We start from the raw sequence: 71185 nt of genomic DNA on the forward strand, positions 1-71185 counted from the left end.
AGGAGGACCTGTGGGCGGTGAACAGAGCCACACCTCACTCTCATCTCCCTGGCAGCAGGCAGGCAAGGAGAGGCTGTTCAGTATCTAAGGGATTAAGGCAAGGTCTTGAAACCTATCCAGCCCATTCAGAGTGATGGGAAGGAGGGTGCTTCATTGGCTGTGCCGTCCGCCACAGGTATTTTAGGAGGATTATTCACCGAAGCGCTTTGTCCTGATGTCATGGAACAGGAACACCCAGGCAACCGAGAGAGTCAGATTGTTTTACTCTTGGAGTCTGAGAGCGCCAGTCCTAGTCCTCCGTGCCATCTCCTCTTTGTCCTGACATAATGGGAGCATTAGAGCTCCCCTTTTCTGACGGACAGAGCCGTGTTTACTAACCATTGTCAGTGCATTTCCTGCAAGGTGCACCCACCCTTCTCTGATCCACAATGCATGAACTTTCTGACTCCCAGGGATACAATGGAGTGGATTTCTTCGCAGAGCTCGCATGCATTTTTCTTCCTCTGGAAGGGAGGTTTGAGAAAGAAGCACGTGGTTTTCCTTGTCATATGTCACGCCGGGCATGTCACGGACAAGTTCAGGAACAGAGGAGCCAGGCTTTTAAGGCTCGAAGAAACTTGACTTAGGGGAAGTGCTGGAGCTCAGTGGTAAAGCCCTCTTTGTTCTCCACAGAGGAAAAGCAGCCTTTGGGGCTCCCACGGCCTCACTAGATCGGGCTGCTCTGTTGTCTCATCTCCCCACACCTTCCTCTCATTCAGTCACCTCCAACTGCTGGCCAGAGTTCTCAGAGGGAATCATGACCCTACAGCCAATGGCAAAGGATGATGGGAGTTTTAGTACGACAAAATCTGGATAGTTCAGTAGGTAGAGCATGAGATTCCTAGGACCCCTGTACCTACGGGACCGCCTCTCCTGATATGTCCCACGGAGGACCTTACGGTCTTCAAACAAAAACATCTTGGAGGTCCTGGGCCACAGGGAGGTTAGGCTGGCCTCAACCAGAGCCAGGGCTTTTTCGGCTGTGGCCCCGATCTGGTCGAACGCTCTGTCACAAGAGACTAGGGCCCTGCGGGACTTGACATCTTTCCGCAGGGCCTGCAAGACAGAGCTGTTCCACCAGGACTTTGGCCAAAGCACAGCCTTTGGTAATTCTTCACAGAACTCTAGCCCAATGGTTGCCATTACGGTAATTTGATTTTGAATTGATTTTAGAATGAATTGATTTTAGAATGCTGTGTTACTTCTATTTTTGTTAGCCACTCTGAGCCCGGCTTCAGCTGGGGAGGACGGGATTTAAATAAAAAATTATTATTATTATTATTATTATTATTATTATTATTATTATTATTATTATTCCCATGGTCATGGGTTTGAGCCCTACTTTGGGCAAAAGATTCCTGCACTGAAGGGCTGGACTAGATGATCCTCATGGTCCTTTCCAACAATTCTGTGATCTATGATTCTAGGAATGCACCGCAGGTATAGAATAGAGGCGAGGAGTCTCTGGCCCACACGGCTAATTAGGTCTGCCAGACTTTCCCATTTGGCCCATGGAGCCATTTTGGCTGAGCCACACCCACCTGTTCTACACCTGTTGTCAGGTGTGGGGCAGGGAAGGGCAGGGCTTGGCTGAAAGGCTTCTGGCACTGCCAGTCAGCTGGCATTCCTCTTAAAGCACCCACTCACCCTACACTTTGAATGGGGCTTCTGAGATCAGACAAGATCCAAGATCCAACAACCCCCTTCCCAGTCTTAACATCAACAACAGTTGCCCCAGTAAAAGGTCCAGGTTTTGTTTGAATGGAAAACCTCTCTCACACTTTCTCTCTGATTGCAGGTGGTTTTTGCACGTTTGAAAGAGCTGGCATTGAAGCACGGCTTTCCTTTAAGGGGAAAAGCCGCCTTCAGCTAAGTAAATAAACACTCTGGGTTGGAACACGAGCAGAATGTCGCTTTTTGAGGTCCACGTCCTTTCCTAGAAAATGCTTGAAGAATCCTGCAAAAACAAATATGAATCATCGGCCGAATTCCTCATAACTGAGAAGCCATTGCTTTCCCCATAGAAATCAGCAACATTGACTTCCCCACCATGCTTGTTTAGACAGACCCGGGAGAAAGTAAGCGAAAGAGGGGAAGGGGGAGTCACAGACCGGCATGTACGGGCAGTGCAAGGAAGAGATGCTTTGCCAGCGAGAAAGCTGTGATGCCTCAAGAATGTGGGTCAATGGGGGATTTCCTCCCAGTGCAAACTCCAGCTTCAGAGAAGGGGTTTTCCTTCAGGGCTACAGGGAGAGAGGGAAAGCTCAAATTCCTTGGGCCTATTGGGATTCAAGTACATACCGTAAATGTAGGTTTGCACAATGAAAGCAGATCAAAGCATCCCGGGGCCTTAGCACCAAAGATCCACTTTTAAAAAGAAACTTTTTAAAAAGTGTGGTTCGGGAGAATGATTAATGGGAAAACATACAAATGCCTCACAAGAAAATCAGGATGAATGCTCAATAAAAAGGTAATCTGGAGGAGGCTTTTACAAAGGTCTCCACTATTTTATCTGTAAGCTGCCTTCAGTCCCCATCTGGGGACAAGGCGGGATATCGGGTCCTCCCTTAAAGAGGGCACATATTGTGGTGAGACCTGGAAAACCGACACCCTGTGTTGTGGGTGGGTACGATTGGTCAGCCACAACACCTGATTGGTAGGTCCCTCGTAGCTGGGTGCAATCTGGCCAATGGAACGCAGTCCAAATGGTTTAAGGAACCTATTTATGCCCATGTACGTGACCCAGAGCTTCCTCTTTCGGCGCCTGCATTCGGAACACCCGCCCACCTCTCCCTACTTTTAGGGCTTTGCGCTTGACCTTGCTATGCCGTCGTGTGTCATCTGTCATTGGGACAGGGGCACGGCAGGAATTTTCCCCACTTGGCTGATTGGCTGTTGCCATTTGGGTTTCGCCTGCCGCGTAGCAAATTGTCACAACTTGTAAGGTTGCGGATAGGCTCTGGTTCAGGTGATAGGGATGGGAGAACGCTCTCGCCATCCCTATGTGAAGGGTATTCTGTTAGAGGAATCCAGGGACTCGATGGTTTGGTCAAACCCTGTGAGGGGGTTGTGCCCATGCCTGAGTCCAGGGGGACATTTGGGTGGTGGAGATAACCTGTTCCCGGCTTTCCGCTTATCCAGGTGTTCACCCTTGACTGACCTATGCTGGTGCCCTGGATCAGCGCTCCCTCCATGGCAGGGAGCTAGTCGAACCAGAGCCTATGCAACCAGTCACTTTCTGTAATCAATAAAGTTGTGGCCTAAATTCTGCCAAAAACCAAACCAAAATTTTGAGTCAAGTGTGAATTTATTTAGGGGGGAGGTTTCTGTAACGCAAATAAATATTGTTACAGTTCATCCCCATCTTTGCTGAGCAGTAAGAAGATTCCAGGTCTTGGCACTTAACTAGGGTTTGTGTTCCTTTGGAAGGAGGCAGAGTGGAGATTAGTGTCTTCAAGAAATATGGTTTATCTTACACATATTTGCAACCTGGGCTTTGATGAAGAGAGTGCAGAACATTGCACCCTCTGTTGTTCCTCCTATAGCGTCAGCAAGCTTGTGTCCTGAGCTGCAGCCAGCCATCTCTCCTGGTTTCTTGGTGCAGCCTCTCCTAGCCAGCACGCATGAAGTTCTGGCCCCTCCTTTCTCCTTCCCCAAAACCCTTGCTCAAAGCCCCTCAATTCAAAGGGACACCTTTTTCCTGCGGTGACATCACTTCCCTCCATTACCCTGACAACCTCCCCCTCCATGCACAGGTCTTCTGCCTGGTTGGTGGCTCCCATTATCAAGCAAACCATTGTTCTTGTATTTACGAGAAAGGCAATAAAATTTATTGGGGAAAACCAACCAACCAACCATTATAAGCTTTTTGTGTCTTCATTGACTCCTGCCCCCAGAAGGTATCACCAAGCTGGCCTTACAAGGAAGTGAGTTATTTTGAGCCCTTGCTAAATTCATGAACTTATGAGTTTGTTCAAAATCTGACCCTTTGCTGAATGTAGAGATGGGGGGGTCTGCCCCCCACAACTCAAAATCATCATCATCAACTCCCAGGATTTATTTATTTTGGGGGAGGGAGTACTTTAAATATATGGTGTCCATGCAGCCAACAAAACAGAAACATGATAAGCACTTGCTGATAGATCTTCCTACTAGTTGGGAAAATGGGGAGCCATGCATGAAATTGACTCCTTGACTGCTGCAGCAAAGCAAAATGGGTAGACAGCATAAAATTTGGCCAAAGAAACAGGCAAAGACAAAAGGCAGAGTAAGCACTCCATGCTCTGTTGTACAAGCAACTCTGCTGAAAAAGCCAGGAACTCTCAGAGCTTCACCACTCAGTGTATCTAATGACATCCTTTTGCTCCTGAAGTGCTGAGACTAGGCAGACGAAAGGCACTTAGCTGCCTAAGGGCTGCGAAGGTCTCAGCCCAGCCGTGTAGAGATTGACTGAAGAGAAGCAGAAGGTACAATGCCACCGTTTCTTACAACTTAAAAGCACTTAATGCCCCAGAGTGCCGAGTGTGGCAGACCATGGCAGTGTTGTTACAGGTAAGGGCTTTGAAGGACAGGTGAGGATGCAAAGAATAACAAGAAGAGGCAGGAAACCAGCAAACTCAAGCAGCCTCTCATTTCAGGAGACAGGTTCTTCAAAATGTTTGCATCCTTTGACTGTCGTGGCTGCAGGCCTTGGGAGAATGTTCATGTCGGCTTTTTATTAAGGTTTTCCATGCTACAATAAGATATGCAAAACTAATGCAAATTAACAAAAACTACAAAAAACAAAACAAAAACTAAACCAAATAAGTAGAATACAGAGCCTTCTCTTAAAGGTAGTTCTTAACCCATTACCACACACAGAAGGTAGCAGCCCCTCCCAGCTCTCGTCTGGTATTTTCCCTTTCTCCTCACAGCTTTTCACTCTGAGAGAAGAACATTGTTAGCGACATGATCTCAGCCTGTCAGGGATGACAGAACCAGCATGATGGCACCACACGGCCAATCACATTTAGCAATGTTCACACCATGAAGCCAGTTCAGAGTGAGGGCAACAAGTATTGCCTTCACTCTGAATGGACGTTGAGGAGAAAAGTGCCCAGCAAATCTGTTTGCTACTGCCCGTAGCCACCACCCCATCCTGAAAAGCTGATGGGAGGGGAACATTCTTTTAACAGAGAGTGAAAACGTCAAGGAGCAGCCTTCTGCACATTTTAGCTTAGCCAGATTACATACAAATAAATGGAGAGATTCATATATTGCACACGGTCTGCCTACAATCTAAAATAAAAAAGGTCGAATTAAAGTGTGGAATATCGCTCCCAAATATGCTGTCAACATAAACGCCTTTGATACCAATGACTTCATAACGCAAATGGAAGACCAGAAAAGTCACTTAGTCTTCAAGCATGTGTAATACAAAATGCAAAGGAAATCCAATATGTTGTTTGAATGCTTTGAAATCTTACAGTGGACCAGACGAGCCATTATTCTGTGGGTGGCTCCCTTCTTCTACATTTCCTTCCATTGTTCATTGATGTCAAAGAGATGACATGTGACTCACACACAGCAAACAACTCTCAGATGTCGATCCATTTTTACACATAACCTACCAAGAATCTTTCAATAACGCTGGCGATATTCTGATCCATGAGGGGATAATCCTCCAATGAATTTACAGTTTACCAAGAGCTTTTTTTACTTTCTTCCAAAATGCCTTGACAACTAAAAAATATTTTCTTGATTCCTTTGACACCGGGCACATTGGGAGGAGGAAGTAACCAGCGTGAGTATTACGCGGCAGACTATTCAAGGTTGGGCAGCCGTGAAAAAGCAAGGTGCATTGCAGTGAATTTGATGATTCACAAACAAGTTTGAGGTGTTTGAAAGACCCAGTTGTGAGGTAGCCAGCAACCTAGTGTGAAGCCAGATCCATCCAATCTCAATGGGGCCAAGAGAAAGTGGGAAGTTGGAGCCCAGGGAATCATGTTGTTGTTGTTTAGTTGTTTAGTCGTGTCCGACTCTTTGTGACCCCGTGGACCAGAGCACGCCAGGCACTCCTGTCTCCCACTGCCTCCCGCAGTTTGGTCAAACTCATGTTGGTAGCTTCAAGAACACTGTCCCACCATCTCGTCCTCTGTTGTCCCCTTCTCCTTGTGCCCTCCATCTTTCCCAACATCAGGGTCTTTTCCAGGGAGTCTTCTCTTCTCATGAGGTGGCCAAAGTATTGGAGCCTCAGCTTCAGGATCTGTCCTTCCAGTGAGCACTCAGGGCTGATTTCCTTCAGAATGGATAGGGTTGATCTTCTTGCAGTCCATGGGACTCTCAAGAGTCTCCTCCAGCACCATAATTCAGGGAATCATAGACCCGTAGAATTGTTGTGTTGGAAAGGACTCAGGATCATCTCGTCCAACCCCCTGCAATGCAGGAATATGCAGTTGTCCCATACTGGGATCGAACCAGCAACCTTGGCATTATTAGCACCATGCTCTAACCCAGTCTTCCTCAACCTCGGCCTTCCAGATGTTTTGAGACTACAATTCCCAGCATCCGTGATTACTGGTTCTGCTAGCTAGGGGTCATGGGAGTTGTAGGCTAAAAACATCTGGAGGGCCAAGGCTGAGGAAGCCTGCTCTAACCAACTGAGCTCTCCAGGCTGTCTCCAAACAATGAACCAGGGTGGGAACTATTTAAGAATTTTTTTTTGGGGGGGGGTGTCCTCCAACAATGAATCCTCAGCGAGCCCTCATGAACCTACAATAGACAAGGCACACAAATTAACCATCATCTCATGCCACCTACCAGCACACTGGTGCTGTTCAGGCAATTTTAGACTCTGCATGACAGGAGAATGCCCTTGCTGTCCCAGTTTCAGATTTGATCCTGGAATATCCCACTTTTCCTTAGGACGTCCCTCTTTTCATTTGAGAAGTGTTGGAGGGTATGGAGTTATGCAGCCCCCAAGCCAAGGAGATAAGTACAGTGGTACCTCAGGTTACAGACGCTTCAGGTTACAGACTCCACTAACCCACAAATAGTACCTCGGGTTAAGAACTTTACCTCAGGATGAGAACAGAAATCGCACGGCGGCAGCAGGAGGCCCCATTAGCTAAAGTGGTACCTCAGGTTAAGAACAGTTTCAGGTTAAGAACGGACCTCCAGAACGAATTAAGTTCTTAACCCAAGGTAACCACTGTATCTATAAAACCTTCAGAAGACATCTGAAGGCAGCCCTGCATAGGGAAGGTTTTTTTTAATGTTTAATGTTTTGTTATGTGTTTATATATGTTGGATGCCATCCAGAGTGGCTGGGGCAACCCAGTCAGATGGGTGGGGTATTATTATTGTTGTTGTTGTTGCTGTTGTTGAATAGAATGTCCCTGTTTTCAATGGAGAAATGTTGGAGGGTATGGGGCCATTCAGTCATGACCCCCTCCATACTTTAAAATGATACAGCCCTAGCACCTCAGGAACCGGGCACCTCATTGCCACCCCATCCAATTGCATATATAGGCCACTCCCTCAATGACTTAAATGAACATATTGATTATGAACAGTTGATGTCATGCTTTCTCTCATCATTGCTACCTACAACTTGACAGTCTGACAGACAAGCTGATTATGCAAACACTTTCAAGGTGTGTTGTTCTTATGCACTCATCACTGATAAAATGTTTTGCTTTGTGAGAATACGTTGTTGTTGTTGTTGTATTTATACCCTGTCCACCTCTGGCTAGCTTCCAGCAAAATATAAAAAATAATAAAATGTCAAACAGCAAAAAATTCCCGATACATGACTGCCTTCAGATGTCTTCTAAAATTCATGCAGTTGTTTATCTCTTTGACATCTGATGGGAAGGTGTTCCACAGGGTGGGTGCCACTACCGAGAAGGCCCTCTGCCTGGTTTCCTGTAACCTCACTTCTTGCAGGGAGGGAACCGCCAGAAGGGACTTGGAGCTGGACCTCAGTGTCCGGGCTGAGCGATGGGGGTGGAGACGCTCCTTCAGGTATACAGGACCGAGGCCGTTTAGGGCTTTCAAGGTCGGCACCAACACTTTGAATTGTGCTCGGAAACATACTGGGAGCCAGTGAATAATCTATATTAGGGGTAGGCAACCTAAGGCGCAGGGGCCGGATGCGGCCCAATCGCCTTCTCAATCCGGCACATGGATGGTTCAGGAATCAACATATTTTTACATGAGTAGAATGTGTCCTTTTATTTAAAATGTATCTCTGGGTTATTTGTGGGGCATAGGAATTTGTTCATTATTTCCCTCCATTATTTCAGCCCACGGCTAGAAAAGGTTGCTGACCCCTGATCTATATATTTTGAAAAGCACACACAATTGTTTATACCTTTATGTACCATTAGGTGGCACTCTTCAGATGCAGTTGCAATATTCCATTTCCGGCATTCGCCCTGAAGCAAGGACGTTTGCCATTAATAATGCACACAGTTCCATTTTGTAAACCACCCTTTGTTTTCTTTGATCAGAAAGCAATTTTATTTTGTAAGATATAAAATATCACTGCTCTTTGAGGAAAAGGGGAGAGAATGTCTTGAATGTTCGCTTCAATTTATTGTAAAAGGAAAGCCTTTCTGTAAAACTTCTGGAGATACTGGAGAATGCCATTTAACCATGGGGCATTTTAACATGTCTCAGATCGCCAAGTTCAGCTGTCTGTATCCCCCAATGTTTCCAAACTTGCCATGGGCTGTGAATAAAATAAATAAATGAGTCATCTCCAACAAATCCACTTCAGCACTCCATTCTCCAAAAGGCAAGGCATCCAGAAAAGAATTCTAAATTCCCAGTGGGTGAGATGGTGAATGGAAAGAAGGAAGCTTTTGCTCTCTTGCAAAATCAATAAGCCTCAAAGGATGAAGGCAATACCTCTGCTAAGAAAGCAGAGTGCTCGGTTGCGACAGAGACAGTTGTAAACACGCTTGAGAAGTTCTGTCTCTCTGCAGTGACTGAAATCTCGTGAGGTCTCAAGCCCATGACTTAACCTGACTTTGCACTGGGAGACAGAGATCACTCAGGGACACGAACTTTCTGAGTCAAAAAATATAGCGCAAGAAAAGAGAAATATTGCAAGGATGTAAGAAAGGACAGCAGTCAAACAGTTATTGGCCCTTTTAGGCCAGCATTGTGGCCAGATGGACTGGTCATTTGCCCTCCTTTCTAGGGAAGCTGGCGGGATAGGGTACCGCTCCAGAAACAGCCTCCTGGTGATAGCAGCACTGAAAGTTGCCAGGGGTGTCATAGGTCACAGGGTTACCTAAGCCACCTTTCCTGCTGGTGTGTCCGCACCATTCTATCCTTGCTGCCATCCTGCCATAAAGGTAAAGGGACCCCTGACCATTAGGTCCAGTCGTGGCCAACTCTGGGGTTGCGGCGCTCATCTCGCTTTATTGGCCGAGGGAGCCAGCGTACATAAAGGTCATGTGGCCAGCATGACTAAGCCGCTTCTGACGAACCAGAGCAGTGCACGGAAACCCCGTTTACCTTCCCGCCAGAGCGGTACCTATTTATCTACTTGCACTTTGATGTGCTTTCGAACTGCTAGGTTGGCAGGAGCAGGGACCGAGCAAAGGGAGCTCACCCCATCGCAGGGATTTGAACTGCCGACCTTCTGATCAGCGTGTCCTAGGCTTTTTTTGGCCATGCCCACCTAAGCATCTCTAAAATCCTGATGCACCCCCCCCACCATGACATACAATTCTTATTATTATTCAAAAAGTGAACTCCTATTCATGTGGAGGCCTGGGCAGGCCGGGTCGTCCTCTTATATACCTGGTGGGATTGACAAGGCACCTGACCCTCACCTGAATCTTATAGCTCTCCTGTAGCTGCCTCTGATTAGCCAAACCAATTAAGCAACTAGAAGGATTACTGTTAATATCACCAGTTTTCCTATAACTTGATATTGCTGGATAGTTTTCATGAACTGCAAAAGCATGTTTAGTTTGCTTTCTGTTTCATAGAATCATAGAGTTGGAAGAGACCACAAGGGCCATCGAGTCCAACCCCCTGCCAAGCAGGAAACACCCTGGAACTTTTCTGTCCTGACTGCGACAAAGGTGACCTGTGTGCTTGCTTGCCTCGCTCTTCCCAGACCTGCTCTCTTTTGGCCTGTATTTTGGAGCTTTATAATTTAGGAAGACTTTGGGAGAACTGGTTGACAAGTCTTATCAGTTGCTGATGTATTTGCGGATTTTATTTGCTGCTATTCTGTGCTTCTGGTGCACCAGGATTTACACCAGCATAATAGAGTTGGCCAGGATGCCAGAAGGGATACAATTTATGAGCTTTCTCCATTATCTGCACAGCAGGGGATGTTCAGTCAACGGTGCAAAGGCTCAGCTGAAGCATTCCCTGCTGGTTACCTGCTTTCAGCAACAGGGATCACTGTTTGGTAGTACCAAATTGTTTAGCTGTCAGATTCTAGAGCTCCCTATTGGTGGCTCTTAGGTAATGTGTAGTGTAGTGCTTATGCGACTGTGAATAAAAGGTGGCTGGGCTCATTGTCTCAGGGTTTTGGGGGGGGGGAAGAGGTGACAAAACTGATTTCCAATAAGTGCCCCCCTTCATTTCCATTACAAGTCCTTGAGTCTGTACTCTGAATGGTGACACCAGGGACCTAGAAGCTGCAGGGCTTGTCAGTCCAACCCCTGCACAGTCTCATCTGGGCTGACCTTAAGGCAATTGGAGCAATTGGGCCAAATTGGGCCCTGGGGGCCACTCCTAAGGGGCCCCCTGCCCCAGGGCAATCTAGATGGATTTTATTTATATCTACAAGATTTTGCAGACTTTGGCTGTGAACTGGGGCCCTACCAAAAAAAAAAGTTCAGGTTGCACCCCACTGCTTCAAATTGGGCCCCACTGGCTAGCCCTGAGTCTAATAGTTGCTGGGCCTGAGTTGCCCTGCCCTTGCATGAAGTCTTGGGTTTACAATTTTGGGAGAGGGGAGACTGTGGCACTGGGGAGCGGGCAGGCTGGTGAGACCCCCTAGATTTAGAGGCCCATGTTGTCCTGCCCTCGCATGAAGTCTTGGGTTTGCAATTTTTGGGAGAGGGGAGACTGCCCACTGGGGAGCGGAGGACTGGCGAGGCCCCCTAGATTTAGAGGCCCTAGGCTTCAGTCTACTCAGCCTATACATGAATCCGGCACTGGGGTGAGTTCCCGTATGGGGTTCCTGCATCTCTACACATTTGGCTGAACAGAGGCAGGAGTCACATGGCAAGGGGTAGCCAAGAGAATGGTTTGCACAGCCACTTCCTTGTATAGCCGCACCCCCTGACTTGCCCAAGGTTCAAAATCCCGGCCACCACAGAAAGAAACACCAGAATTTTTGAAATCGGAAGTTCCACCAGCAGCAAAACGAACATATTTTTTTGCTGCCTGCCTGGGACTGCAAAAACAGGAAAGCGAACAAGCACCAGAAGGAAGACCGCACTACGTAGCTGGTGGGCTGTATTAGTTGTGCAGGGCTCCATTAAGCAGTTTGCTGCCACCAGAATGACCTTTCCTTTCTCTGGAACCTCAAATACATACCCAGAGTTTAATGGAATTTCATGAAATGAGTTCCGATTCATTATTTCCGTGACCTCAGCTACTAAATTGGAGCCTTGCAAATCACTAATTGCAAAAGGAGTATTGAAAAGTATTGTTATGAAAGGATTATGCTCCCACAATAGAATCTCCCCTTTTAACTACAGGAAACAAGTCTTGCTTCATACCTGAGACATTGCTTAGTGGAAGGCGTTGCCATGGGAAGTGGATTCTCCTTGTAAGTTCAACCTCTTCTTCTTCTTCTTTCCTTCCAGCGTTGCATGAAGGGCACTTATAATTGATGGGGTTTGACAAATTCTGTTCGTGAAATAGCCAACCCCCTGAGGTTTTGTAATTGCATGAAAGACACATCTATTCATTTCGTTCATTTTTTCATCAATATTGAGTAAGAGAAAGGAGCAGATTTATATTGTTTAGTGAATGGCTTCTATGTTTATCCCAATGTTGCCCAAGATTCTGACATTCATTATTTTCATTTATTAGACCTGAAGGCAACTTACAACAAAAAGATATAGAGTACATAATACCTGTGGGGGGAGAGAATGGGGGGAATCATATAATACATTAATCCATTAATATTTCATATAACATTCTTTTTTCAATAATCTTTTTTACCGGTATACAGTGGTACCACAGGTTACATAAGCTTCAGGTTACATACGCTTCAGGTTACAGCCTCCGCTATCCCAGAAATAGTACCTCAGGTCAAGTACTTTGCTTCAGGATGAGAACAGAAATCGTGCTTCTGCAGCGCGGCAGTAGCGGGAGGCCCTATTAGCTAAAGTGGTGCTTCAGGTTAAGAACAGTTTCTGGTTAAGAACGGACCTCCAGAACGAATTAAGTACTTAACCCGAGGTACCACTGTAAATCAATTTACATAAAAATTAACAAATACAATACAATACAGTACATTACATACATTACATATAATGTAATGTTGGGTGTGTATTATAACATAGCATTCTTATTTATTTATTTTTTAAAAATACTCAAACAATAGAAAAGCACAAACAGGATGACTTCGTTGGAGTGGCTGGGGGAACCCAGCCAGATGGGCGGGGTATAAATAATAAATCATTATTGTTATTATTTATTATTATTATTTTACAAACCTATGTCTTCCCTTCCATGTTCTAATGCTGATTACAAAACCTCATTGTGTCATCAGATAACATCAGTGATTTTAATAAGGTCACGAACCTGCCTGATGTTTAATCCTTCATGTAAACATTTGCATTTACATGAATGCGTGAAAATAAAATGTAAAAATTAATAAAGGGATGGAGTTCATTTTGGCCAAGAAATAAGTCACCATGATGCGGATTACTGTTGCTAACAGTCTCTAATTTGCAGAGACCACACGTTTGTCTATGGAATGTATATAGACAAGTGTGTTATTAGCCCACGTAATGAAATATGTCTATAAGATGCCTCTGTAACTGGGAGGAACAAAAGTCAGGTATGAGCTTGGTTATTCACAAGTTGACATCTTGGTTGCAAAATACAGTTTGCAATTAAATGGTGCGTGGGCACAAATAGGGTTTACGCTGTAGTCTTATATGACCTGGTCATGAACTGTATGGAACATGAATGATTCCATAAAAGCCTCCTGAGAACTAGAATCTTATCCCATCCCTAATCCTTTCTTTCACATTGTTGCTCAGATGGAAAAAGGTGACTCTTACATACACTGGGGAACCAGTGCCAGAAAACCTACCAGGAAACTGCTTGGTGCAGAATTTTCAGAGAGATTCCAACATTTTATCTGGTTAGCTTAACTGGCAAATCCTAATTCGTTGTCAGTGTATCTTACTGAATGTTCAGTTAAGCTTTCCACTACGAAGACTATAATGTATAATCTGTATGATTTATGAAGGATGAAGAATTCACAAATTCTTATTTTTATACAGCTTGTGATTAGCAATGGGGGGGAAACTGTGACTGGCTCGTTGTTGTCATTTTGTATGTATATATCTCAGATATATTATGCATGTTCCAGAACCTATTGAAGCTGGAGAGCCAAAGCAGTGTGGAATACTAAACTGGATGAAGGGGACCTGATTTCAAAGCCCTGCTCAGTCAAGGAGCTCCTTGGGTGACATTAAGTGAGGCCAAAGTGTTGTGAGATCTCATGAAGTTCTCCGTTTGCCAGGAACTGACTGTTAGGGAAGACCCTAGTGTTGCCTGTTAGGGGTCGAAAGCAAAGCATTTAACATCCAGGTAACGTACCTGAAGGTTGAAGACTTATGGAAAGTAGTGGGAGTGAATAGCAAAAGTGCTTGAGTCTCCTTCATTCTGGTTCCTCACACTGAGATTTTCCTTCTTCCCTGCAGACAAGGCTAAACCTTTGACACTTCCGTCAAACTCAGACCTAGCAAACCTGCAGCCAAAGCTGTCAAAAATAGGGATGTTGTGGAGAGGAACTTGATGTGTGTTCTGCCATGACCTTCTTGAAGGAAAGGTGGAATATATTTTAATTGAAATAAATAAGCTTTTCTTCACCATGAGAGGTCAATGGCCAAGTAGTCTGTGAAAACAAAGTTCAAGCCGAGGAAGCCTATGAAATCTACTAGCAAATGAGACACGTTTATCTTGGAGAATATACATAGCGTAGTGGCTAAAAACAGCTAGAAAGCCCTTGTTTCGTATCTCACCTCAGCTGGGAATTCACTACGAGGCAAGCCATACCCTCAGCCTAACTCCATCATCAGTGGTACGGGAATAATAGCACCAACCTATCTTATGTGGTTGCTCTAAGGATTTATGGGATGCTTTTGACTCTCAAAAAAAGCTGTAGATGGATGCTAGGCATCTTAAATAATGACGTTGCATATCTCTGGGAGTCTGTCTTCTCACAATTTGCTTTGCTGGCGGAGATAGCTCAGAGAGAGGGCAAAGGAATCGACTGTGGCTCTGGACACACTATGTGGAGATTGGAAGCACAGTCTTTCCCTCAAAGAATTCTGGGCACTGTAGTCTACCCCTTGGTTGTTGTTGTTTAGTCGTTTAGTTGTGTCCGCCTCCGTGGCTCCATGGACCAGAGCACGCCAGGCACTCCTGTCTTCCACTGCCTTCCGCAGTTTGGTCAAACTCATGCTGGTAGCTTCGATAACACTGTCCCACCATCTCGTCCTCTGTCATCCCCTTCTCCTTGTGCCCTCCATCTTTCCCAACATCAGGGTCTTTTCCAGGGAGTCTTCTCTTTTCATGAGGTGGCCAGAGTACTGGAGCCTCAGCTTCAGGATCTGTCCTTCCAGTGAGCACGCAGGGCTGATTTCCTTAAGAATGGATAGGTTGGATCTTCTTGCAGTCCATGGGACTCTCAAGAGTCTCCTCCAGCACCATAATTCAAAAGCATCAATTCTTTGGCGATCAGCCTTCTTTATGGTCCAGCTCTCACTTCCATACATCACTACTGGGAAAACCATAGCTTTAACTATAGGGACTTTTGTTGGCAAGGTGATGTCTCTACCCCTTACAGAGTTACAATTCCCAGCCGCTGCTAACAAACTGCAGTGCCCAGAATTCTTTGCGGGAAGGAAAAGTACTTTGAATGGTATAGTGTCATATGTATGCAGCTTGCACTTAGAGACCTGGAAAACTTGAAATGCTCATTCACTACTTCCCCCTGTTTCAGGGAGCTGTCAAAAGAAGCAGCTACAACCCCACTTGTCCTCATCTCAGACTCCCATGCCTTGTAAGACAAAGACTGCTGGACTTAAGAAGCCTGGAAGCAAAGGGTCAATAATGAACGAGGGTACGAAACCAGAGTGTCACCATTCACTGTTTGATTAGCATTTTCCTACTTATTTATCTGAAGTCATATTTTTCTCCTCTCTCTTTTTTTTATATACCTTGATGAAACTATTATATTGCCCAAAATTGGTTTTTAAAAGAGCAGACAGACAGCATCTTGCTTTTCAGTCAGTGACAGACGGATCATTATCGCTAATTAGAAGCCTGTACGAACACAATCCTGTGCTGGAGGAGTCAGAACTTCGAGGAAGGTGCAGTTGCCAGGGCTTGTGTTTGACATGTACAGGTACAAAAGAAAAGTTGAGTGAGGTTTCCAGTTTCCACCCACTCATCTCTGGAACACGTTGATGGAAGAGAACAATGACAGGCCATGAGCTGGTTTCTAATATCCACACTGACAGCTCTTTGGAGATCCTGATGTTGAGTGCAGAAAAAGCTGGCAAGGGGAGGCCCCAGGCAGCCAGATGGAAATGTTTAGGTTTTAAAATTGTAAGCTGCTTGCTTTTAGACAAATTTTTTGGTAGTGAGTATTAAATATAATACATGGAGGAGACTCTTGAGAGTCCCATGGACTGCAAGAAGAACAAACCGATCCATTCTTAAGGAAATCAGCCCTGAGTGCTCACTGGAAGGACAGATCCTGAAGCTGAGGCTCCAATACTTTGGCCACCTCATGAGAAGAGAAGACTCCCTGGAAAAGACCCTGATGTTGGGAAAGATGGAGGGCACAAGGAGAAGGGGACGACAGAGGACGAGATGGTTGGAAAGTGTCTTCGAAGCTACAAACATGAGTCTGACCAAACTGCGGGAGGCAGTGGAAGACAGGAGTGCCTGGCGTGCTCTGGTCCATGGGGTCACGAAGAGTCGGACACGACTAAACGACTAAACAACAACAATTAAATATAATAGCAACCACCACCACCACCACAACAACGATAATTTAAAAAAACAACATAGCATGTACTGTACAGTGGACGCTTGGGTTGTGAACATGACCAGTGTGGGATGCACGTTCGCAACTTGCAGCATTCGCAACCTGCGTCTGCACACACGTGGGTTGCGATTCAGCACTTCCGCATATACGCAAAGTGCGATTTAGCGCTTCTGCGCATGCGCGACTGCCAAAACCCGGAAGTAACCCGTTCCAGTACTTCCAGGTTTCAGCGGTCTGTAACCTGAAAAAACACAACCTGAAGTGTCTGTAACCCGAGGTATGACTGCATATGGCACATCTAATGCCCTTTTAAATGTGTTGTGGAAGAGGGGAGTTATTGGGTTGTCTTTGTTTTTGTTTATATTGTGTATCTGTGGTTTTTTTGTATTGCAGTTTTATGTTGTGCACCGCCCTGAGATCTACGGGTATAGGGTGGTATACAGTCAACCCTCGGTTTTCGAACGTCTCGGCTGCCGAACATTTCGGAAGCCGAACGCTGAAAACCCGGAAGTCAATGCTTCTGTTTTTGAACGCGCCTCGGAAGTTGTACGGCTTGTTTCTCCATTTCCCACGCTGAACTTGCTGACAGCCCTTCGAGCCTTGGTTTTCGAACGTTTCAGAAGTCAAATGGACTTCCGGAACAGATTACGTTCGAAAACTGAGATTCCGCAGTATACAAATTTAATAAAGAATAAATTTAAAAAACATATCAGGCAGGTGTGCATTATTATTCTGATACTGTGTGTGTGTATGTGTGTGTGAAGTCCTAACTTGTTTAAGACCATGGCTGAGTTCAGATTTGAATCTGGGGCTTTTTTTTTACATGCTATACCTTTGAAGAAGTTACAATTTGATGCACAGTCTTTATATTTAACTTTGACAACTCCCTGAGTATAGAAAATTTCACAGTAGCAGAAGAATATAGGATATCTGTCTGGAAATCCTGTCAGGCCATCCAGACTCAGTCAAACATGCTTGCCCTCTTTACTTCACTGTAGCTGCGAATTATATTTTGTAAGCAATGGCAAGCATCTTTTTCGTTTTTTGTTCCCGGTGATTATTGTAATACATGGGTGGTTCTCTGGTATTGTGTCCTCCATGCACCACCCAGACATTAGGATAATCACCTAGAAAAGTCACCCCTCATTGTTTCTGGTTGTGTAAGCCCTATTCGGTTGTGTTTCGCTGTGCCAGGTGATGGAGGTGCCGTGCAGCCTGATTTGCCATAACCTAGACAGTTTTTCTTGGCTAAATACATCACTAGTTTCCAATTGCAGAGGCTAAAATATTCTATGCTTGCTGAAACAAAAACAGCACAAGCCTGTACAAGTCTACTCAAAAGTAAGTTTGATTAAGTTAAATGGGGCTTACTCCCAAGAAACTGCAGCCCAAATAGATAATGGTAGAAGGCTGGTTCCATTAGTTTCCAAAGTGCATGTTGGGTCATGCTAGTGTGGGGGGTCAGAGTTGCCTCTCCTCAAAATAAGCTTCCAATGCATCTCTGCGTGAATCAGTGCTCTGCGCTTGCTTCTTTGTAGGACAGGAACCAAAATGCAGCTTCGAAATCCGCATTGCCTCAAATTTTGCGATGCAATTCTCCAACCAAATACAGTGGTACCTCGGGTTACATATGCTTCAGGTTACATACGCTTCAGGTTACAGACTCCACTAACCCAGAAATAGTGCTTCGGGTTAAGAACTTTGCTTCAGGATGAGAACAGAAATCGTGCTCCGGCGGCGCGGCGGCAGCAGGAGGCCCCATTAGCTAAAGTGGTGCTTCAGGTTAAGAACAGTTTCAGGTTAAGAACAGACCTTTGGAACGAATTGAGTACTTAACCTGAGGTACCACTGTAAATGTGCACTTAAAGAGAAAGTGTGCATTAAAAACACATAGGTTATCTAAAGTAGCATGTAAAGATGTATTTTGGAAGAAATGTTCAATACAATTTCGTGAGGACTTTTGAAGAAATGTGTGTCACAAACTGATGTGCACGTGCATCTAACTGAATTTAAGACTGGAATAAGAAGAAGCCCACAGGAAGCTTACTGCCCACATTAAACATGAGTGAGCCCTCAGGTGAGAGGAGACAGTGGCGTAGTGTGGGGGGTGCAGGGGGGCCGGCCGCACCGGGCGCAACATCTGGGGGTTAGGGTTAGGGGGCGCAAATCCACGGGTTAGGGGGCGCAAATTACTTGCCTTGCCCCGGATGCTGACAACCCACGCTACGCCACTGAGAGGAGGTGAGAAGGAAATGGCAGCTGCACTCCTTTCAAGGCACTTTCTGGAAGCCAAGAGGATTATGGGGCTTTTACAAGAGAAAGAGGGGTGCAGGAGGTGCTTATGGTTGGACCACACACACACACACACACCGTACACGAGTTCTGAGAGACAGGGTTCAAAATTGATTAACCAGCCCGTTATTTGGCTGCAAGCTTCTAGCCAAGTACTCTTAACCTACATGCACTACAAGGTCAGCAACATAAGCTCATCTTGCTTGCCTACTGCCAGTGATATGTGTGTCCAAAGCAGAGGTCACTTTCCACAGCACCAAATTGGCTTTGGAATCCATTGAGCTCCACCAGACCTTTTTCCCATTAGCTTTCCCCTCATTGGACTGCTTTTGCTGTTGATATTTTAGCTATTATGAGTGGGCTCAAAAATCATAAAATTGAAGAGCTGGAAGGGTAACCTAGTCCAACCCCCTGCGATTCAGGAATCTCAACTCAAGAGTCCATGACAGATGGCAATCCAACGTTTGCTTAAACACCTCCAAGGAAGGACAGCCCACCACCTTCTGAGGGAGTCTATTCCACAGTAGAACAACAATAAGAATAAGAATAAGAATTTATACCCCGCCCATCTGGCTGGGTTTCTCCAGCCACTCTGGGCGGCTCCCAACAGAATATTAATAATAATAATAAAGCGACAAAACTTCAGACATTAAAAACTTCCCTAAACAGGGCTGCCTTCAGATGTCTTCTAAAAGTCAGATAGTTGTTTATTTCCTTGACATCTGATGGGAGGGTGTTTCACAGGGCAGGCACCACTACCGAGAAGGCCCTCTGCCTGGTTCCTTGTAACCTCACTTCTCGCAGTGACAGAACCTCCAGAAGGCCCTCAGAGCTGGACCTCAGTAACAGGCTGAACAATGTGGGTGGAGACACTCCTTCAGGTATACTGGGCTGAGGCCGTTTAGGGCTTTTAAGGTCAGCACCAACACTTTGAATTGTGCTCCGAAATGTACTTGGAGCCAATGTAGGTCTTTCAGGACTGGGGTTATGTGGTCTCGGCAGCCATCCGAAAGTTCTTCCTGATGTTTAGCTGGTATCTCCTTTCTTGTAACTTGAAGCCATTGATTCAGGTCCTAGCCTCCAGAGCAGGAGAAAGGAAACTTGCTCCATCTTCCACAAAACAACCCTTTAGATATTTGGGTTCATAGCTCCTCTCAATCTCTAGGCTAACCATACCCAACTCCTTCAACGGTTCCTCATAAAGCTTGGTTTCCAGACCCTTTATCATCTTGGTCACCCTCATTAGTTGCTGTGTCTCCCAGTAGTTTATCTGTGAGTATTTTATTGTATGTCTGTTTTGAGTTGCCTTGAAACAGGCAGCATATAAATATTTTAAACCAAGGGTAGCCAACAATATGGTGACCTCCCAATGGTGCGGGACTCCAACTCCCACCAACCCTGACTATTGGCAATGCTGGCTGGGACTGATGGGAATTGGAGTCCAACACCATCTGGAAAACACTGCGGCCTTGCACAGCCAGGGCTTAGATTTCCTCTGCCTGCCATTATATTGTGCACCATAAAGGCAGCCCAGAAAGAAGAGAAAAATGCACTCACCCTACTAATGGCAGGTGGAAGAGATTATTGCTGTTTTTTCCTCTCCTCTTTTTTGCATAAGACACCAGGAGCTATAGGCTGCCAAGCATTTGAATATAGCAATTTGTTGTTTATCCCACCCCCATTCTTTCGGCTGTGCGGCAGTTAAACTGTCATAAGCCAAGCCGCAAAACATCTTACTGCATTGTGGCAGCTGAACTTCTCATCTCCACCACTTCTTTCTGCCAATCCCAGAGCCGAAGTGACTCATTCCATTGGGATTAACTCTTCTTTCTCTGTCCTTCTATTTTGGTGTTGCCCAGACTAGTTTTTCGCTTTAAAAGACATAAAGCAACACTCCCCCACGTATAATGGAAGGTTATTACAAATGACTTGAAGAGCTTCACGTCCCAAAGCTGGCAAAAGACTTACTTCTGCTGCTTTTACGTCCTTCACTCGCCTACCTGGCCGGACTGACAGCATCTTATTTGCATGGTGTTTATGGCATTGTTTCTGCAGAAGAGATTTCACCAATGGCAGTCAAAGCGGATCCCAGATGCAGAGTGTCTGCTCCTGAAAGGTCAAAAAACGTACCTCCTTGGCCATGTTAGCCTGGAATCTGCTGCCTCCTCCCATCCCATTAGCTGATTTAACAGGAATTTCAGGGAATCCATTTCCTAGTTATGACTTGTAAATGGCCCACCTGTATTCCAGGGAATCCCTTTACCTTCTTTAAGTTCTAAGCAGGAATCTCTGGCTATGTAGACACACCATACATTTAATCCTAGGAACTGTAGTATAACCCTTCACAGATTTACAAATCCCAGCACCCTTAACAAACTACCCTTCCCTGGGTCTGTGTGAGGAAGCCATGTGCTTTAAATGTGGGCTGGATGTGGTTTAAATGTATGGTGTGTACTCAGTCTCTGGCTCATCTTTTAGAAGCTCAAGCAGAGTCAGCTGGGAGGACACAACAAGGTCCACAAATTGCTGATGCCTTTACAGTACATACAAACAGGCAATGTGGTGTAGTGGTTAGATCCAGATCTCCCCACTTTAACTGTTAAGAGTATTGGACTGGGGCTGAGTACACAGCTTCAAGCACTGCTAGGTTGCTCTTTTGGACAAAAACTTAAAAAAATGCAGCATTTTGTAAGGAATGACAGGATAGACACAGGATAGATATGCATGGTTGCTAACATTAGGTGTACATGGCTTCTCAATCCAGCAGTGGGAGAACACTGGTTGCAAAATAAACAAGAGTGTATATACAGCCTAAGAAAGGGGCTGGGGGAGACATGTGCAAATTCCTACATAGACCCCATCTGCACAAAACAGTTCCATCCCATTTTAAACGATCCTGGCTTCACCCGAAGAATTCTGGGGATTATAGTTTGCTAACGTTGTTGAGAGTTGTTAGGCGACTCCTCTACCCCCACAGAGCTAGTTCTCAAAGTTACCTGGGATTTATTGTTTAACTCCTCCAGGAATTGCAGGTCTGTGAGGGGAATAGGAATCTCCTATCAACTCTCAGACGCGGGTGGCGCTGTGGGTTAAACCACAGAGCCTAGGACTTGCCGATCAGATCCCGTTGTTCGTTCCTTGCTCCTGTCAACCTAGCAGTTCGAAAGCACACCAGTGCAAGTAGATAAATAGGTACCGCTCCAGCGGGAAGGTAAACGGCATTTCTGTGCGCTGCTCTGGTTCGCCAAAAGCAGCTTAGTCATGCTGGCCACATGACCCAGAAGCTGTACGCTGGTTCCCTTGGCCAGTAAAGCGAGATGAGCGCCGCAACCCCAGAGTCGGCCACGACTTGACCTAATGGTCAGGGGTCCCCTTTACCCTTTTTATCAACTCTCAGAACCCTTAACTACAGGGTTAACTTCCCAGGATCCTTCGGAATGATATTGCTTCAACATACAGTGATGCCTCAGGTTACATACGCTTCAGGTTACAGACTCCGCTAACCCAGAAATATTACCTCGGGTTAAGAACTTTGCTTCAGGATGAGAACAGAAATCGTGTGACGGAGGCACAGCAGCAGCGGGAGGCCCCGTTAGCTAAAGTGGTGCTTCAGGTTAAGAACAGTTTCAGGTTAAGAACAGACCTCCAGAACGAATTAAGTACTTAACCCGAGGTACCACTGTTTACTGCAGGTGGGGACTTAGTAATGAAACTTACTGGATAATCTTGGGCCAGTCACTATTTTTCAGCCTAACCCACCTTATAAGGTTGTTGTGACAATAACATGGAGGGAGGTGAACCATGCATGATGCCCTGAGCTTCTTCGATGAAAGTCTCGGTATGCGGTATGTGTGATAAATAAGAAGAAGATATACTTTCAAGGGTAGAGTGAAAACAGTACTGTTCTGCCTAGCTTTTAATTTACGAGCTTTGACTCTGTGACTGTTGGTTGTTGCTTTTAGCGTCTATTGTTATGCTAATTGTTGCTTTTAGGGATAATTGTACTTAATTATGATTATAGGGATGCTTTTAAGACTTATTTATAATCATAGTGGTTGCTAATTTTTTACTGTCATTAAGTGCCTCGGGCATTTCAACAGCAATAGAGTAAATTAGATTACACAGGAAGTGCAGAGGAAACACCACCTAGTGGGAAAAGTTTAATGTGGCAAAAGGGGTCTGTGAATCACGAGGGTTTCTTCACCCAAGGTGCATAGCCCACAATCTTCCACACCTCCAAAATACTTCACATTCCTTCTTTGGATTCCCTAAGAAGGAGGAAGGTTCGGAAAATTCTCAGAGTGGTTTAACAACCAATCCCTCTTCCCAAGGAACTCCGAGAACCATGCCTTTGTGAGAGGAATCGTTTCCTAACAACTCTCCTAGCATGCTTAACAAACTTCTTCTTCTTCTTTGGCAATCACTTGTAGCCGAGTAAGATTGTCTTCCATAAACACGGTTTTAACAATGGGTCCGTAAGAGATCCAGGATGGCGGTGCTGGCGATGCTGAGGCCGAGCGTCGGAATGGAGGCGTGGTGCACGGACTGGACCCAGCAGGCCGTCACCACCGGGACAACCATCATGGCTGTGGAGTTTGACAGTGGGGTCGTCATCGGTGCTGACTCCAGGACCACCACGGGTTCGTACATTGCCAACCGCGTCATGGACAAGCTGACGCAGATCCACGACCACATTTTCTGCTGCCATTCGGGCTCCGCTGCTGACACCCAGTCCATCGCGGACGACGTTACGTACCAGCTGGGCTTCCACAGCATTGAACTGGATGAGCGCTCATTGGTGCACACAGCCGCCAGTCTCTTCAAGGAGATGTGCTACCGCTACCGAGAGGATCTCACGGCCGGGATCCTCGTGGCCAGCTGGGACAAGCGCAAAGGGGGACAGGTGTACTCTCTTCCCATGTGGGGCATGATGGTCTGCCAGCCCTTCTCCATCGGGGGTTCTGGCAGCTCCTACATCTACGGCTTCGTCAATACCACTTACAAGCCGGGGATGAGCAAGGAGGAGTGTCTGAGCTTCGCGGCCAATGCCCTCGCCCTGGCCATGAACCGCGATGGCTCCAGCGGGGGGGGGGGGTCATCCGCCTGGCGGCCATCACCCAGAATGGCATGGAGCACAAGTTCATCCTCGGAAACGACCTGCTCCGGTTCTCCACCCTCTGAAAGGCGGCGGGTGGGGGTGGGAGATGCACCAGGCCTTGGGCAGGAAGCGGAGGGGTTCAGGGAGTCCGTATTTTGTTCTCCTGTCAGATTGGTTTGATGCTGCATTAAAATATGGGAGTCGAAAACAAAAACAAAAAAAATGGGTCCGTAAGTGACCGTGGAGGCAAATTCTGGATCCTCACATACACTTCCAGGGAGCCTATGGGGAATTCATGACAGTTTAACGTGGCATGATACTGCTTTAAATGAGGCCTTTGTTCCTGTTGCCTTCAGTGGTTGGAAGGCAAGTTTCTGAAGTGGAGAATCGGCTTCTACTCCCATAGGCTCTCTGTGGAATCTGCAACCCTGATTTCACGAGGTTTTCTTGTGGGTACTGAACTTTCTCAGATCCACAAGGCTCCCTGCTTCAGACAGTTGCTCTCCAATTCATGGTGAGCGGCAGGGACACCAATGGGCAGGAACAGCTTGCTGTTGTATCTCTGGATTTGAATTACACCTGAGTAGGCCAGTGTGTCGGGGAATGGCTGCACACATACAATGTGTGTACACACACATTCAGGTGGAGACCCTCACCCAGAGACAGAGACCTGTTTCCAACATTACAATAAATAGGGAAGTCTTTGCATGTCGTTCCAGAGCTGCAAAGAGACTGTGGGGTTTATAAAGGGTTTTTTTCCCCGCTCTCTCTAAAAAATAAAAATTTGCCAATGGTGAAGATGTTCTCTGGCAAAAATTTGCATGGAAAAAGACATGCCTAGATAAACAAAAGGTCCGAAACCAGTTGAAAAGAAACCAGATCTCAGCAGCTGGTGTTTATTTTGCGTACGTTCTTAAATCATTTTCCTATTATTATTGCTATGGCAGGATAGGAAATCGCACACTTGGAAATCATATGGTAACCACTTAAACAAATGGAATTAACAAATTAAATGGAACACACCTTGGGAATGGGGAAAAGCAAAGATGAGATGAAATCAGCGTGGTGTAGCAGCCAAAATGCTAGGCTGGGACATGAGGAAACCCAGGTTTAATGCCCTGGCTGCCTGCAGAATTCATTATGTGACAATTTTGAAACCATTTATCACCCTAACCTACCTTCCAAGTTTGTGATGAAGCTAAAATCCAGCTCCAAAGTCATGGGGGAAGTGAAAGATATAAATTAACGCAACTAAAGTTGCAAATGGGTAGCTTAACCCTGCATGGCATGTGCTTAGCAGAATGATGTATGCCCCACAGGAGTTCAGCAGTAGTAGCAACATATTTATTTGTTTAGGTATAAGCCATAACAACAACAAAGGCTTTCAGAGCTGAACCACAAATTTGGCTCTCAATTTATTGGCAGCCAACACAAATAGAGAAACATGCAAGGTAACACAAATTTTCCTTGTCCAACAGCAAAAAGCACACACACTTACTTGACGTTACAACATTTCTCCTGCGGCTGAACTCGGATATTTAACTCCAAATTGTTAGGTTTCTGATGGTCTGTCTTAACACATGGATACAGCCTAGAAATCTCAAGGAATAGATATCAGTTAAAGAAGACTTTCCTTGCAATTTAGACATGGACTGGTCCTCCACCAACATCCTCTCTTGAAGTGTGTTTCATATAATATTCCTGAAGAGTTACTCTAAACAACATACATTGATTATGGGATAATACATATGCCACTACTAACAAAGGCAACAATAAAAACAACAAGAATTCTGTATTTTGTGCCATCACTGTATATTGTGCTTTTACAGAGCAGCAAAACAACGAAAAATAAAATAAAAGTCTATCCCTTGCTCTTAGTCTAAATTATTGTCACATTCACCTATGGAATTAGAATTGTTACTCCAAACTTAAAGGTAAAGGGACCCCTGACCATTAGGTCCAGTCGTGGCTGACTCTGGGGTTGCAGCGCTCATCTTGCTTTATTGGCTGAGGGAGCCGGCGTACAGCTTCTGGGTCATGTGGCCAGCATGACTAAGCCGCTTCTGGCCAACCAGAGCAGCGCACGGAAATGCCGTTTACCTTCCTGCTGGAGCGGTACCTATTTATCTACTTGCACTGGTGTGCTTTCAAACTGCTAGGTTGGCAGGAGCAGGGACCGAGCAACGGGAGCTCACCCCGTCATGGGGATTTAAACTGCCGACCTTCTGATCGGCAAGTCCTAGGGTCAGTGGATTAACCCACAGCACCACCCGTGCCCCTTACTCCAAATTTAGGAGTGTGTTAAACATGGATTGAGGGGGGTGTGTGAGAGAGAGAGAGAATTTGTCATTTGTTCACCCAACTAGTGTGAGTAAAATACTCCTTACTGCCCAGAACACAACTGCAGTACAGTCCTATACATTTTTACTCAGAATAGTCCAGTTGAGTTAAATGGGACTTAGACCCTAATAAATGGGTTTAAAAAGGGTTTGGCCCTCCAAAAACCTTTGGCCCTCCAAATGTTTGCTGAACTACAACTCCCATCATCCTAACCATTGGCCATGCTTGCTGGGGTTTTGGGGGAGTTGTAGTTCAGCAATATCCAGAAGGCCACAGCTTCCTCACACTTGGTTTAGAGCTGCAATCCTTGGTGAACCGGAAACATTTCAGTGGTTTAGAACAGAAACACTGACTCCCCCCTTTCAGCAAATATGCACCGACATTTTACACGCTTGCAAAGAGAAAGACCACATTATTTGATTCCACGTTCAAAGCACGGGAGGGGAAAATCCTCCTTTCAGGCCAGCAGGCAACAGGTTAAACTGTGATTCAGGCACTGACCTCTGGAGCCTCCTAAAGACTTGCAAAGAGCGCAAGTCAAGCATAGCCCAGCAACTTTCAGCTTCAGATTAGGAAAATATTTTGCCTCTGCCCAAAAGAAGTCAAGCCCAGTTATTTGCATATCTGTTCCTGATTTGCTATGAAAAGGAGTGAATTGGCAACCATCATGAAAAAAAACCTAGGCTTCTCTTTTTTCTCAGATATGGACAGCGGAAGTGGACTCTTTTGCCTTAGGGGTTTTCAGAAGAAAAGCTTGCCATGAATGTGAGAAGGAGCCGAAGAACCAGGCCTGCAGCCGGCCTTCTCCTCACAGTTAACTCACCCACAGGGTTCAAGTAAAGGCCCTTCAGATTAACATTGTAGTAATTCTGCCCTGTTGTCTTTGTCCATGGAGTTTTCTTGGCAGGGATACTGGAGTGGCTTGTCGGTTCCTGCTCCGGGTGGTCTGTATAGTTAAAGCCGTATAGTTAAAGGTCCGTATAGTTAAAGCTATGGTTTTCCCAGTAGTGATGTATGGAAGTGATAGCTGGACCATAAAGAAGGCTGATCGCCAAAGAATTGATGCTTTTGCAATATGGTGCTGGAGGAGACTCTTGAGAGTCCCATGGACTGCAAGAAGATCAGACCTCTCCATTCTTAAGGAAATCAGCCCTGAGTGCTCACTGGAAGGACAGATCCTGAAACTGAGGCTCCAGTACTTTGGCCACCTCATGAGAAGAGAAGACTCCCTGGAAAAGACCCTGATGTTGGGAAAGATGGAGGGCACAAGGAGAAGGGGACGACAGAGGACGAGATGGTGGGACAGTGTTCTCGAAGCTACAAACATGAGTTTGACTAAACTGCGGGAGGCAGTGGAAGACAGGAGTGCCTGGCGTGCTCTGGTCCATGGGGTCACGAAGAATCAGACACGACTAAACGACTAAACAACAACAATTCTGCCCTGTGCCCTGGTGTTCACAGTAGTATTTGTGTCGCTTTCAGCCAAATTTTTGTACAAAGGTGTCTCAAGGCAACTCAGCACCTTGTCGATGGAACTGAAAATCACCTCGTCAATGGAACTGAAAATATTACCGTCAAACATTCAAGAACAGATATGAGGCATGACTGACCAGGACATTCTCCATTGAAACTTTGCAGTTAGCTGCTTCTGTGCCCTTGTCCAAATGTAGGCTTGGAGCTATCAGGAGTTCTCTATTGTTTACCAACTGCAAATCCTGGCATAAGTGTGCATGTGAGGAAATTGAGCTGACAGTGTTGACCCAGATTAGATTTCCAAGTCCTTATTTGTCATCAGACCCGAACTACATAGCAAGCTTTGTGTGCTCAGCATTTCTTCAGTCCAAGTTCAGCACATGTGGCACTTCCCCTGCCCCATAAAATCCCCCCATCTCTTTCTTTCATCAACCTGGTTATTGTTCGACACCTTTGTTAAGTCAACAGGCTTGATGCAGATGAGCCATAGCTAAAAGCATTTGGCTGGCGAGTTCTTTTTCAAAGCTCTAATCCCACCCACCCAATTCAGTTTGACAAGAGAAAAGACAAGATGTTTATAATGCCCCATAACTGATCCTGAGCCTAGCTAGTGATTCTGTGCCCCCCCCCCCACTGAACCTCCAAGCCCCAATGTCTCAGGTCACTAGCATCGCGTGTGGAAAATTTTATTTACTGTAAATGGCATTGGAGACCTCTCAAACTTTATTGTATTAACAACCCACTGTCTCCAGAGTGTTGGAGAGTGTGCAATAGTCTGAGCAACTGCAGGCACATGTGGTGGGATTGTGCTCTCGAAATTAGCTTCTAATGAAGTTTCAGAAAGAGTCTGTCCCAATGCTCTGATCCCACTGGCTGAATACTCTTGGAGGGAGGAGTGATGTAAATGAGATGAAAATGTCTTCTTCTTCTTTGGCGATCACTCTTAGCCGAGTAAGATTGTCTTCCATAAACACGGTTTTAACAATGAGTCCGTAAGTGACTGCAGAGGCCAATTCTGGATCCACACGTCCTTCCACAGTGGGGACTTCGGTTTCTGGGCAGGAGTTGATCACGGTGTGGATTTGCCAAGCGTTCCTTTCCTCTTAGTACATTTCTCCCTTGCGTCCAGAGTTCAAGTGTCTTCAAAGCCCATGACACCTTTGGTAAAGGCTGTTCTCCAACTACAGCGCTCACAGGCTAGTGTTTCCCAATTGTTGGTGTTTATACTACATTTTTTCTCCTTTAGAAATACATTTGAAAGATAAATCCATTTAGAGATGAAAGATTCTAGAGCAGGGGTAGGCAACCTAAGGCCCGTGGGCTGGATGCGGCCCAATCACCTTCTAAATCCAGCCCACGGACAGTCCGGGAATCAACATGTTTTTACATGAGTAGAATGTGTCCTTTTATTTAAAATGTATCTCTGGGTTATTTGTGGGGCATAGGAATTTGTTCATTTTTAAAATTCAAAATATAATCCGGCATGGTCTGAGGGACGGTGGACCGGCCCACGGCTGAAAAAGGTTGCTGACTCCTGTTCTAGAGAGCATAATTTAGGTCCCAGAGCCAGTCATCTGTGGTACAGCATCAACCGCGCATGCTGTAAATAAGATTCCAACCATCACCATCATCATCAACCTTTTATTCGACCGTCAGTCAGGAAAAAGTACATTTGTTAATACACAGTTAAACATCCAGGAAGATTTTAGAGCTTAGCCAACACTAAAATGGGCTAAACAGATAGCCCCATATTAATACAGTCAATTATAGTCTTGCGACGCTTAAAAGCTAAAAAAAGAAATCTGGCCACCAAGGAAGGTAGTGACATTGTTCAGCAAGTGTAAAACCTGGTTTTCTCTGGGTAGGAAGCTAAATTGACATAGGAGTGGATCTATAAAATTTTGTCTAAGCTCTGCATAAGAAGGGCAAGTCAAGAGAATGTGTTCGGTTTCCAAAATTCCAACCAAAATTCCAAGATTCCAACCAAAATTAAGCATTTGAGGTTAATTCAGATTCAAATCCAGGTTAAAGGACTTAATTATTTCATGGGTATTAGATCTTTTTTGTTTGACATTTTAAATTAGAATTCAAATGTTTACTGATGAGGGGACAGGTAAGGCTAGGAGGCTACAACAGGATCTAGCAAGGGATCTCCAACTGATTTTCAGTAGATTGTCAAGTGTGTCTGACCCACCCACAATTGTTCAAAAGCAGGAAATAAAATAATTAAATTACGCCCCCCCTTAGAGTACACTAATGATGAAATGAATAAAGCCAAGCAAGAACACACTGTCCGCGCATGGCCTGCGGCTCAATTCAGTTCTGGTACTGAAAATCAAATTCTGAACCTCAGAATGTGCTCCGAGGCACCCTTGCCCTTTAATTGTAACCGTTCTGTATTTTGCACGGGGCTGTAGTTGGTAAATCTTGGGGTTCCCGTTGTTAGAAAACCAAAGTAGGTCTGACAGGATTGAAATCTGTCGAGAACACTAACAAAGAGGGGTGGGGGACAGGATTATACGAATATTTTGCTTCCCAGAGTCAAGGCTGCAAGCACCGATTTGAAATAAATGTTTGTTGTTGCCGCTGTTTTAAAAAGCAAACACGAAGCGCCCACTCATCGTGGCTAAAAGGGATTTAAATAACTGTATATTTGTCTATATTTAACGAGCAACGTGTCCAGCTCCGCAAGTCATACGCAATGCAACCATTCTTAATGATAAATATGGCTTACGCACGCCTAAAACTTAATTCCTCCTTCTCCCTTCCGCCTTGCAAAAAACCAACAACTTTCCATTTGATCCGATCTCCGCTTCAGTTCCAGCCGGAAATCAATGGAAAAGTGGACTTAGGACCGTAGGACATTTCTGGAGAGACGTGCATTCTTATCCGATTCCTGTTTACTCCAAAGCAAGTCTCACAAGCAGCTTACTCCAGAGTAAGTAGGCACAGGATTGCTCTATCAGAAATACAGATGTGAACTCAATACTGTACCCCTAAGCGGGTCTTTCTCTCTCTTCCATCTAATGAATGGGACTGCAAACTTCTTGCCCAGCGAGCTTGTTGATTAGTTTCAGTGAGTTGTTACTATTAATATTATTGTTTATTAAATTTGTATACTGCTTTTCCTCCGAAGATCACAGGGCGGTTCACAACGTGAAAATACAAAATAAGAACACAGACTACACAATAAAACAAAAAAAAAAAACGAACTAGCAACAACCGTTGAAAAGGCTGGCCAATAAACTCTACAATCATATATTTCCCAGCCCGATCTGTTTACTCAGAAGTAACAGCCTATGAGGTTAACTAGTGAGTAAATGAACAAATTGCAGTTATATACAACTATGAGTAGACCTATCAAAGAGTAGGCCTAAATTAGTCTGTCTATTAATGTCAGCGGAGCTACTCTGATGTGGCCTAACGCTGGATAAAATCCCTAGATCTTTTTTAAAAAACAAACATACAAACCCAGAAGTCAACAATGTCCACAGCATGATTTATAGTTTGCTGATCCTTGATGTTAAACACACATCTTTGAAAATTAGATTCAGCACAACACAGCCAGGATTTACTGCTTTTGTCTATCCACCCCGACATAAACAATGTTTTATTTAAACGAACATGTAACGGAGTAAAAACCGGTAACACAAAACACGACGTTAATAGCAGCGGAACTAAACATAACAATACGTTTTTACGCACCAACCACAAGAATAAGGCACCTTACAACTGAATAGAATTCAGTAAGATTTGCTTCTAAATTGGGAGCTAGGATTGCGCTTTAAGGCTGCATTCCTGTGCTCACCCCATTTGAGTAAGGTGGGACTTACTTCCAAGTAAAGGTGGGTGAGATCTACTCTCACTTGGCACAGAAGGAACCCCATCAGAAACCGAGCGATTTCATTTGGAGGAGTCTTTTTCAGCAATCCAAACAAACGCATTGCGTCGTTTAATGTTGTACAATCCAGGAATCAATCGCCCAAACTTTACACAAAACGGGGTGGGAGCGGGGGAGACCTACGGTTATTGCTTCCAAATAAAAGTACTTAAAAACAGGGTGGCCATATTTTTATTTTAAAGAAAAAGCATTTTAAAAAACCACTTACGGCACCCTGACTTTTTGTCCAAGTAAGTCCCATTGCAATCAATGGCCCTTCTTTCCCGTTGCAAAGAGTTTTGGTTTTCTGAGCTACCCGGCCCAAGCTCTGGGGGTTTAAAGGACTTGATAAATCTGCTCTGGCTGCCGCAAGTCCTGTGCAGGTGGATGTTTGTGAGTGTACAAATGCGAGATGCTTCCCATCGTTGCAATAAGAAGTGCCGCGCGATTACAATGATAAAAGGACGATTACGCACCGTAAGCCTCAATATATGCAGCCATTTCGAAAGCAAAAAGTGATTGAAGGGGAAAAGCAGCAAAGGATCTATTTTATTAACGAAACTATTTGTGGGGGGGGGGACTTGGAAGCTTTTCGGGACGAGAGATTTGCTGTTCAGTCAGCTCTGGAGAACAGACGAAGAAGCGCCCCGAATGTGTTCAGAAAGTTTGTTTTTGCGCGCCTTAGAAACGGAGCGCGTGTCGCCGGTCGCTTTCTGGGAAACTGGGGAGCAAACGAATGAAAACCACGAATTTCGTTTACAAGCTTTCCTTTTCATCTCAAAGTGACTTGAGTGTATTTCAGCAATCAATCAATCAATCAATCAAAAACCGACCCCAAACGTTTTTTCCGGCACCCCGCGACTGCAATGCACAACGCTGAGAACTTGCGCTCTCTGAAGGAACTCCCTGCAACAGGAGAAAACAAAAACTTCGTGGATATTTTATTTTAGTTATAATATTCAGTCTGCCATCCCCATGAAGTGCATCGCTACGAAAGGTTGTTCCCCGCCCCGGTTTATCCCTAGCGCCCCAATTTAAAAAAAACAAAACAGAAACGAAGAAAGCGTATTTCTTACAGTGAAGTCGATGGGAAGGATTTTATTATCTTCAGCGCATTTGGAGACAGGGAGGGATTTAAAAACCTGCAAAATAGCATGATGTGCTTGCAAAATAATACGGTGAGAATTGCACTTAATTCTCCTCAGTGTGTTGGCAGGGGGGTGTAAATTGCAAAATAATGTATTTGCAAAATATTCTGCAGAATAATATTTGCGAACTTAATTTCGAAATAGCTTATTTGGGGCTCCCTGAGCAAACTAGGTCAATCATAACCTCAACTCTAAAGGGGTTTATCAACAGAGCTGAGTCCCTGGACTTGGAAACGAAGGGTTAAAGGTTTGCTCAGAGCAAACTGGTTAGAATAGAGAGACGTTTCTGAAACAGAAAGTAACCAAGTATATTCGTGCGACTTACCTTTGAAAACAAAACTGGTTTTAAAACTCATTTTTTAAGAGGTGTATGTACAGCACCGCTTAAAAGGCAAGTTTGTAAAATTGTCTGGGTGGGAGAGAAAAATCTATTTAATCTAGTCGTTAAGACTTTCATCTTATTTAGATGGCTCTAGCCACCCATTTCGGCGTCATCTCTTGAATTGCCTTCTGCAACAGCGGCCCTATATCCTTTTGTGTTTCCCCCCATATGTAGCAGATCTATCCAAATTCTAGTTTCTACTTGATATTTCTATTCAACCTCTTAGCGGATTAAGTTATAGTTATAAAGGTTTGCGCAACGGAATGACATTGGATTCATATAATTATTTCCTAATTTCTTACTGGCCATTAGGAAATAGGTGAGATTTGCCCTTCTAAATCTGACCAAAGGGGCACGAGGCCAGCATTCTCTCAGGCTGAGATCCTGCGCACATCCCCCTGGAACTAAGGCCCTGTTGAATGAGGCGAGGCTTTACTTCATGGCAAAGACGTGCCAGATGGGTATGACTGCAATCTTATGCACTAGGAACAAGTCCCATTGAAATAAATATTACTTTTGAATAAGCACTGATAGGATCAGGCGACACAAGCAGCCCTTGGGAAGCTTACAAGCAGTTCTTGAGAGAGGCAGCCACTCCCTGTTGCTTGTCTTCAGAGAGGTATACTTTATCTGAACACGGAAGGTCCATTTATCCACCGATCCTATCCATACTTTCAAGGGACTAAGCAGCACTGAGGTCAATGTGACCTGCTTCTGAATAAATATGCATACAGGTTTGCATTGCCAAAAGTCACCTGTATGCTTCAGGATGTCTCCAACCTTATATTCAATCATGGTTCCTTGATTCTCATTTTCACTTGTTTCAATTGAGCCAAACACAAAGTCAGGCATCCCATTGGAGCAAACGCAGCTCAAGAGAGCCCTTTTCGGGGGGGGGGGAGCGCTCTCTCTCTAGCAATGGCTTATTGATCATTCCATGGTCCACATCTGTGACAGTAACTTTTCAATGCAATCACAACCCACTTACATCTACACAAGGGTAAAGTCAGTTGGTTTGATCCTGCTGAAACCAGTGTACGGAGCTCAGTAGTATGGATGCTGGTTTGTGGTTCTGGGGTGTTGGTTTTGGTGAGGGGTTGTTTTATTGTGGCGAATTATTCAATTGGACTGCACAAAGAAAATAGAACATAAATATTTAAAATAAAATAAAAATAAAAGTCCCAGAAATTTCAATGGGAGAGATTCAAGCAGATAGTTACTTCTCTTCACAAAACAGAAAATGTGTAGGATGCAACATGGCTGTTTGATGAGGAACTGTTTCTTTTCCTGTGCTGCAGAGTTCGTCAACCTTGGAGATGTGAGCTAAGAATAGAATGAAAGGGCTACCTGAGCAAGTGCAGAACTCACTAAGGAAAGAGTGCCTATACTCTTCAATGGCTGTGGCGGGTGTGTGAGCCTTCAAGATTAGACCGCAGTGTTTCCAAGTGAATATTGGTTCAACTTCACTCCAACAACACTTTTCCTAAAAATTAAGCACCATTTCAATTCCTCATCAAAATGGATTTTTTTTGGGGGGGGGAATCAATAATTGGATAAGATTACAGTGGAATTCTGTACAGCCTATGCAAAAGCGAGCCCCATTGAGTTTAATGGGACTTAAAAAGGTAAAGGGACCCCTGACCATTAGGTCCAGTCATGGCCGACTCTGGGGTTGCAGCGCTCATCTCGCTTTATTGGCCGAGGGAACTGGCGTACAGCTTCTGGGTCATGTGGCCAGCATGACTAAGCCGCTTCTGGCGAACCAGAGCAGTGCATGGAAACGCCATTTACCTTCCCGCTGGAATGGTACCTATTTATCTACTTGCACTTTGACATGCTTTCGAACTGCTAGGTTGGCATGAGCAGGGACTGAGCAATGGGAACTCACCCCGTCATGGGGATTCGAACTGCCGACCTTCTGATTGGCAAGTCCTAGGCTCTGTGGTTTAACCCACAGCACCACCCGCGTCCCATTAATGGGACCTACTCCCTTGTAAATGAGTATGGAATGCCACCTTAGTATTTATACAGCATTTTTAGAATGTTCAATGAACTTTACTTTCCTTAACTAAGTAATTCTTCTTAACAACCTTGTTAGGTAGGCCAGGGACATTTCTGGCTCATGGCTTCTCCCCTTGGGCATCACACTACTTTAGACTCTTGACCACCTTGTTCACTTTGACCGAGAACATATTTTACTCGGCCAGGATCCTAACCTGCAGAGGAGATACACTTATCCAGATTCTAGCCAAATTAGATCCTGGATACTCAATGGATGCAAAAGTCTAGAGAAACTGTTGCCCTTTTAAGCAAGCAGAGCCACCGAATGAAACAGATTCATTCCAAGACATAAACACCTCATTTCAGACACTCGTGTCGTTACCATTTCTGCCCGAGTTTATGTAGCATGTTGTTTCATGACTGCGGTTGTACGTGGCCGTGGTGGCGGCTGATTGATGTTTCATGGGCATATTGTATTGCTGTTGTTTCTGCAAGGTGCTTTGGGTGCTACGGCTGGGAAGCAGCATAAACATTAGCACAATAAATAAATACATAAGCGAGCAAGGGCTCTGCTGGGTGAGATCAGCTCATTTCTAACAGTGGCTGGCTAGGGACCTCTCGGAAGCCCACAAGCAAAAACAGCATGAAGGTGGTGTCAACACCCCACAACCCACCCCGTTTGACACCCCTGCCCCACCAGCAATGGTTTAAGGTAGCCATCCTGGCTGTTAGCCTGTTGACACGTCTCTTCTGGGTGAATTTTCCCGTCCCCTTTTAAAACCACCTTAACAGGAAGCATCACTACCCAAAGTCAACTCTGCCCACAAGAGAAGTGCAGTTCGTACTTTCTTTTTGTCTGTTCACTGGGTCACAAACACACAATTCGAGTGCTGTGCGAGAGAAAATATTCCATAACCTCTCTCCACAGCATGGATGATTTTGCAAAGTGAAATCTACGGGCTACTTTTAAAATGAGGCTGCATTTTAAATTGCATTTTAACCTGTATTTAAAATTGTGTGGTTTTTTCCCCTATTATATTTTTACTGTAATTTTACTGGTGTTAGCTGCCCTGAGCCCGGCTCTGGCCGGGGAGGGCAGGGTATAAATAAATTATTATTATTATTATTATTATTATTATTATTATTATTATTATTATTATTCACCCACCCCTTTTATTTAAACTCAAACTAATCATCTACATTTCAAGGAAAGGCTCCAGAGATTTCAATGAATCTTCACCCAGCTTCACTAGATATTAGCTTCTCTAAATGGCCAGGAGTCCTCCGTTGACTGACTGGGATTTGACGGGCTCCTATTAAGCAGCATTCTCAAAGTGGGGGGGGGGGGCGCAGAGGTGAGAAATACTTTTTTACTTCCCTCTACCATGCTTTCTCTCCTGGAGGGAAAAAGAGGAGGAATAGCTATTGCAAGTTGATTGCGAGCGCTCCCCCACCTCTTTGGTCCTCGGCAATTGCAGCTGTATATGCAAAGCAGTCCACTGCCATTGTCAAAAGACCTGGTGAATTAATGGGGATACATCCGAGCGGTACAATACTACTATACATGTCTGTTCAAAAGTTCCTCCCATTGAGTAGGATGAGGCTTATTCCCAGGTAAAGGATTGCAGCCAAATACTGCAATGCTAAGCCCACAATTCGGGGCCTCTGATCCAGCCACCTCAAGCAACACCCCCCCCAAAATAAAGCCCCACTGATTTTTGGCAGTCGCAAGAAAGAAAAATGAAAGTTCACACAGTGAACGCTGTGATGGGGATGCATCCTGCCCTCTTGCTGGTCATCAGTTCGATTATTTGACCAGCAGAGAAGATCCCATAACCCCTCCCCCGCAGCTGATCTGCAGGGATCCCTTGAGGAGAGGTGTGTGTATACATGTCTGCCTGCATGGGGGAGGCACACCTGCCACTAACAGCGGCCCCTGGATGGTTGGCCGAAGGTACATGTGGTCCTGGAGCCCAAAAATGTCAACCCCCCTCCCTCCCCTGCAATGAGATGAAAGTCCCATTGAACAAAGGCAGACTTACTTCAAAGTAAATGCACGTGTGGATCAACCCGCTTGCCTCACTTTCCTGAGAGTACTGATGCGCAGGAGCCCTCCAAACTGCGAACAGCCATTGCAGGATTCCTACCCGCTAGAGGGAATGAAATAACTGGTAGGCGCACGCATTATTCCTTCGACGCACATTCTTTGCCCTCGAAGAATTCTGGGCGCTGCAGTTTCCCCCTGGGCTCAGAGAGTTACAACCTACAGCAACCAGTAGCAAATGACAGAGCTCAGAATTCTTCGAGGGCAAAGAATGTGCCTCGACTTTTGCTTTAAACGTATAGCAATAGCATCCGTGTAGTCTTACAAAAGTGTAACAGTGCTCAAGCGTGGTGAAACGCAGCGGGCGAATTAGGATTTCCTGTTAAATGAGCAAAAGAAGGCAAACCCGGGTTTGTTGCCGGCCGCGGGATTTGCTGTCGAGCAAAGGCCCGGATGGCCAAATTCCAAGGCACCGACCCCGCCACGAGAACAGGGCCGCCGCGCGCCCCGGACAGTGCGCAAAGCCCTTCGCCTTGCGCGCCGTCGGGCCGCCTTCCCTTGGGTCCCTTGGGCGCCTCCCGGCTGCGTTCCTTCTGCCGAGGCGGGGAAAGACCTGGCATCCGGGCTTGGCTCCGCACCTCCCCGCCGATGACACCTCCCGGCTCCTGCCCTGGGCCAGGCCCCTCCCTCGGCCACCCCTCTCGGCAAAGCCCCGTCGGTCTGCGGCGCCCCCGGCATTCTCAAGAGAGGCTGCTCGGGCAAGCTGCGTCTCCGCCCGTCCCTTTAAGGCACAGCAGCTACAAGGGAGTGCCGGCTGCCCAGGTGCGCAGCGAGCGGCAGGAGGAGGAGGCACGAAAGCGCATCATCGCGGCCGGGAGTCACCCTCTGCTTGGGGGGGGGGGCTGGGAGGGAAAAGGCGCTTGCATCTCTCCGGGGGAGGGAGCATTAAGTGAAACCCGAAAGCGCACCCCGTCGGCTGCTCAGGAGGACACTAGGCGCGCACCGGCTCCGGGGCAGCCCAGTCTTCTGCGCGGCTGCCTCCTCTCCGGCGCCCAAGTCTCACTCTGCCCGAACGTGGGTGGCTCTCTGGGCGGTGGGGCCCCGATCCCAGTCTCCCGACTGCCGGCGCCGCGTTGTTTCAAGGCAGCGCCGCTCGGTTCCAACCGCACGTCCAGGGCAAGCTCTGATCACCGACGCCACCCGCGGTAACAGCGGCCCGCTCCGTTCCAAGGGCGCCAGGCGCCGCCGATCCAACCTACCCAAAGCCACCTCTCCAAGGATCGCTCTCCAGCCTTGCCCGCGAGTTTCCCGGCGTCGGCACCTGCGCCCTTCGGACTCCAAAGCCACCTGGACCCCTGATTGCCCGCAGCCACCGAGGGAGCCTTGGAGACCCTCCGTCGGAAGGCAGCCGCGAGCAGCGAGGCTGGCGCGTCCGCATCGCCAAGGTTGCCCGTCGCTTCCTTGGGACCTGCTGCCCCGCCGTCGGTGGCTGGGCCAGAGCCTGGGATGACAGCCGAGAGCCCCCAGTCGTCGACGTGCGCCGCGGGCCAGGCCGACTCCGAAGGCGGCTCGGCGTCCAGGCTCGCCGCTCTCGTTAAGGTGGAGCCGTCGGCGCACGGGGAGGCTTTGGAGCCGGAGCCGTCGGAAGAAGAAGCGGCGGCGGCGGCGGTGGCAGGGGGAGAAGGCACGCGTCCCGGCGGCCGTCGCAGGAAGCGCCCGGTGCAGCGCGGCAAGCCCCCGTACAGCTACATCGCGCTCATCGCCATGGCCATCGCGCACGCCCCGGAGAGGCGCCTGACTCTGGGCGGCATCTACCGCTTCATCACCGAGCGCTTCCCCTTCTACCGCGACGGGCCGCGCAAGTGGCAGAACAGCATCCGCCACAACCTGACGCTCAACGACTGCTTCGTCAAGGTGCCCCGCGAGCCCGGGCGGCCGGGCAAAGGCAGCTACTGGGCGCTCGACCCGCACGCCCGGGACATGTTCGAGAGCGGCAGCTTCTTGCGGCGCAGAAAGCGCTTCAAGCGCAGCGACTTGTCCACCTACCCGGCCTACATGCACGAGGCGCAGGCCCAGCCCGTCGGGCCGGCCCTCAACGCGCCCTACGCGGCCCCCGCCGCCCTCTGCTACCCGTCTCAGCCGCCCCTCTTCAGCCTGGGCCCGCTCATGGCGCAGCCCAGCCCGGAGTTGGCCCACCAGCAGCACAGTCCCGACGTCACCCCTTCCCCTGCCAACGCCTGCTCCTTCGCGGGCACCGGCGCCTATCCCAGCCAGGGCTGCGCAGCGGGGCCTGGCCTGCACAGGCCCCACAATGCCATGCCTTACTCCTACCCGCTCTCCAGCACCCAGCAGCTGCAGGTGAACCAAGGCACCTACTCCCAGAGCGGCGGCGGTGGCAGCAGCCACCTGTTTGGGGCCTCTGCCCGCCTAGGGATGCCCACCTCGCCCACCCTGGGGAACGACGCTATGGATTTCTATGGCAGGATGTCTCCCAGCTCCTACGGTTCTTTGGCTCATGGCTACAACGCCGGCGGGCAGCTTGGTAGTCCGGGTGCCTATCTGCGCCATGCGGCCTATTCCAGCAACATGGAGAGGTTTGTTTCTGCCATCTGAATCCGAGAAGGGACTTGGTTTGGCGGAAGGCAGTGGGGTAGTGGGTGAGATCTGCGGCTGTGCCCGCTTGTTGGTGGCCTGCCTTATCATACCCTAATGCTTCATTGCCGTGAGCGCGTTACTTTGCGCTGTGTGGGGTGGGCTGTTGTGGCATGCATCTGCCCAGTGTGACAGCACCCAGTGAGTAAAGGGCCTCAGAGGATCCGGACAATGGAGAGAGACGTGGTCCGCAGTTCTTGGCTGCCAGAAAGACCTAGGATCTGTGAACCTTGTGCACTATAGGATAGGAAGCTAGTGATATTGGTGGGGCCTGTGTTGTGTTTATCGAGAAGGCAGAGGGAAACCTTTGTAGGCAAGACTGTGAAGTGTGAAAATACAACTTCTTCAAGCCAAAGGAAATGTAAAATATTTGGGTTTTCCCCCACCTCTGGGCTTTCGTCTTCCTGTTTGCTTTTGTGGGCTCCTTAGCTTTCCAAAATTAAACGCTGCAGCAGTAATTTCAGCCAATCTCGCTTTCCAGTCTTTTGGTTTAGCCGGATTACTAGGAAATTATGAAAAGCTACTAGGTGTGTGCTTTATGTTCTCAATTCCAGGTTTTCAGTGACTCACAAGCACATTTGGACAAATAAATACACAGTCAATGAATCATACTTCCTTTTGGGTACTTAAGGCAAATGCTCTGTATAGCTCTCTATATAGTTTTCTTGTGGTTTTAGGAATGCAATAAATAACTTTCCCCACAAATGTTGTCAGACAGTTGTTCTGATTGCCACTGATAACTTTTAGTTGGGTGAAATTTAGTTAGGCAGGCAAGGGAAACTTCAGTGCATTAATTGTTCAGTGACTCTCATTAGCCTCGAGTCAGATTTCTTCTGCTTTTCAGGGTTTAGAAATCTGTAATTAACATCCTGTATAGTTAGATGGGAACACGTTTGTTAATTGCTTAAAGATTAGATGTAGGAAAGCTTCCAATCCACTCCCATGTATTCTTCATTCCAGGAAAAAAACGCCGTAAAAGAAGACAGCTCTTTCCCCATATCCAACATACTTATGGTAGTTTTTCTACCATAAGTAGAAGTTGTTGCTTTCTAGAAATGCTTAGTCCGAGTCCAGTGTACTCGTGTTTTTATAGCCTCTCTCTTTGTAATACAAAAACCAAAGGGTTTATTGGAAAAGGCACCCTGCAGTCTGCAACCTGTTTGCAACCTGGAGTACTAGGCTTTACCTTTAATATTGAAAATGCAGTGGAAGCAGTGGCGTAGCGTGGGGGGTGCAGGGGGGGCGGCCGCACCGGGTGCAACATCTGGGGGTTAGGGGGCGCAAATTACTTGCCTTGCCCCGGATGCTGACAACCCACGCTACCCCACTGAGTGGAAGGGTATACAGTTGCCACCCTCTCACCTGTCTCTTCATTTGGGGAAGAGATGAGTCTAAAAATCACTGAAGGAGTGGGATGGGCAGTGCAGGAACTCCCCAATCGGCCACCGCATCATTAATGCTAAAGGTAAAGTCGAGTTCTAGAGGTATATGATCTGACAATCCTAGCTCAAACATGTGCTAACATTATGATTAGAACTGGTGTGGTCATGGATTTAGTGAGCTGAGCACTTTTCAGATGCCAGACAAGGACAGATCCACACATGCAGGTCAATAATACTAACAGGGTTCCATGCACTGTACCATTTCATATACTGGGTACAGAAATATATGAGTGCTCTGAGAGAGAGAGAGAGAGAGAGAGAGAGAGAGAGAGAGAGAGAGAGAGAGAGAAAGAGAGAGAGAGTTGTATGTAAAAGACAAGAGTTTCAACTAACTTATTTTTCTACGCATAGAGAGTTCTTTACACAGGGAACACTGAAACTTAAAATCCACACGCACACATACACCTGCAGTAGAATCTTGTGAATTCTGGACCGTGATTCGCACGCAAAGAGCGTATGACCTGCAAGCATTCCTTGGGAGTATTTCTCCTTAAGGGCAAAGGAACTGCCTTGCTGGATCAGTGGAAGGACCATAATTCAATAGTAGAGCAGAGGCTTTGCATAAAGATGGTCCCAGGTTTGATCCTTGGTATTCCCAGGCAGGGGACACTGCTCTGAAGCCCTGGAGTAGGGACTCCCATTCTACTTAAACAGTACTAAGGCAGGTGGACCAATTGTCTTCACAGCAGCTGCCTGTGTTTCTATATAGAAAGAGCCACTTGGGTTTGTTGTTATACTGTAGAATATACTTACAGAATATGAAAGGGCCTTGGTAGGAGAGCATCTACCTTGCATGTAAAACGTTCCAAGTTCAATCTCCAGTATGAGAAAGACTCCCTGGAGAGCCATAGCCAATGTAGACAATTCTGAGCTAGATGGATCTCTTCCCTGATAAGGCAGCTTCTTAGGTTACACATGTTTCCATATCAGACCAAGAACCATTCTTAAAACAGTGATGAGCTCAAAACCTCTGGGTTTTGTCAAGCAGGGCACGATAAGAGTGAAGGCCTTCTTTCATTCCTGGCACCTGCTGTTCAGAGGTATACGACCAGCCAACATGACTACTTCAATTATGGTGGTAAATAACCATTTGCAAGCTAGTCCTCAGGGTATGTGTTTCATCAACAATCCTTTTCAAAAGCTAGTGACCACTGCCAGCTCTTATGCAACGTGAGTGCCCACCATAAGTTAATTATTGTGCTGTGTGAAGAAGTGCTTTTTTTGGTCTGGCTTGATCCTACTGGCCATTCAGATTCATTGGGTTCTAGTGTTTCAATGGGGAATTTTTAATTTTTTTTGATGTTATTATATACCACTGATTATTTTTTTGTCCATGTGTATAGTGAAGAATGGGTTGTGGTTCCAGATTTCTACTGTGTACCAAAATTCTGAAAACCTTTGTGCCAAAATGCTAGCAGATTCTTTGATATGAATAAATAACATGCATTGGGCAATTTTGCATATTCTTACAATTTTTACATGCTCTTGGCTATGTGATATGTCTGGGTTTCGTTTAATGAATGTTTGGAATTTTCGTTTTGCTCCTTTTTTTGTGTCATGGACCTAAGGAAGGGGGGGGCATACAAAAGAGCCGCAGAACAAAGGGGAAAGAATTGGATGTTCTAACTGAAGAAACTCTAGCCCCGAATAGTGGAACCTTCCCTTCAAGTCCTCTTAAGTTTTTGAGCTTTCTGTCAAAAAACAAGCAAAACCACTCTACATGTTCTGTCCCTAACCATAAAGCACATAATCAAGCCTTTTGTTTTATTTTCGAAAAAGGAAAGCTCGTCGGTGGAATCTATAAACATATAAAAACTCTGTGAAAATGCTTTTTAAAAAAACGTTTGGAACAATTAATTGAATTTTGCATAGCTAACTGTCACCATCTAGTGTCACATTTGTATATTGCACTTCACAACACATTTAAAATGTTTTATTTGTAGCTGTATAACTTTGAGTCCTTTGAATCACTGGAGATCCAATCATTTAAAGTGCAGCAAATTATTTTTCTAGTTCTCTTCCAAGATGATTTATAAGAATTCTATGTGATCTTTGAACCAGGCTTGAACAGAGTGCCGTCTACATTCTACTGAAGTCAGTGGCAGAACTTGCTGGCATCGTGTTCTGGGTTGCATGCACAAAAGTGACAGATCATGGTGGATAGTCTCATTTCCTTTCCACAAATCCAAAACGTTTTGTGACTGGGTGCTTCACAATTCTTCCCCTCCTTTTCTTGCTTTTCCAAGCCACCATTGTGTAGGCTGCTTGCAACAGAAGCACATTTAGTCCTTGTAGTAAGGACTCTCAAGAGGTTGCAAACTTCTGGACGCAGCAATAGGAGCACTGGGAGGGCCTTTTATCTGTTTACAGGCAACAGACAGGGTTAGCTAACTTCTACAAACTACTCCATTCTCTAGGGTGGGCAGACTTCAGGTTTCCAGGACCCCCTTTTGCTTTTTACTAGAACCCCCGAGCACCTATAAAGCCTGGTGCAAAAGACATACATTTAGAATGAATTCTGAGTGCAGGAAATTGTTTTGAGTTGCAGAACGGAACTGAGCTCACAGTCCTTCCAGAAAAATAAATAAATCTCTTCTTGCTTACTCCTGCCCCACTCTCACACACTGCATTCTTTATTTCGAAAGCATAATTTCGGGAAAATGGGAGTTGTATTCTTATTGCTATTGTTAAACCATTGGGAGTCAGAAATCCTTACTCATCTTCTGCAAGTTATCAGGGGCTTGCGGATATGGGAACAAAACGTAGGTCCCAGCCCAGTGTTGCCTGGGACCTTTCCCACTTTAAATGTGGGATCCACATTTTGCTCCGGTGTGGAGCAAGTCCCACTAGATCTAGCAGATCTACCTTCTCTCCATTACTCATCTTCAACCGAGGCAAGGGAAGAGAATCTTTCTCAGCTAAAGATCCACACTCCTTTTTGGGGAATATTCCAGAGGCCACATTGCAGGAGCTATAGACAAAAGAAGGTATATCTTACAATGGTCATAGCCAGGATTTTTTTTGGGAGGAAGGCTTTTGTTAGGGGGGGCAGAACCTCAGATTTGTATTGATTTGTGTTGATTTAGGGCAGGCAGCTGCCCCCTGCCCCCCCTTGGCTATGCCCATGACTCTTACCTTTGTACAGTAGGCTAGTTATATAGAAATAGAATAGAAAATAGAAATACTTTATTGTCACTGTACCACTTGTTTACAGTGAGATTAAACGAGCCCCCCCTCGCCCCCACAAGCTCTCAGTCCTTGTTACACTCTGTGTGCTGTCCTACGACCACAAACCCCAAATATCAGCTGCAATGTTGCTGTCTTCCATTCAACAGCCTCACGGCCCATGGGTAGAAACTGTTCTGTCTACACACCATCGCCATCATCTGTTCAGGTAAGCAAGAAGCATTATCAGAGGAGAACGACATTCCATCTAGGCAATGCCCCCCAAAAAAAATATTAAAAGGAGGGTGCCAAGTATGGCCGTGCGGGATTGTGTGGCCTGAGGAGACTCTCAAGGGCCAGCTAAAAATCCTTGGAGGGTTGCAGCCAGTCCATAGGCCTGAGATTTCCCCCCCACACACACAAGAAGGAAAAAGAGGAATGAAAGAAAACAGGGGAGCCGCGAGCAAGGGAAAGATGAGCATAATGAGTTAAAAAGAGTAAAGTTCCATAAGGTAAAGGTAAAGGGACCCCTGACCATTAGGTTCAGTCGTGACCGACTCTGGGGTTGCGGCGCTCATCTCGCTTTATTGGCTGAGGGAGCCGGCGTACAGCTTCCGGGTCATGTGGCTAGCATGACTAAGCTGCTTCCGGCCAACCAGAGCAGTGCACAGAAATGCCGTTTACCTTCCTGCCGGAGCGGTACCTGTTGATCTACTTGCACTTTGATGTGCTTTCAAACTGCTAGGTTGGCAGGAGCAGGGACCGAGCAACGGGAGCTCACCCCGCGTCGTGGGGATTCGAACCGCCGACCTTCTGATCAGCAAGTCCTAGGCTCTGTGGTTTAACCCACAGCGCCACCCTGCATGTTAAAGATGGAGCCCAGGTCCAAAATGGTTGGTGATGACTAGATCTTCGGGGAGCTGAACAATATTATCCCCTCCCGCCACGTGTCTCCTGTAATATAGTTGGCATCACCAAGCAGTAAAGACTATCTGGAGGATGTGTGCTCAGATGGTGTAATGAAGATATTCATGGGGGTGGGCTGCTGAGGACCACTTCTGCTTCCTGAAAGATTTCCTCGAGAGGCAAGCTGGCCAATTTTAATGGGTGGAACTGTGTGTTAAAGGCATGCTTGTGTCTTTTTAATTTTTATTCCAAGTGTATTACTGTAATAGCATAGGAAAACAAAATGATTAAAGATGGCCTTCAAAAAGTGAGTAGCAGTTTCTACTTGTAGAACTTTGACTGTGCTTCCTTCAGTATCACGCAAACACACATGCTGAGATTTTGGCAAAATACACATTCATTTAAGCTGAATCGACCCACGAAAAGCAAATGATTAATCAACTAAAATGTCATTCAAATATATGGAAATATATAAAATTGTATTTGTACCTCTGGAAAAACAGCAGATGGTGCTCATTCCACCCTGTTTCAGTAAAAAGCCCAAGAAGGTTTCTCTTCCCTCCTGATTGGTAGCTGCTTGCACCTCCTTCTGCTCATATTCAGAAAGCAAGCAAAGTAATGGCCTTGTGTTTAATCTAGCCACAGGGTACCCATCACCACCCCTGTTATATCCAAAGCCACAGGTAAATGGTAAAGGTAAAAGACCCCTGGATGGTGGATGTCAGGGAACTGACATCGGAGCCAGAAGTGGAGGCAGGGCTCCCAAGCGATGCCGGAGAAGGGCCAAGCAGGGAGAGAGGGGACTCATCAGCTGGGGAAGGAAATCAGCGTAACAGCAGGGATAAAGGGGGGCGGATGGGGGAATCGAAGAGAGGGCTCCAGGACTCTTCGCTGGAGACCAGCGGGGAGAGCACAGGTCCTCCGCTACCCACACCCACCCTGCGCAGAAGACTTCTGCGCAGGGAAAGTAGGCGTAGACTTGGCATCAAAGAACTTTTTTGCTGGAAGAAGTTCAAGAAACACCCACTGACGGATTCTGCTAGCGACTGAACAGCCACAAAGTGAAGGGCTGTCCAGCCAGGAAAGGTTTAACCAGGCTACCTAGCCAGGAGTGGTGACTAGGGAGTTGAAGCGCTCATCTCGCTTTCAGGCCAAGGGAGCCGGTGTTTGTCCACAGACATCTTTCCGGGTCATGTGGCCAGCAGGACTAAACCGCTACTGGCGCATGGAGGACCATGGCGAGTGCCAGAGTGCACGAAAATGCCATTTACCTTCCCGTTGCAGCGGTACCTAATTATTTACTTGCACTGGTGTACTTTCGAACTGCTAGGATGGCAGGAGCTGGGAAAGAGCAACGGGAGCTCATTCCATCATACAGATTCAAACTGCCAACCTTCTGATTGGCAAGCCCAAGAAGCTCAGTGGTTTAGAGCACAGCGCCACCCACAGCTATGACACACGATCCAGTCCTGATGGACCAGATTTTTGTGTCACAAGAACAAGGGAAAGCCCATGACATACTGAACACTGCAACTGAAGATCAGTAGTATCAGGCAAGGGGCTCTTTCTGGGAAGTTTGTGTGCCATAACTGATCTCCTGATGAACCTCAACATTCCCTGGAACAAGGTTTGAAGACGACTGTTCTAAAGAATCTAGAACTGGTCACAGTCCGAGCCAGTACAGTTCAATAAACTGTGTCATGAGTTCCAGACCTCGCTCAGTTTTGTCCCATTGTGCGTTTACGTAAATGAGATGAAAACACTAAATAGCATTCTTCTTTCCCATACTGCCCTTCAGCTCAGAAAGGCAAATAGGGTGGTTGTGTGCAGCAGAGAGTTGAATGAGGAAGTAATGTATATTTTTCTGTTTCTTGTCTTCCCCTTTATATCTTTCTTTAACTGTAAAACAGATGGTACAAGCAAAGGGTGTTGTCTACGTATATGCAGACACACATTTATTTCTCACTAAGGTGGTAATCTATCCTTGGGTTATAATATACCCAGTGGCGTAGCGTGGGGGGTGCCAGGGGTGCCGGCCGCACCGGGCGCAACTTCTGGGGGAGCGCGAGTCCAGAGGTAAGGGACATGTTCCTTCCTCCCCCGGGCTCCCCGCCGCCACCGCCAGCCTTGCGCCCTAGTGTGTGCGCGCCCCCCGCTGCTGCGGCTGCGCTCCACTCACTGCTCGCAGGAGGAGCAGCCGCTGCAGCAGCGCCGCCGCCACCACCAACGCCTGGCCGGCACGGGCAGCCTCCGCACCCCACCGCCGCCGCCATCCCCTCGGCCCAGCCACAGGCGGCGGCTGCTTCTGCCGACTGGGGGGGAGGAGAGCTCCGAGGGGCCTCGCCGCGCCCTGCGCTCCCCAACACCCTCCGAGAGGAAGCCGGCGGGCGGGCGATGGTCTCCCGGCGGAAGGGGGCTGGCTCCGGCTCTCAGCGCAACTCTCAGCTGCGGGGGTCGGGGGGTCGGGCGAGGACGGAGCGCGGCTGGAAGCCCCCGGTCCAGGCCGGGGGGGGAGGAGAGGCGCTCGCCAAGCCCCGATCTGCAGCGCCTCGGAGCGCAGGCTCCACCTACAGCCCAAGGAGAGGAGGGGGCGGGGAGGCACCCGAGGGGAGGGGGCTTTGGCTGCCTCGGCCCGCGGGGGCGCCGCAAATAATAAATTTAATAAATTCCTGCTGAGCCTTGGGGGGGGGGGTCCTTGGTTCCTTCGCTCGCCCCCAGCCCCAGTGGCGTAGCGTGGGGGGTGCAGGGGGGCCGGCCGCAACATCTGGGGGGGCGCGCTCGCACTCGAGTGCTAAAATCCAGGGGTTAGGGGGCGCAAATTACTTGCCTTGCCCCGGGTGCTGACAACCCACGCTACGCCACTGAATATACCACTTTGGGCTGCTGGTGGGACCCCACAGGGTGGAATGGTCCTCTACACAAATACAAATAAAAAAATAATAAATCCTGCATACAAAACAGTAGCAAATAGAAGATTAGGCTAGCTTCAGTCTCCCTGACATCCAGTTTCTATGTAGCAGGCTATTTTCATTTTAATTCATTGACGGGAGTCCCCACTTACATTCTGGCACAGGTTTCATAGTGGAAAATGAGACTATGCACACTCTCAAACAAGGAAATTGGAATCTACTGTATATTTTTGAAAGTGGTTTTGTCTTTCCGCCCGTTTGTTTTCTGTAAGTTTAGACAACTCTCTACGTATCGCCAAATTTGGCATGAGGGTTCCTGAGGTGGAGGTGATGCTGTTCATTGTGTTTGCTCTCCGCCCGCCCCCCCCATTTTGAATCAAAATGGCAGACCGAAACATCACTTTGGCATGACTTTGCCTGTTTTTCGACATAGTTTCATCTGCCTCTTGTGACAGCACCACCAAACTCCGCGCAGAGGTTCCTGAGGTGGGGGTGGGGATCTATGTTGATGTTTGGGTGGCAGGTGCCATTTTTAATCAAAATGGCAGACTTAAATGTGACCACACCCAAGCTTCGTCATGGGTTTGTGGGATGTGATACTTAAGTAGCAGTCAAGTACAACATTCCTTGTTTTTCTACAATGGACATAGAAGGGAGTGTTTGGTCCAGCCAGTCGAAAACTTCCTGTTTCCTCCTGGCTGGGGCATACTTTCTTTGCATATGACTGTCAGGTGTGCATGCAGGAGCCAGGCCCTGTGACCAATAGGACTCTACAGGACTGGGGCCTTCCTAAGTTTGTTCTGAAAAGGCAAGGCGCAGCCACACAGGTGAGGCCAATTGGTAACTCACAGCGCCTGGTGGCAAGAGCCGGGAAGGGATATAAGGTCAGCATTTTCCCTTCAGCTCTTTGCCACAGCAACACGTTCCCTGCCTTGCTGCGTTTGACTCCTTTACTCCTTGCTTTTTGATCCTTGGACCCCTGACTTCATGACTCCTTGCTTCTTGATCCCCAGACCCGACTTTGTCACTTCTTGCTCCTTGATTGTCGGACCCTTGGCTTCTTGACTCCTGGCTCTCTGACCCTCAGACTCTTGGCTTTCTGACTCCTGGCTTCTGGACTCCCATTCCTGCTCCCACCCCGCCATCTTGCCCCCAGTCCCAACGTCCCCAGCCGGGACTTCGATCACCTGTGAACTGGACCGTGACAGTGACTAGAGGTGGGCATGACCTTACAGTACCTGTGCAGGTACAAAAGCACTAGGCATGCAGCACCCTCCCTCTCTTTTCTCTTCGGCTTCCTCCATCATAGGACCAGCAGCTTTTTAGCTAGAGATGCTCTGTTGGCTTTCAGCAAACAAAGGGACTATGTGCTGGTCCCGGGGAGAGGTTACCGCAAGGCGTGGTCAGAGTCCGGTCCTGGGTCGAGGGTCTGGAGACTGTCCACCAATGGCGAAGCAGGGTCCAAAGCGAGGAGCCGGGCAGGTCGGGAACTCTGGAAGAACAGGTCTGGGTGCTGGCAGAAACAGGATTCCAACGACGTTGCTCCCGTAACCTGGGACCAGGCTGACTGGCCTTTATCTTCTCTGAGGCCAGGGGCGGTCCCGGCCCACAGGTGACCCGCCTCTCCTGGCCTTAGGCGATCACTCCTCCTGAGAGAACCCCGTTCCCTCCACCTCTCTGCCCTGAGCCTCTGCAGCTCAGGAGAGGCTGGAGGGTTACTGGACCCAGGGGGAGACTCACCTTCCCCTGACAGGGCTGGGAGAGGCGCACCTGCAGGCAATGGGTCCTCAATCACCTCCGGAGCCAGAGCAGACTCAGCTGGTGCCTGCTCCTGAGAATCCGGCACAGGTGCAGGCACTTCAGATTCAAGGCCCTGCCCCGGCTCAGCCGGCCCTGGAGGCGGGGACTCCTGTGCAGGCTGGGATTCCTCTGGTTCAGCCTCTGAATCAGACTCCCAGGCCATCACAGACTATCGCCATATGGGATAGACTCACATGTATATACTTTGTAACTATGTCTGCCTTCAGGGATCCATCTGTGAACTGAATGTGTGAGTAATTTTCTTTTATATACTTTACACAAGATTGTGGCGTGTTTATTCTTTTAAGGGGGATATAAGAAGAATTACCAGGAATCTGATAGAGAGGTTTAAACAAGCCTGCAAGAGCTACCTGCTGTGCATTTAGAAGGGGAATGTAAAACTCTGCTACGTTATAGAACTTGCTAGCGCAAATTAGGAAGTTAGTATTAATCAAGATATCCTCTCCTGCCTCCTTGAACATTCCAACAGTGATATCATCACCACCCCTAGCACAAGGGTTCCTGAAGTGGGGTCAGGGTCTTTGTCACTGTTTGGATGTCACTTATCATTTTGCATCAAGGTGGTGGATTGAAACATGCCTTTGGATTGACTTGACCTGATTTTTGATGTTGACAGGTCCAAATTGCACAATGTTTTAAAATCACAATATGTTTTGGTTTCTAAAAAATACCTGGGCAGCGCTGGGCACTTTCCACTATTAGGGAATGAACGAGGGGCATGCAAAGATAAAGTCTCTTTCCAACCCCTTTTTCCTTATCGCTTTTCATTTACCTGATCTGACCTGGGGGAGTCTTGCCAGACCATTTGAAGGGTCCTTTCTCTTCACCTCCTCCATTCATATAGTTTCCCACTGACAAGTTCAGCTGCTCACCCCATCTGCATGATAGGGTGAGCTCCCATTGCTCTATCCCAGTTTCTGCCAACCTAGCAGTTCAAAAGCATACCACTGCAAGTAGATAAATAGGTACCGCTGTGGCGGGAAGGTAAACATCGTTTCTGTGTGCTCTGGCTTCCATTCTGGTGTTCCAGACGCGGTTTAGTCATGCTGGCCACATGATCCAGAAAGCTGTATGTGGACAAAAGCCTGCTCCCTCAGCCTGAAAATGAGATGAGCATTGCACCCCATAGTCGCCTTTGACAGGACGTAACTGTCCAGGGGCCCTTTACCTTATATATATATAAACTGAAGTATTGTGAAAAGTGAATGTCAGGGAACTGCCATCGGAGCCAGGAGTGGAGGGAAGGCTCTCCAGCGATGCCGGAGAAGGGCCCAGCAGGGAGAGAGGGAACTCATCCACTGAGGAAGGAAATCAGCGTGACACCAGGAAGAAAGGGGAGCAGGGGAGGGCTTCGGAGAGATGTCTCCAGGACTCTTCCACAGAAACTAGCGGAGAGAGCACAGGTCCTCCGCTGCCCACGCCCACCCTGCGCAGAAGACTTCCGCGCAGGGAGGCTAGGCGGAGACTTGGCGTCAAAGAACTTTTATGCTGGAAGAAGTTCAGGAAACGCCCACTGACGGATTCTGCCAGTGACTGACACAGCCGCGGAGTAAGGGCTGTGCAGCCAGGGAAAGGTTTAACCAGGCAACTTTGCCAAGAGTAGAGGCAACTTACGCACAAGCAACCCCAATTCCCATTACAGTGAAAGAGTGATGAACAGGTCCTGAACAAAACTTCTATATTTAACTATTTTAAAAGCACACAAACACAGTTTATATACTGAGATCTGGCTCCTCTGAATGGGGCATGTGGCCATAAGTGGAAATAGGCTTCTTTCCTTCCCTACTGCAAACAAAATGGCGATGTTGTGCTCAGGTAAGGAGCCAATAGAAATAGGGATGTGGTAGTACCCACATGACAAAACCAGCCACCCTAACCCTAATAAGCTTCCATGCCAGACACATAATGTATTGTTTTTTATTACCAGATTTTCTGCATTATGAGGAAATCCGGATTAAATGTAGGAAAAGCAAATAAACTCCAGCCTAAAAATAAACTCAATGGAAAGAGAGGATGAGAGGGAGAGCTATTGTGAGCTTGGGACCTTAAAGAGTCCAGGAAGGCTCTTTCTGAAGATGTGATGCAAGGTGTCTGATGTGAACTCTAATATTTGTAAGTAATCCAAATACTAAAAACGCAGTTAAGTGTCTGTCGTCCTGACTGAGGAAGCCAAACTCAGGTAGTGCTGGCTCGGGAATTTATAATCTCATGGGGAAATTGGAAGCATGTAACCAGCGGCGTAGCGTGGGTTGTCAGCACCCGGGGCAAGGCAAGTAATTTGCGCCCCCTAGCCTGCCGCCGCTGCCAGCTTCTTCTTGCTGCTGCCTGGGCTGGGGTATTTACGGTAAGGTAGCCACGGCGGCGGGGGGTCTGTGTCAGGTGATCTGAGGCGAGTTGCCGCTGGCGCTGCCGCCCAAACGACGCCGCTTGCCCGGAGGAGGAGGAGGGCAGAGAGGCGAGGAAAATGCAACATGGCCCAGCAGCTGCAGCAGTGGCGGCGGGGGTGGGGTTGTGAGGAGGAGCTGCCTGGCGTGCCCTCTGCGGCCCTGATGCACGGGGACCGCGGCGAGCGCTGAGAGCCACTGCCTGCCGGACGCCTTCAGCCCGGACGCGCGCACAGCTTGTCGGTTCTGCGAGACATGGGGCTCTGCTACAGCCTGCGCCCGAGGCTCTTTGGCGACTTCGGAAGCGGTGAGCGCCCCCCCAGATGTTGCGCCCGGTGCGGCTAGCCCCCCCTGCACCCCCCACGCTACGCCACTGCATGTAACAGAACTATTGAGCGTTTCAAGGATTATGACTTCCAAGGAAATTGCAGAAGGTGACAGCAGCAAAGGCGGCTGGCTTTTATTGCTCACACAAGAATAGCAGGTATCATGTATTCTAACGGTGTTTCAAGTTGAACAGTGAAAAATTACTGCCAATTAAAGCAAGCCATAGAACTTTTGTTCCAAATGATCATTTTCCACGGACTGAGGAATTTCTCCTGGTTCGTCTGATCTTGGTGTCTCCTCTGGTTCTGAAAAGGAAGAAAACGTTAAGTATAAAGGTTTCTGTTTGGTTGAGGCAGTCCCAGCAATAATCAACACAAGAATGGCGTAGCGTGGGGGACAGTTGCCCCTGGTGCAAAATTGTTAGAGGGCGCAAAAATTCAACACCTGGTGCTGTCTCAATACAACTGCATACTTCTGGGTGCTATTGAAAATGGCTTCTGCATGCAAACCAGGAAGTGACCTCTCCAGCCGATGGAACGACTCTTCTTATCTCTGTGGCTGCAATCTCCTGGGTGACGTGGAAGCCATTAGGCAGTTGAATCTGCATGCGTAATTCATCCATTTCCTTTCCACCCACCCCCTCAGTGCAGCCCCGGGCACTGGCAACCCACACTATGCCACTGCAACACAATATCTAGTATTCACAGTAAGTACTAGATACGACAAAACAAAAGGCCGATGGCTAACACAACAATTTGTCTTGATCAACATATGGGCCGGATTCTACAAATGATCCCCGTTAGTGGAAGCCAATACAAGAGCTTCTGCTGGCACAACAGGGCCTTTTGCCCTTTCTCTCCCCCACCCCTAGCAAGCCCTCCCCATTGCTTGAGGGGGCAGAAATCAGGGGAAACCCCAAACAGTAGCATGGAGATTGTTCTTCCTGACGAGCTAAAATGCTTGCGCTGCAAGAACACTCCCCTTAGCACTATGTTGCATTCATCCCTATGGCCCCATCTAGCTAAATTTTACACTCTCCCTGTAAGTTATTAAGGTTTCTTCATTATTTTTCATTACCTGTAACATCATCAACAATTCATATTAGCAGGTATGAAGGGGAAGAATATGGAAAATAATTAGAACAAAAACTATTAGTATAACAAAAAGCAATTCAGAGGCCAAGAGGCTTCCAATAATTAAATCACGTTGTCATTTCAGATAACTGCTTAGCTTTAGATTGCCTCTGTTAGGGCAACCCAGGCAGTTTCTAAACCAAAGCAGCGAATAGTTATATTTATTCAGTGTTCCTGCAGCTTTATGATCCAGGAGGTTGGGGCAAAGCAATGGATTTGTGCTATGTGTTGGGGTCGATTCAGTCCCAGCAGTAAAGCTGGAGCAACGACTGAATCCTTTTGATCCAATTGACTAGTGAGGCCTGAGATACAGTTACTGGGATAAGCAGAGGTAACAAAATGCTTCAAAGGACTAGGTTCTACCTCCACTGTTGGAGGCAGTATGTCTCTGAATACCAATTTCTGGGTATTGCAGGTGGGGAGAGCGCTTTGATGCTCAGGGCTTGTCCAAACTGGAGCAAAATGTGGATTCACATCACTGTGTCTTCCCATTCATGTAGGGGTGTACACACGACTCCTGCCCATCCCAGTGTTGTCACACATCATTATCCCTTTAAATGCAGGGCTTTTCCTCCAACCTCTGTTGGAGATGTGGTGGAGAAATAGGAACAACAATACATATGTGGTGGAGGTGTGAGGAAATTAAGAAATCTTGGATAGTAGTACATGAAGAACTAAAGAAGATGATGAAAATATCAATAACAAAGAAACCAGAGACATATCTCCTTGGATTGATAGATGAAGAGAGACCACGGGGGTGGAGGGGGAGAGAATTTTTCTATATGCAAGTACAGCTGCTAGAATAGTGATTGCTGGTAGGTGGAAGTCACAAACTATACCCACAAAGGAGGAATGGATTTGTAAACTAAATGGATATTTAATTTTGGCAAAATCAACTGCTATAGAAATCAGTCGAATCAAAAATTTAAAAAGGAGTGGAAATGTTTTGATGAATATATGGCAAAATATTGCTCAAAAAAGATATGCTAATATGCATAGATTAAAATGTGAAGTACTGGATGGAAGAAAAATTACAGTAGTAAGGAAAGATAATAAGAATATATAGATGATTTGAGAAGATTGTAGAATGCAGAGATTATTGTAAATTGTATAACGTGGAGGAAATCGAGTGGGGGGCGGAGGGAAGTGGGAGGAAGGAGAAAAGAATAATATGATGGATTGAGGAAATATAAATGTAAATGTATGGGGAAGAAATGGTGTTGGCTTTGGCACATCTGTATTGTAATGTAATATGTGAAAACCAATATTAAAAAAATGCAGGGCTTTTCCGAATCAGAGAAATCCTGCATTTAAAGTGAGAATGGGCTGTCCCACCCAGACCAAAGGATGAAGTCCACATTTGTTCTAGCGTGGACCAGTCCAAAGTCCCTTAAAAAAGCATAAATCTGAATGAATATGCATCAAAACAGCCAGTGGTGTCTAACGGCTCTGCAAACAAATTGGGGAGAATGATCAACAAACAGGTCATCAGGAAGCACACATTCATTCTTACAGACTGCGGGATCCTTACCCATGGAGAAAACAGCACTTCCAGCTGGGGTTGCACCAGCTGTTTCCTGCTGAGTGCACAACTCCTCAGCAGCACTCGCAAGGGGGACTCCTTCCGCTAGTTCCTTCTGAGTATATAGTTCTCCAGCTTCTAGAAAAGGGATGGAAGACTTCGCTGGGAGATCTAGACTCTTCTGGGCCGCCGCCTCCAGTTTAGTCACCTGTAGCTCAGGCTTATCTTCCTCCACCACTTTTTCCAGCTGAGGTTCTTCCTGTGGCTCTGGAGCCTGCTGCTGACCTCTGCCCCTGCCCCTGCCTCTCCGGGCCCCTCTTCCCCTTCCTGTTGGCTTGCTCCTCTTCTGCTCCCTGTAGTACACAAAAGGCATTTTGGTATAAAGGGATCTGATGGATTGCTTTGAAGGGCCCTGCTGGCAAGGATGTTCACGAGAATCAGTGGTGGGCTCCTTCTGAAATTCTGCCTTTCATTTTTAACAACGGGTTGGCTTCTGTGATGGTGGTTCAGTGAGAGCAGAGGGGGGAAAGGACAGAATTTAATCTAGGGTGAGGGATTCAGTTGCTGAGTATCCCAAGACCAAAATGCACATTCAGTTGCAGCTGAATAGGAAGCATTAGCCCAGGAGTATATATGATGATGGATGTGGGTGGCGCTGTGGGTTAAACCACAGAGCCTAGCACTTGCTGATCAGATGTTTGACGGTTCAAATCCCCACGACGGGGTGAGCTCCTGTTGCTCGGTCCCTGCTCCTGCCAACCTAGCAGTTCGAAAGCACGTCAAAGTGCAAGTAGATAAATAGGTACCACTCCAGAGGGAAGGTAAACGGTGTTTCCGTGCACTGCTCTGGTTCGCCAGAAGCGGCTTAGTCATGCTGGCCACATGACCCGGAAGCTGTATGCCGGCTCCCTCGGCCAATAAAGCGAGATGAGCATAGCAACCCCAGAGTCGGCCACGACTGGACCTAATGGTCAGGGGTCCCTTTACCTTTACCTATATATGATGATAATTATATTAATCTTCTTATATCTTATAGTGTGGTGGTTTGTTTGATTTTTCAATTGTTTGATTGTATGTTTGTTTACTTGTATGTATGTCTGTTTTTCATAAATGTATTTATTTTAAATTAATAAAGATATATTTAATAATAAAAAGGAAGTATTAGCCCACAGGAGGGAGTGGTTGGCAGCTGAACCTTGTTGCTAATCCCTTCCCCTACAAACTATCCCCCCACTCCCCAAACTTCCCCTTAACTACTCCCCTCTCCAGCCCAAGGGACCCATTTTCTGAAAGATAAAGACAAGTCTAGGATAATAGTGCAAATAACTGCAGTTCTGTACAGATAAGACCACTGGACTAACATTACACATAGCTGAGGTATAGCGTGGTTTTTAAGTCCAGCAAGCCTTTAGCCTTAAATTTCAAATACATGCTTGAAAGCATACAGGCAATGCTTAGTGCAGGGCTTCCCAAACTTGGGGTCTCAAGCTGTTATTGGACTACAGTTCCCATCATCCCTGACCACTGGTCCTGTTGTATTCCAAAAAGAGCTGGAGACCCAAGTCTGAGAAACCCTGGCATAGTGACATCTCAGAAACTAAAGGGGCAGTTGAATAAAATTTATAGTGGTCAGACAATGTCACCACTGTCATCCTCCTAATTTACCTCAGGACCCATTGGTGAGTGTTTTTTTCTTCCGCCTCGGCTTTCCTTTTTCTGAGAAGCTCTCGGTCTCTCAAATGGCGCGTGACAGCAACCTCTGCAAGAGCAAAGAAGCAAGTAGAGGAAAAGATGACTCCAGGAGGAAATAGAGTCCGATGAGATGGTTTCAAGATTAGAGGATGGTGCCACCACCAAGAGAACCCTTTCAGCCTGAGCGTCGGGTTAGGAAGATGAACAGAAAAGTCCTGTTCATATAACGGATGTTTGCAGTCAATGTGCATTGGGGGTGGGTGGGACTCCAGCAGCAGGCCCCACCCCCAGCACGCAGGTGGCGCTGTGGCCTAAACCACTGAGCCTCTTGGCTTGCCGATCAGAACGTTGGCGGTTCGAATCCGCATGATGGGGTGAGCTCCCATTGCTCTATCCCAGTTTCTGCCAACCTAGCAGTTCAAAAGCACACCAGTGCAAGTTGATAAATAGGTACCGCTGTGGCAGGAAGGTAAACGGCGTTTCCGTGCACTTTGGCTTCGGTCACTGCGTTCCATTGTGCCAGAAGCGGCTTAGTCATGCTGGCCACATGACCCGGAAAGCTGTCTGTGGACAAACGCTGGCTCCCTCAGCCTGAAAGTGAGTGCTGTACCGAATAGTCACCTTTGACTGGACTTAACCATCCAGGGGTGGTTTACCTTTACTTACACCCACTTGACCACATGAATAGATATTAGGAGTGCACAAAAACTTTGAGCATTCAGATCCATGAACTGGAGGGAAAAGTAGGAAGCCTCAGGAGACTCCTTGCACCATTTGCATACCCTCCAACATTTCTTTGATGAAAATAGGGTTGCTCAATCAATCAATCAATCAATCAATCAATCAATCATTCAATCCACTGCCTATCTGACTGGTTTGCCCCAGCCACTCTGGGCAGCTTCCAACATATATAAGAACATCAACATTAAACAAATTTTTAAAAATCCCCATACAGGGCTGCCTTCAGATGTCTTCTAAAGGTTGTATAGTTACTTATCTCCTTGACATCTGATGGGAGGGCTTTCCACAGGGTGGGTGCCACTACCAAGAAGGCCCTCTGCCTCCCTGTGGCTACACTTTTCACAGAAGGCCCTCGGTGCTGGATCTCAGTGTCCTGGCTGAATGGGCAGGGGTGGAGATGTTCCTTCAGGTATATGTTTAGAGCTTTAAAGGTCAGCACCAACACTTTGAATTGTGCTCGGAAACATACTGGGAGTCAATGGAGCCCTTGTCCTATCCTGAGCACCCAGCTTCAGAAATACGTACTCAAAACCTGGCAAAGACTAAATAGGGCATCTGGTTCAAGCGATGGCAGTCATGATCGATCATTGCACTTCACCTTCCTGTCCCTTGGGTCTAACTTCCTATTGTATGGCGAAACCTGGTGGACACAACTGAAACAAATTCACACACACACACACCTCATCCAATTAGGTCACCATGATACATACCATGTCAGCATGATCATCCAGGATCAAATTCTGTAGAACGTATTTTGCACCATTAACTATCCTTGCATTCAGCAGCAAAACTTTAAAAACCCAGGCTGTCATACAAGTTACCATGAGGTTGTTATTAGGCAGATAGCCCATAAGGCAGAGTGACCACGGAGCTATGCCTCTTCTGATGTCCACAGTTTTTCAAACACCCGTTTCCTGGGGTTCTGTGCTGCTGAGATGAATTTGCCCTCCATTCAGATATGCAACTTTGAGTGAAGACAAATGTGTTATTAAGAGTGGAACTGACCAGAACAAATACGTTTTCTGGGTAGAGTATGTGTTCAGTAACCTTATATCACACTACAGTTGTGTACACGGACTATACCTTTAGAACACTCAAAGAATCCCGGTCACTCTAGTTTTCCCCTCATGGAGTTACAATTCCCAGTAGCCCTCAACAATCTACAATGCCCAGAATTCTTTTAGGGGGGAGATGTCTTTTGAATGTGCTTTAACTGTATCGTCAATGCAGCCTTAAAAAAACTATGGTATTTATATTCTCAGGTTTTTAAAGACTGTGAAGAAGGGGCTGAAATCTGAACGATCCTGCTGCACTTGTGCATGTAATCCCTATGCATGTCTACTCAAAAGTAAGCCCCCACTGAGTTCCATGGGACTTACTCCCATGTAAGTGAACATAGGAATGCAGCCTAAGAAAATTTGGGAAAGACATAGCCCCAACATTTCCCCCCAAAGGTAAAAAATAGGAACAGTTTTATCAGAGACACGTGCCAGAAAAACAGGTGCAGCCCCTGTTAAATAGGGTCTACTGGAGAGAATGTAATTTTAACAGAATTGCATTAGAAGATTCCCCTTTCCCAGAATAATATTTGTTACCTGGAACTGCATAGTCGTCCGCTGCGACCACTGGCTGCTGTGGATTTTCAGAATAGGAATGGTCCTTTTCTAAGCTCTCCATTTGCAGTTTCTTAATTTATAAATATATATATGAAAAAGAGCTTAATTCCAACATAGAATCATCTGACACATGTACCGCTTTAGTGCTAAATGAAGAGTTTCAGGAAAAAAAGAAAAACTACACGCCCAGAGTATCTTATCTGCTCCGGACACTGGTATGTTAATACTTCTTTTCCTTATCATGCTGCAAAGGTGTTTAAATTCATGCTCATAGCTCATGGCATAGCTCCGCCAAAAACATTAACATGCCCCTCCTGACAAAAATTGCGTTTTCAAAGACATACTGTTTGCAATGTATTTTTATTGATTTTTATTGATTTAGGGGGGCAGCTGCCTCTCCCTTCTTCCCCTTTGCTACACCCACGGATGAGATGTTGTTTGGGAGTGAATCAACCTACCCATCTCCCCCGCCAAAAAACAACAACAAAAGAGGACACCAATTTTTATTTTAAAAATTACCTATGTTTGATGGAAATTGATACATACAGTATATATTTAGTAATGATTTTAACAGAAAGGCGGAAATACTTTCTAGGGCAGGGTAAATAGAAAACTTGCTATGTAAGTACTGCAGGGCTGTGCCTCAGGTATTTAATTGACAATGCATATGGTACATTAAAAGCATAAATTCACAAGCATACTTCACTACATAAAAAAGGAAGAATCTCACCATAGGAAAAGTATAATAAAGTAGACCTTTGTGTTACAAAAAGATCTGAAACATAGAATCATAGAGTTGGAAGAGACCACAAGGGCCATCGAGTCCAACCCCCTGCCAAGCAGGAAACACCATCAGAGCATTCCTGACATATGGTTGTCAAGCCTCTGCTTAGAGACCTCCAAAGAAGGAGACTCCACCACACTCCTGGGCAGCAAATTCCACTGTCAAACAGCTCTTACTGTCAGGAAGTTCTTCCTAATGTTTAGGTGGAATCTTCTTTCTTGTAGTTTGGATCCATTGCTCCGTGTCCGCTTCTCTGGAGCAGCAGAAAACAACCTTTCTCCCTCCTCTATGTGACATCCTTTTATATATTTGAACATGGCTATCATATCACCCCTTAACCTCCTCTTCTCCAGGCTAAACATGCCCAGCTCCCTTAGCCGTTCCTCATAAGGGCCACATCAGACTAAAAGTATGTGCAAGGGCACCATACTGACATTCCCCAATTCACAAATTTCCGGTCATTTTTTAAAAATGAAAATGTTTGCAGCTACCTTTCAAAGGTCCTTCTACATCAGTATTTCGATTTCTCTCTCCCCCCCGCTCCCTTGGGAACCTCCCTTGTGCTCAAGACAGATTATTCTGCTCTTCTGCAAAGGTGGGGCAGACTTTACAAGTCACAGTGGTAGATGGGGCAGCTGCAAAGGGAGTTCTGTACATCTCCTGCTTTCTCTGATATGCAGAAGGCACAGCATTCACAGTGGAAGCCTGCAAAAGTCAGTGGTTAAAAAGGAATCCCAAACAGCCCATTATTGCACCAGATGCAAACCTTCCCTCTCTGTAAGCGCCCCCAAACAACCTAACTACGGAGCATTTATTATGACATGCTTGCACAAGGCTTACACAGTAGTTAGATCATATCCAGTTTTTAAGTGAACGTTCATTCCCACTTGTTTGCGGGGGTGTTTATATGACGAGCATCTAGCCTGCTTTTATCCTGATTTGATTGTGGGGTGCTTATACGACTTCCTGTTCTTTTGTTCATCCCACACTTTTCAATACATTTCCCCATCACTTGCCAAACCTCCTTATTCTTTTTTAATGTGGATTTGTTATGTGGTGGGCGGAGGACCTTTTTCACCCTGCAATGCCTTCTGCTAGCCCACATGCTAGCCACAGTGGGGCCAGGAACAGAAGGAGGGGGCAATGAATGTACATTTTACCTTTGTACAGTAGGCTAGTTTCTGCACACGCTTGAACATCTCTCTCTAGCCTTCATCCAGGCAAGAAAGACTGGGGGGGGGCATGATCTGGTAGGTGATTGAGGAGAGCGGGTGAGGAGAGGCCAGAAAGAGAAGCTGGACACCAGGACAAAAGTGTATTTTCCACATTTAGGGACAGAATGTCTCAAGACACAATGGAGTGTGTCTGCAGGGGAGAAGTCAAACCACTGTGTTAGCAGCACCAAAGTGAGCTCCCTGGGGTGCAAGACTGAGCGGTGTATATGGAGATCCTGGCCTGCCCAGGCAAAAAGACCCTCCTCTTGCCCTCACTGATGTGGTTCTAAGGAAAGCAGAGCAATACGTTTGGCACCAGCTTGGCTGCAGGAATTGCCAGTAGTACAAGGTGCCATCCAACCATCTTAGGGACTCCACTTGGGATTGGTGTAGGGGTTACTCCTTAATCTTTTTTCTCCTGAAAATATCCCAGAAGACAGTGGAGGTTTAGGGTCAGTTTTTTCCTTCTCCCAGGCTGACAAGCCCCATCTGCCCACCACTTCCCTCTACATCTATGGCATATGCAGAAACTGCCTTCTTGGCTATTGGACTCATTATTCATTCACTCAATCTGCTGGAACCTGTCTTCGCATGCAGGGGAAATCCCTAACTGACCGAGGGTTTGAGACCCATTGGCTACCCTCACCTGGTTTAGCCAGCCAGTCGAAGCCATTCATGGGGTGTGGCTGCTATCACATCCTGACAGCTTCTAGGAGCCACAGGTGAGAGCTGTGTAGGGTGGGGACCAAAGGTGGACAAACTACCCCAGAAGGAGCATGGCGTGTCCCACAACAGAGGTATTACCCCTCCCCTAACACCCCATACAACCCACAGAGCACTGTAATCTACTTTAATTGTACAAACCTACATTTCCCAGTATGTACTTAAACCCCTCTCACAAAAGAGTGATAGCCTAGGGCTCTCCTGTACAGGAGAGTCGAAAGTTCAGTTGTTCATCCTAGGAAGTTAGGAGGATGTACAATTCATTTGAAGCACCATTAAAAGTGTCAGTCACTATTCATATTCACATGAAGGCCTGCCTGACACATTTGGAAGCACTCAGAGCAAGAGTGACCAAATTCTCATTACAGTCTGCTGAAGGCTGATAATACATTATGACCGTGACTCAGCAAAATAGTCAAAGATGACAGGTCAAACTAGATAACTTTCCCCCCTTCCAGCCTATGGAACAAAAAAAGGGCACTTTGCCTCCTACAAAGTGACAGAAATTATCACTGAACCCTATTCACAACCCCACTCCAGTCACTTGCAGTTCCCAAACCAGGTGGGTGTTGAGCTTTGTGGGTGGACCCTAAAAGCTGCTTGCAGGGCAATACTGGCAGGGAGGGGAAGGGCATGGCCGTAGCTGGGGGAGGGGTAGCTGGTTTTTTTTGCCCCGGGTGAAGCCTCCAGAGGGACGTCACTGAGGCTTCCAGCCTGTGTGCCAAACTGGGTCTTTGACCTGAGTGAAATAAAGCCCTGTTTCGTCCTGACAAATGATCAGATTTTTAGTTCTTAAACTCTGCGCGTGCTCACGTATCTCTCATTGCTGTAAAATAGAACCCAGTTCGCTTAACTCCATTAGGTTGTGCCTTTGGTGAACATAGAAAATGCAACTCTTACTTTTAACAGAGGAAGCTTTTTTCTACGTAGATCAGGTGGGCAGTGACCCAAGATAGGATATTTTTCTGTTGTTCAGCTCCAATTATGAAATTCTCCCCCAAAAGAAGCATCAAATTCCCCCTTCACCCTGGCTATTGGTGGACAGTTGCTGGGATATGATTTTTTTTTTAAAAAACCAAACCTTTTTAATACTGCTGCCCTTATTGTTTAATGATGCAGTAGATAAATTGTGTATTTTTTGATATTTTGAGAGCTCAACTATTGGATGGCACAGCTCCCTTTCTCTGCCACGTTCCAGTACATGCTATTTCTCCCTTGCAACATCAGTAACAGCAGACCTACCTAGAGAGATCCTTGTAACAGCCTTGGCTATTTCCCCTTCATTAAACAGAATACTGTGCCATATCATTCTGTAGCATGAGCATCCCCTGCTGGTGAAACAGGTGTACTGTGATAGAGCAAGGTTTCTCAAACCGGGGGCTAAGGTAGGCAGGACCCATCTGTGGGCCTTAGGCCTGCCCACTGCCTCCTTCCTTGCTTGTCATGCCTTTTGGCTGGGTGAATGCCAGCACCAGCAACACCTTGCATGCTGAGTAAAGGTGGAAGGGAGACAGAGAAGATCCAGGGAAGGCAGGCAGACAGGCCTCTGAGGGGAAAGGGAGAGAGATGCTGAAGGATATGAGTGCAGTACAGTAAAATAAAAGTTTAATATATGTTAATATTATTTAGTTGAACTGGGAATACAAAGGAAGGGGATAAGAGAAGAAAGCTGCTATTGGAGGAAGAAGTGAATGTAAAAGGACCAGTGAGGAGGGGTGAAAGAAACCGGCAGGGTGTGCTGATAAAGGACAAGAGCAATAACCCTCTCACTAATGTAAGGGAAGGTCTTGTGAACTGCAGAGTGTGTCATGGACTAGTTTATATGATTTGCAGAATTACTGCTGGCAACAGACCTCCTAAGGATTTCCCCTTCCTCCAAAAATGGCAATCAACACTTGGGAGACCGGGTTGCTGACCTCTAATTTATCTTTCTATTTCATCTAACTTTCTCCTTCATAGCACGGTAGTCAAGGCTCCTCTGGTAGGGTGAGGAGAAGCAAAATAAGAATGCGGGTAAGAACAATGTTTGAGAGCAGGGCAGTGAGTATCGGTCCCAGTGGTTCTGAATTCAGGGCAAGGGAGGAGAGACACCTGCACCACCTTTGGTAGGTGTGCAAAACTAAAATTTTAGCTGGTGCTGCGTTTGGTTTGGGTTTCAACTCGTGCATGACAAGCTGTACTTGCCAAAACACACAAACCCTTCTTCGATTTGACTTTTAAATCACAGGAGTCCTAATCTATTTAAAATAAACACACACACCACTCTGATATTGAGCTGACCCTGCTTCTGTTCACAGCTAGAAGTACCCCCTGCTTTAAACTCTGTGAACGCAAATGAAAAATAAAGGATTAGGCTGCCTACCAAATATCTGGGGAGCAACAACAGGAAACTATTGTCTTCATCTCCTGCTTGTGGATACAACTAGTTGACTGTGTGAGAAACATGTTGGGCTACACAGACCTTTAATCCAGCAGCACTCATCTCATGTTCTTAGGATGACAGCAGTTAACACTGTACCCAAAACCCCACTGGGACCAAAGGCCTGTGTCATGTGGCCAGAGGGCACATCCTTCAATAAGCATGCTTGCATAGAACACCAAAGCAGGAAAGGGGAACCTGTGGCCCTCCAGTAAATAAGAACATATGAATAATCTGCTGGATCAGGCCACTGGCTCATCTGGTCTAGCATCCTGTTGTCAGAGTTGTCCCCAAGATCTCACTCCTGGTCAGTCACCACCAGCTTAGAACCCATGAGCATACATATGGAATGAAGATGTCTTGTGCTAACATGCTTCACTTTACATTTGTTCACAATGGATTTAATTTGCCATTTTGCCGCTCATTCACTTAGTTTGGAGAGGCCCTCTTGGACTCCAGTTCCCGCCAGTTCCAGTAAGGATAGTCAATGATCACAGCTGATGGGAGATGGAGTCCAACAACTTCTGTAGGGCCACAGGTTCCCCATTTTTATTGAGAATATTTCTCCATATGTGAATGGCTCAGCTGCTCCAGAAAACCCAGCCCAGAAGCAGCACACAGAAATGGAGGTGCCAAGGGCAGCATACCCACCCCTAGTTGTTGCCACAAGACAGAACCATTGTGACGATAAATGAGCTCGTTCCCAAGGGAGGAAGGCGGCCATGGTGGAGCTGGGCAACGGACCATTATTGATCTGGGAGAAACAGTTCCTTGTTGTTTTGAAACACTAAAGTGGGGTTCTGTATGCATGCAGAATTAATGTTACACTTTTTGAAACATCCTGCAACAATCTTTAACGGCCTTACAGGTGATCAGGCTGGCCTTTGCAAGAAGTGAAGGATAAGCTAATGTCTCTCCCCATTCCATGAACAAAAGCTGACTAGTCAGACTGCTGAATTTTACTTCAACACAGAAAATGGAGACAGTGCACACAGTGGCAGATAGCTTAGGGCAGGCATGGTACACACACCATAGTTTTCCAAATGCTCCCTACTGTTCTTTGCTCATGGCATCTGCAGCCTGAGGCAGATTCCCCATGGTAGGGCCAGCCCTTCAGGTGATTGTTAACTCCTAATGTGAAAGGGCTATAGCATCAAATAACTACTTGGCTGGAAGCTGTGGGTGATATGAAGCAAGAGCCATCACTACTGTATCAGTTGTGATTGCTTTATTCATATTTCTTTCTTTTGCATGCAAACTCCTCTGCTTTCAGCCTTTTGTTACCTTTTCATGCCTACCATTGTGCCTTTTACACCTTTTACAATGAAGCTCCTTCAATCTACAATAGCTTCCTATTCTTTATCTTTCAGGTACCTCCTCCTAATAATTTTAATCCTTTCAGAAAAGCTTCCTAGCCTACAGGTATTAGGTTGTGTGTTTTTTTTTACACTTTAACTTTCCTGCTGTCGTTTCCTGTGCAGCTCAATCCTATGCAGATTTACACATAGGATATTTGTCATCAGATCTCAACCTTGCTTTGTCCCCTAAAGGGTAGATCAGAGCCATGGCAAATGGACAGAAGCTTAACGTTTTTTCACCAGTGCACCTCCCCCCCCCCCCAATTTCCAAGCTATTTACCCATGTATTTTCCCCAGCAAGAGTAGTATCTTAGGGAGGTATTTTAGACTGGGCAATAAGGGAAAAGGTCCTTATCCAGTTTGTTTTTCCCCACTCATTCTTCAGCAACTTTAAGAAAATGTCAGGAGATATTATCACAGATTTTTTGAATTTGAATAAGGTTGGGCCTGGAAGCTGTATGCCAGCTACCTCGGCCAATAAAGCGAGATGAGCGCTGCAACCCCAGAGTCGGTCACGACTGGACCTAACGGTCAGGGGTCCCTTTACCCTTTATGAGCCAAAACAGATGTGACATTAGTAATGCTACACTTTTGTTAAGAGCTATTGGAGGGCGGGGGCTCTGATCCAAGTCAGTACAATTGGGGGGAGGGAGCTTTAATCCTGGATTAGAGGCCCAGTAGCTATTTTCATTGGAAGCTACCATTAACAGAAACAAAAGCTTCTTCCAAGATGGGGTGATCTGAACTGGGAGTATGGCAACAGCAAAACGTTAGAGTATCCTTCACCAACACTGTAGCCCGAATCCCAATCAGGGGTTTTACAGCTGCCATACTGTGTCCCAAAGTTCACTGAAATCAGTGGGCAAAGCAGATGATACCAGACTACTCAGGATAGTAAAAACCCAAACAGGCTCCAGAAGGATCCCTAAAAGGTGGGCAAATGGGCAACAAAATGCCAAATGATGTTCAATGTAAGTGAAATGTTATATGCATGGTTGCGGGGGGAGGGGGAACCATAATCATGTAGGCATTTATAAAAAATATCGATATGCTGCTTTTAGCGGGCAATGGGAGGGGAAGGAAGCCATGCTTCTGCTTTCTCCCCGGGACCGCAAACATCGTAGCAGCAACTTAAGTTTTTGCAGGCCTGGATCAAGTAATACTTTGCAATGGGACCGACGATCGGCTGTTCTGGGAATGGGGGGAGAGCCGCTCGTGTCGACCAAAAAAGGGTGGGAAGCAACTTTCGGCAGCAGGAGCGCGCCGGCCTCCCGCGCTCCAGGCGCAGAGGCGGGAGCGCGCCTCCGCCGTCCGGGCGGGGTGTGGCTATGACGACGGAGTTCCGGGGAGTCTCTTCCCCGGCGCGCCCCCTGGCGGCCAAGTCCGTCCGTTGATTCTGCTCCGTCTCAGCCCAGCCCAGCTCAGGGCCCCGCCGCCAGTTTAACTGCAGTCGCGACGACGGCGGCGGCGCCCAGCGCTCCAAGCCTTGCCTTGTTGCTGCTGCTGCTGCCGACGACGACGACGACGACTCCTGCTCGGCCGCCGCTGCCCTCCCGCGAGTTAACTCGGAGGCCCGTCCCGCTCTCATTTCCTCCCACTTACGACGCCGCCGCCATGGACATGAAGAAGCGGATCCACTTGGAGCTGCGGAACAGGACTCCGCCGGATGTAAGCATGGGCGGGAAGCCGGCGACCACCGCCGAAACCACCCACTTTCCTGGGGTGGGGGGAAAGAGAGGGAGCAACCGGTTCGGGTGTGAGGTGGGGGGGGGAGGGGAGCTCGGTTCGGGTGTGAGGTGAGGGGAATGGCGGATAAAAGAGAGAGAGAGAGAGAGAGCGGAGGTGGCTCGGCCTGAGGGAGGCGGGAAGAGCAGAAGCGGGCGCGCGTGTGTGTCGGGGGGGGGGAGAGCGGCGGGCGGGCGGGCGGGCAAGCGGGCGCCTGGCTGAGGAGAAGGGCTCCGCGCGGCCGCCATGTTGTTCCGCCGCTGCGTCCGTGTGAGGGAAGAGAGAGCGTGGGCTGCCTCGCGGAGAGGCGGTTGGTGCCTCGCGCTCTCTCGCTCTCTCGCGTGCGCGCGCGACGGCCCCGCCGCGTCCGTCTTCTTCTTAGCCAGTGGGCGCGCGTTTGGGCGCGCGCTCACTTCTCCCAACCCCCCCCCCCCACAGGGTCCCTCTTAAACGGGCAACAGCTGCATTAAAAAATTTTTAAAAACCAAACGAAACGGAAGGCCGAGTGAGTGAGTGAGTGAGTGAGCGCGCTCCTCCGCGTTCGCTTCTTTTGGCGCTCACGTGCGCACGCGCGCGCGCTGAGGCCTTGTCGCTCGCTCGCTCGCTCTCCCGCCTTCCCCCACCCCACGCCTTCCCCCTTTAAACGGGCGACGGGCGAGGGGGGGGGCGGTTAGCGAGGGAGCGCGCTTGCGCTTTTTTTCCCCGCTTCCCTTCATGGGAGCCGCCGCTCATCTTCCCGCCAAAAACTTGCTTCCCTCCCCTCCCCCCCCCCGCGCGGCAGCACCACCGCACTTTCCTCTCACAAATAAGAATAATAACTGTAATAATCACCTTAGAGGCGCCACCAATCCAAAGGGAAGCGCTTCTTCGGGATCCCCTGATTTGAAGCAGGAGTGCTTTTAGTTTAAAAGAGAGTTTATATCGCGCGCTCTGGGTTTTCAAAGCCTTCGAAACAAACAAAAAAAAAAGCACATTCGAAAATCTTTCGAGACGAAGAATAAAAGGGATTTTAAAGGGGTGATAGGGGATGCCGTGACGGCTTGAAAACTGGAGGAGCAGCACTTTTTCTAGCATTGAAACACACCTGCACACCACGTAAGAGTGATGGTGCCTGTCTCGTTGGAAAGCCCTTTGCGGTATTGAGTAACCCAGCCAGGTGGGCAGAGTGTAAATAATAAAATTATTATTATTTATTATTAATACTATGGTTGGAGTGGCAGACATTTATGCGTTACGGTACTGTAATGGCACAACCACACGTTCTTTGGTGTTAAATCAAGGTTTTCCACCTTGCAGAGTTATGCCTCTCTGTATGCTAATATTCCCTCTCGTCACAGGGCAAGAAGGATTTAAAAGGGGGAAGTAAACTTGGTGTAGCAGAGTTCATGCCAAGGAGACCTTGATTTTCTTTATTTCTGTGGCACTAGGGTCACACTAAAGGCCTAGGAGAAAGACCAGAAAAAGTGAGAGTTGCAATGCATTTCTTCTTGTCGTATTGATTTACCTTTTTATGGGTGGTGGGGAGGTCTACAATTTTTCACTGGCCTTCCTATGGCTGCTGGGCTCTTCTCACCTGCCAGCTGGAGAGGGGAGGTAAGCACCTCCAGAAAAATTACCAAAGGAGTCTCCCCCAACCTTCCCTATGGGAAAGGCAGAATGGGAGCGTTCCAGCTTCAGCCAGTGCTCTGAAAAGAGATTCCAGTGTCTCTCTCCCAAGCAGCAGCTGCAGAGGGACTCTGAGCCTCATTGCCAAGCACCAACCTCTCTGTCTATTCACCTCTGTCTCCTGTGGGAAAGAGAGGCAAAGAGTGTGCTTTCAACTCTTTCCTTGTTTTCCTTCCAGTTTTGGGAGCCGGGGATGGGTCAGGGACCGCAATGATGGTACTGGGGTGATTGCTATCCACCTCTGCAGTTGGAAGGAAGGTTTTGGGGGTTTTTTGCTTGTCCTTTGCTGGAGGATGCTCCCATTTACCACGATGTGTTTAATTATCACAGCCTGTGCATATTTAAAGCATCATACATGTATACAGTACCTAAGAAAAGTAGGACTGTACTGCATCTTCTGTGTAGAGGGTGGGCATGGCCAAATAAGTGGATTTCACAAAAGGTGATCTTTGAAAGCTACAACTTTGAAAAAAAACAAGTAGTTTGAACCAACAGAGCTGTAAAACAGGAGGGTGCTTCTTGGCAGATACTGCACAATTTAACCATTGCTTGTTACACTATAGTTAGGCACACATCAAGGCCATTTGAAAGCAGTTGTCTCCTTCCTGGTGAACAGTAATTTAACATGGGTGGCCATCTGTCATGTACGATCTAGTTAAGATTCCTGCATTGCAGAGGGTTGGACCAGATGACCATTGGGATACCTTCCAACTCTACAATTTTATAATTCTATGATTTTGCTTGTCCTTCGATTTGTGAAGCTGCATGAGTCACTTCTTGAGTGTCTGTTATGTATGGAGTCTGCATAGCTGAATGTTGATGAGATGCTGCTGTGCCCCCTGTGAAGTTCTTAATGACATGCTCTGTTTCGAATTGTGAAAAGATTTGCCAGTGAAGGACCCCTCGGTTTATTTTGGCCTCCATTCTCTATTAACTGTTGCAGTTTGTCACAGGAGAGTTTTGCATACACATTAATATTCATGCAAGTACACAAGTTCAGCAGGTAGTAATCGGAACACTTAATTTTACAAGGTGGTTGATGATCTGAATCAAAACAAACTCGTACATGAGATCCAGTGTGGTGTAATGGTTAAGAGCAGTAGTCACGTAATCTGGGGAACTGGGTTTGCGTCTCCGCTCCTCCACATGCAGCTGCTGGGTGACCTTGGGCCAGTCACACCTCTTTGAAGTCTCTCAGCCTCACTCACCTCACAGAGTGTTTGTTGTGGGGGAGGAAGGGAAAGGAGATTGTTAGCCGCTTTGAGACTCCTGAAGGGGAGTGAAAGGCAGGATATCAAATCCAAACTCTTCTTCTCTTCTTTAGTGCCAATGTATACTTCCTGATGTATAGCATTATTGTTACAGAAACTGACACCTGGGAGTGCCTTAATCTTGTAGTGCCAACAATATTTTGCCAATAACTCAGTCCAGTTATTAGATCATGGATAGGCAAACTAAGGCCCGGGGGCTGGATCCGCCCCAATCGCCTTCTAAATCCGGCTTGCAGATGGTCCGGGAATCGGCGTGTTTCTACATGAGCAGAATGTGTTCTTTTATTTAAAATGCATCGCTGGGTTATTTTGTGGGGCATAGGAATTCGTTCAGATTTTTTCTCTCCAAAATATAGTCCTGCCCCCCACAAGATCTGAGGGAGAGTGGACCAGCCCTCTGTTGAAAAAGTTTGCTGACCCCTGTATTAGATGTTGCGCATCAGCCAGGAAAGGTTAAGAACAGTTGAATAGCTGCACTGATCGAGGAAGGATTTTTTCCGTAATAGTTCGAACTACAAGATCTTCATGCACCTGATTGTTCAGGTGTCTAATTAGATGCCTAGGAATAGCTAGGAAACAACATAGATATTGGACACTGATATTATGTGTTCCCTCATCAACATACTGGTCAGTTGACCTCTTCTGCACCAGATGTATTTTCCAAACACACAAACAGCAGCTCTATTTAGAGTCCATTTAATACTCATTGAAGCAGGAGTGGGGAACCTGTGGCCCTTCTTTGACTTTTAGCCATA

General features: G+C 46.9%; 3 protein-coding genes and 1 pseudogene across 5 annotated transcripts in view; 3 read left to right on the forward strand and 1 right to left on the reverse strand.

Moving 5' to 3' along the window:
* Window positions 1-23081: 23081 nt before the first annotated feature.
* Window positions 23082-23787, forward strand: LOC309360489 (proteasome subunit beta type-6 pseudogene; annotated as a pseudogene). Its single transcript has one exon. The product of its transcript is annotated as a proteasome subunit beta type-6 pseudogene (transcript).
* Window positions 23788-37793: 14006 nt separating this feature from the next.
* Window positions 37794-41263, forward strand: FOXE1 (forkhead box E1). Its single transcript, XM_081895065.1, has 2 exons — window positions 37794-40827; window positions 40961-41263. The coding sequence occupies exon 1, from the start codon at window positions 38468-38470 to the stop codon at window positions 39572-39574; it is 1107 nt and encodes a 368-aa protein (XP_081751191.1). The 5' UTR covers window positions 37794-38467; the 3' UTR covers window positions 39575-40827; window positions 40961-41263.
* Window positions 41264-52675: 11412 nt separating this feature from the next.
* HEMGN (hemogen) lies at window positions 52676-59455 on the reverse strand. The gene is made up of 4 exons (XM_081893576.1): window positions 59251-59455; window positions 56888-56981; window positions 55232-55575; window positions 52676-52872 (listed from the first exon to the last, which is right to left on the reverse strand). The coding sequence occupies exons 1-4, from the start codon at window positions 59330-59332 to the stop codon at window positions 52778-52780; spliced, it is 615 nt and encodes a 204-aa protein (XP_081749702.1). The 5' UTR covers window positions 59333-59455; the 3' UTR covers window positions 52676-52777.
* A 7660-nt stretch (window positions 59456-67115) lies between these two features.
* Window positions 67116-71185, forward strand: part of ANP32B (acidic nuclear phosphoprotein 32 family member B) — a 19518-nt gene continuing 15448 nt past the window's right edge. Inside the window, exon 1 of one of the 2 annotated variants that reach the window (XM_081894792.1) lies at window positions 67116-67437. In XM_081894792.1, the coding sequence (XP_081750918.1) occupies window positions 67384-67437 (54 nt within the window). In that variant the 5' untranslated portion in view covers window positions 67116-67383. The remainder of the gene's footprint in view (window positions 67438-71185) is intronic. The other variant, XM_081894793.1, reaches the window with a different exon arrangement.

Source organism: Podarcis melisellensis (genome assembly GCF_964234715.1).
Source record: "Podarcis melisellensis genome assembly, chromosome: 17".
Classification (NCBI taxonomy): Eukaryota; Metazoa; Chordata; class Lepidosauria; order Squamata; family Lacertidae; genus Podarcis; species Podarcis melisellensis.

Excerpts from the sequence above, each read along its gene's own strand:
- FOXE1 (XM_081895065.1), top strand. The coding sequence starts at position 38,468 with ATGACAGCCGAGAGCCCCCAGTCGTCGACGTGCGCCGCGGGCCAGGCC.
- HEMGN (XM_081893576.1), bottom strand. The coding sequence starts at position 59,332 with ATGGAGAGCTTAGAAAAGGACCATTCCTATTCTGAAAATCCACAGCAG. Across the intron at positions 55,576-56,887 it reads ACTCACCAATGGGTCCTGAG|GGAGCAGAAGAGGAGCAAGC; the intron begins GTAAATTAGGAG and ends TGTGTACTACAG. Across the intron at positions 52,873-55,231 it reads AAGTGCTGTTTTCTCCATGG|AACCAGAGGAGACACCAAGA; the intron begins GTAAGGATCCCG and ends CTTCCTTTTCAG.